This window comes from Chamaea fasciata, unplaced genomic scaffold (assembly GCF_029207755.1).
Source record: "Chamaea fasciata isolate MVZ Bird 193981 ecotype frontalis unplaced genomic scaffold, bChaFas1.0.hap1 SCAF_4, whole genome shotgun sequence".
NCBI classification, from domain to species: domain Eukaryota; kingdom Metazoa; phylum Chordata; class Aves; order Passeriformes; family Sylviidae; genus Chamaea; species Chamaea fasciata.
Genome location: NW_027094089.1, coordinates 28,132,135 through 28,204,223, shown reverse-complemented (window position 1 = coordinate 28,204,223; position 72,089 = coordinate 28,132,135). Strand labels below are relative to the sequence as shown.

Here is a 72,089-nt window from a genome sequence, read left to right as displayed (position 1 = left end):
AAAGGCACAAAGTTATTCTAACTCTTTAAGTGTGTACCCAAGAAACCAAGAGCTTAAACTCAAGGGATAAATCACTTGCAAAAACCTGAACCAGAAGTCTTACTGAGCCATAACAGCTCTTGCAGGTTTGGCTGGTTTTATTCATCAGAGGAAGCAATGACTTTGGCCCTGAAGTCAAACAAGAAGGCCAGAAAAACAATCCAAGAAGTCCAGGGTTCTCCTGCTCTGACCTCTGGCTGCTGGAAGCCAGCCTCCCCCTGTTACTGCTGTGATTCTTATGAACTGGGAATCTTATTTCCAGATTCTTCAGTTTACAGGAATTGAACATGTTTGCACTTAAACTCATCAGTGTAAGATGGTTGGGTGTTCACAGGCTGTTTTTTTCAGGAGGAAGCTTTCCTTCAAAAGCACATTATGAAAACGGTAGATATACTTTAGGTGATATCATTCTTGCCATCCCTGTGCAACTGCTTCAAGGCATAAAAATTCCTTCCTCTTCAGATTCTCACAACACACCTGCTTGGATAAACCTCAATTTCTCTGAGAAAAAAAAATGTTCACAGAAACATTTTTCTTTGACCTGGGACTCCACCTTTTCCCCAAGGCCAACTGGCAGGGCCGTGTCCTCCTCAGCTGTTCAAGCAACGCCCAGTAATCATAACTACAAAACAACTGGTTATTTGGGCTGATGGAGGTCTCTAGTGGAAAATCAGCAGAAGCACAAGTTCATCTAAAAAATTCAAGATAAGATCAGTTTAACAGGAAAAAAGAAAAAGCACTTCCTCCTCACCCATGAGGGCAGACAGCAGAAACCTTTCAGTAAACAATTTGCTCTGCAAATAAAAAAGAACTTGGAGAATCATCTTCCTGGGCAGGGTGAAGCCTTTGTGGAAATCAGAGCAGAGGTGTGATTGGGAAGAAGAAACACTCACTGTTGTCTTAGTCTTGGCTAGAAGTGGTCAAAGAAGTATTTCTTTGAAAAAAAGCCAAGGATTTCTGGATTTCTTCTAAATGTTGTAACTCCTGACCAGTAGCTCTACCAACTACTGCCAACTTCAGCTGATATAACACAATTTCCCCCACTGGAAAGGGTAATATTATATTTTTAAAAAAGGTGAATGACATTATGTAGATGAGAAATATTATGCAACTATATAAATCATCACGAGCTTACTAGTAATTTCCTTAATGGCCAAATTGCTTAGAAGAAACATATATACATAAGCACAATCATGATTGACAAGCTCACCAACAGAGTGTGGCCAAGCATAGCAGACTTGCTTGGGAATTGCTCTGTCAGCAGGTGCAGGTGGATGTTCTACCTTCAGGTCCAGGTAACACAGGAAGTCAGTCAGCTGCCACATTCTGAACAGCTCCCTAGGAGAAAAAGAAACCCCAAGCCACACATGTCTCTAGCCTTGACCTTCTTTTTGGAAAGTCATGTTTTTTACCAAAACTGGATGGTTGATAAGAAAGAATTACCCTGCAATTTACAACTCTAAACCATTCACATTCAGCTGGCAAATAACAGCTCACTGAAGAAAATTCTACTGGCACAGCATACTTCATCCCAACATGGGCAGAAATTTAAATCACACAAAGAGAGGGGTTCAGAGTATCCATTAGGTTTAGAGAGCTCTTCAACCAAAATCAGTGGAACCCATCACCCTAGAGGATGTACAAAAGTGTGTGGCACTTTCTTCAGGGATGACAACATGTTTCATCTCCTGTTCGATCCCGTATCATATTCCAAACATCTTGACACTGAAAATCAAATCACCTTTTAGTTAACCAAATATTCACTCTGGGCCAATATTACTGCTTTCGAACAGTATTACTGTTTTAACACTGAAATCCAAATCAATCTGTTTTATAATAAAAAGGAGTATACGTGCATATGGTTGCACCAATATAATGGAAGTGTTTCATTAAAATAGTCTGAGAAAGGTAAGAAATGTTTCCCTGTAACACCTACAGTCAATTACACACAGAAGAGTGGAGGCTGGGAAGTTAGATACTTCTATTCTTGACTTCTTCATTCTCTAGTGCATAGTATGATTCTTACGGAAGTCAAAGTAGCCCAGAACTGGGCATTTCACTCATGCAATGTCACAGGAATTAGTGGAATTGTATAGCGCAACAGTGATGGACAAGAGAGAGTTTGTCACTCCAATGAAGCAAATTTTTATTGAAGTGCTATCCTTGTGCCAAGCTCCTTTCAGTCACACAGGCTTTTTCCAGTAACAGAAATGGATTGTAGATGAAAGCACTGGTTTCCTTGCTTCCTATGATCCCAAATTCCACATGGGCTTAATAACTTAAGAAAATAATAACTCAAGAAAATAATTCACGATGATCAATTTCTCTTCCTAAATATCCTCCAGGAGGATATAGTTTCCTCTTTGCTATTCAAACACAGAGCTAAAATATTTCTAATTGTATTATATCATCTTTCAATCAGTAACTGGAATCTGAGAGTTGTATACTGTTGATACATGGCCACTGGTCTCTTAAATCATGTTTTTAGGTTACATTTCCCAGTCACAGAGGTAAGCAAAAAAATACACTAGGTAGGAGATATATTTATTTGTTCAACAAATACAGAAAGCACAACAATATAAAAAAACATTCCTCTCTCTATCCAGTGACCCCTGCACAGCCCAGCTCTTCAGTTTCCCCCAGCCCTTCCCAGCTGATTACCACCCCCAAAACGTGCTCAGCATCTGCCTACCACTGCCCTAGTCACCTGCACCCCAGGGAGAGGGAGGCTCAGTTGCCTCTGCCCTGGCAGGAGCTGCCTACAACCAGTCACGAGTTAGACTTAGGCCCTCTGGACTTGGAATTACTTCCTACTGCTTCCATGAAGGCTTATGCAATGGACTCAGGGGTCCTCACATTCCTTGAAAATTATTGTGAAGGAGGTGTGATCACAGTTCAGAAAAACTTTTTATAATACTTTCTAGACTTTGTAGCAGTGCTTTTACAATATTCCTGTTACCTCAAATGAAAGATCATTGCAAAAACATTGACTCTGTAAAAAAATCAGTATCTTTAGCTACCTATGCATTTACAATAAAACTCACAAAATAATATTTTACTCCAGGATTCACTTTAGGACAGAAACTTGGTTTTAATTTCCTTGAATCTTTAGAAGCTTCATTTGTACAGATTCTGTGGGCCCTCTAGGCAGAGATAAAGTGTTATTTTATCTGTCCTCATATCACCCAACAGACTTTGTTCAAAACATGAAGTGTTACTGTACCAACAAAATCACTGTTTAGCAAAATGCAATACTTAAAGCTACTGCAAGAGTTGCTAAAATCTGGTTTGCACTGTTCTGTTTTATTGCAAGTACAGATTAGCACAATGCCCCACTTTCAGTCTGCTGAACTGAAACACCTCTTATTTAGCAGCAGAAGGATGTCAATACCCTTCAAAAGGGAAAAAAATAAATAGCAAAACTATCATTTGCTATTTGCAAGTACCTGGATTAAGAAGCAATTACTTTTGCAGATATTGAGGGGATCACAGTTAGGACTTGCCTTTAAATACCCACTAAAAAAAAAATCAAAAATTATTTATCATTGCTGTTCTCAAAGGATATTTTTCCTCCTAAACTGAAATAGCTGGTGACCACTTACAGAGCAGAAGAGACCATATCTTTGGTAATCTCTGGTTCTCAAAGTTAAAGTATGAGAAAACATGAAAATTCAGCGTTCATCCAAAGTTTAAAAAATAAAAGTTCTGAAATGTGATTGCCCTCCGTCACAGGACACATTCGAAGCAACCCATTGACCCTAACTCAACCACAGGTCTGTGCTGATTTTCCTTTCTCAGTGCTGGAATTTTTTTGCAGAGAACTGGTTTTAAGAAAAGCCAATTAAGAAGATTTTTTGGGCCATCACTCATGCTGCCAGATCCTGGTATACTGGTGGGAGATGTGACTGCCTTCTGAGGCTTACAGTCAACCTGCCCTGTGCTCCTCCCTCCAGTCTTCTGCTGGGTTGAGGGGTTTGCATACGGATAGGTGGGTCTGGCAGTAAAGTCTGCAGCTTCTAGTGCCCCACACAGTTTTCCTGGACACTGTGGGAGGCAGCAGGCCACTGTGCTGTCTGGCAACATAGAGCAGAAGAGCAGGGGTGAGCCACTGTGACAGCAGTGCCCCTTCTCTGGCAGGGCACTTATCAGTGGTCCCAGACCACATGTGTAGTAAAGCATCCCCCACACCCCCAGCAGGTGTTTCCAATAGGGAAAGAGTTTCAATTTACCTCTAGATATTTTAGGAAGTTTACCCAGAATTTTCCATATCCTTCTAACAGTAATTGCCTCAGTGCCAGCACAGGAGCATGGATTGGACTCCAAGAGTGTAACTCAAAACCTCTTGGTGATCTTATTGGGCCAAGAGCCAAATAGCCCACCTACACTATTTAGTACAAAAGAAAAAGAACAAAGAAACTGCATGGTTTTTGAGGTGTTGCAGCAAGTAGGAGAGTTGTCTCTATACTGTGTTCGGCTCTGCCTTTGTTTTTGTATTATTTTCTTTCCTTATTAAAACATTTTTGATTTTTCAAAAATTACACACTCAATCATCCCATCTCACTAATTGATTTTAGCCACTTCTCTGCAAAGGCTGGACCCTCAGAAGTTATGGGAAAATCCATACACATATGCACACAACCTCAGACGTCTCACTGCCTGCTGCTTGGGTACTTCCAGTGCACAAAATCCACTTCACTTTGTCGTCAGGCAGATTTTGCCCCAGCTGCTAAATCCCTGACTCTGAAGATGTAAGCGCTGCTTTGCATACTTGTGGAGATGAAGGAAGCGTTGCAAGAAAATCTATCCTGTTGCAAGAGCTTCAGGAGCAATCAACCAGGCAGACCCAAGTGTGTGGCAGAGTATCTTCAGAAGAGCTGAATATCTGCTCCAGACTGATTTTAGCTATGCTGATAAATATCAGGAGAAAATGTGGGTGCAGGAGTTAAGAAACAAAGGTATGTGTTTTGAAGCATATGTTGCAATTTTGAGCTTCATGCAGCAGGAAGAGGGTGAAACATCTGATAATAGCAAATGCCCTGAGGACAAAGACACTATACATTAATATTATGGGAACTGCTCAAGACAGCATTCAGTGTGTGCTAAAAACTGGCCAACTGGCATACTATTTCCTTTCACTAATCCAACTTAATGAGGTGCTCTGTTGAAAAAAAATGGTTAAACAGAACATGAAAAAACAACTGTGGGATGTGTATTTCAGTGCCAGAGGCTGGATGGTGGTGAGCAAGAGTGGTGTCAGGGACACAGGCTCAGGGACCAGGGATCAGCATGGCCAGGGCCCGTGTGCTCCCAAAGGACAATGTGCACAGCACAAACTGGTTTGTGCACTCTGCAGAGGAACCCAGCTCCAGGCCAAACTGGCTTGGGAAACAGGTCAGCGCATTTCCACTCAAGTCAGATGACTTTCATTCCCAACAGCAGTGCCAGCATTTTGTGACCCCTGTCGCTGAGGTTACTGTGGGACTGCACAGCACCACAGCTCACAAACCCTGTATGCCTGAGCTAACTGGATCTTCAGCTTCCATGTAGTTAACAGGTGATGGTACACATGCATGTCTGATTAAACAGTCCATAAGTTCTTCAGAAACCTGGGATTTACTATACCATATGTCCCATGGAAATCATTATTACAAAAGACAATCTATTAAACTTCTTCTCCTGTCTTCTCAGTCTTTTTTTAAAATATTACCTGGAGATAAGTGCAAAAGGCTTCTTTGTTCAATGTCTCTGTATATTTTAATGAGTGAAGACTCACTTTGTGCAAGGTCAGGCTCTTTTGCCAGGTTCCCAGGGAGGTAAGCATGGTGGTGTCATCATCACTGTGAAACTGGAGGCAAAGATGTCAGGCAGAGCTTGTCAGGACATCTTCTGAGGTTTTACTGGGAAGCCTTCAGGGTGAAGAAAATTGGAAGTGACCTTTATACAGAATTACTACAAACACAAGTAGGCTTAGACGGATAAAAAAAAAGGTTCAGGGAAAGGTTTCTGTTAGGTTTTACTCATATTTCAAGCCCAGTAAAGCAACTTCATTTCCCTAAGAAAGTGCTGCCATATGGAGCAGGATGAAAATGTAATTTAGTGAGCAAGAATTATCGGATGTTATAGCAGAAAACATTAGTAGGATTTTGCCATATTATATAGGGTTTTGATTTGCTTCAAATATGATTGGTTCCTGTTATATTCTACTGTTACAAATTAATAGCTCACTATAAGAAAATAAAGGAAGGGTGGGCCTAAAGAGCAGGAAAGACTCAATGAGCACTAATGAGCTTCAGTGCTGTCTCATCAGGAAAGCTGTAGAAACTTCTTCCCTTGAACTTTTAAATAGTTTCTAGCAGTATCCCAGAGGAAATCTCCTTATCCACGCCTTGCAATGATTTAAAGAATGTTTATTTTTCTGAGGAGAAAAATCCATGGGCACAAAAGAAAATTTGTCTATGCTGCTAGTGAAAATTAGGGTTAAATTTGAATTTTATTGACTTTATTTGACCTTATTTTATTCATTTCATGATTTGTGAAAAAGAAAATAAAAAGATGTATAGACATATACTAATATCACATTCAGTTTTTGCTTTCTCTCCCTTCTGTATATACAAGCAATGAATAAAATAAAAACAATAAAATTAAGTGCAATAAATTAAAATCTGAAACCTGAGTGTGGTGCTTTATTTATATTTTTGAAAAGCAGTCTGTGGACCACCTTTTGATTTTTTTGTATCACAGGTATAGAAACAATGAAACAGAGGATTACATTCACTTGAGGTTGCTCTGTCCTTTTCATAATAAAGTAAGTGCCCACTGCGGAATTCCTTAGATTGATTGCTTTCAAGGGAAAATGTGAGGGAGATCCTTCAGTGCTATGCAGGGCCAGTGCAGATCACGCCACCTTGTCTACAAGGTGTTGCAAGAGCACTGCTCTGTACCTCTGCATACTTTCCTGCATGGCTGTTCTCACCATTCAGCGCCTCTGCAGAAAAGGAACCCTGCCATCTGCTCAGCACAGCTGCCTCTGGGACCCCCTCCCTCCCTGTGTCCCACTCCCCCTGGTGCAGCCAAGGGCTCTGCTCCTCTGCCTGCTACCCCTCGAGCTGCCCGTCCTCCCCAACACTGACACTGGTGGTGACCCAGCTCAAGGTGCCCTTTGCCACACCATCCTTAGCTGATTCTCCTCTTAAATGGCAGCATAAGCCCTGGTCCTGCTGTAAGAGGAAAAGGATAAGCTGTTTGTGGCACAGGGAAGGAGAGGGCATGCTGCGTCTGGACAGTAGCAAGAGCAGGGAAAGCAGCAAAGGGATGCATTCCATAGGGCCAAGGAGAGAGGAGGCACATGTGCCACTAGGGGAGGAGGAAGTTTCCCCTCACTATGCACAGCACAGGTCTGCCCACCACAAAGTGAGGGGGTGAACCTTGGTTCTGGCTGGTAAACTATTGTAGTGTGAGTGGATTAAGTACAAAAGCCCAAAGTTAATGAGCTTGTGTAATTCCCCACATGTGCCATGTTGTGTCTGGGTTCAAAGAGCCCCCTGATGACTCTTGTGCCTCAAGCTGCAGCCAGATGCCTATGCCTCTGATTTTTCAGGTTCAAGAGAATCAGATCAGATCAGATTTGATGACATAATTGGGTTCCTGCATGGGATCTAGACCCAAGAGCATGAAAAAACCACCTCACCTGCCAGTCTGAAAGAAACATCTCACAGCAACTGGAGATGAACAAATCCCAACATGCAGACTTTAACAGGAGGCTGAATGGCATGTTCACAGTTAGTACATTTTTAATGCACTGTTTCCTCCTTCTCTTTGTAAACTGTTTGTTTTTAAATACAAGGATGTTCAGTATTTGAATGATGAACCTGCCTCTTGGCAGTCAGAGTTGATCCAAAGCAGTATTTCTGTCATATTTAGTCTGAGTGTGGCATAAAGCAAGCTCTACAACACTGCAAAAAGACAGCTGAGAGCTGAACAGGAGGTCTCTGTACCACCTAAACTACAGTTCCACAGTACCCATGGTCATGGGGAGTGGGTTAAATTTGATGAGAGAAGAGTAGTGATGTTTGTTTGCGTAATACTTACAATCATCCTATATTAATTCAGTAGCCCTTTTTTCTTTTCCTTTCTACACTACTGTGTTCAATTGATGGTAATTATTTCCTTTCTGTTTAGATAAACAGGATCCTTTTGACCAGAATTAAGAGCACAATGTGTCTGGGGACATGAATCCAAACCTAGACACATTTAACCAAATGTGTTTAGCGCTACAGTGTACTCACACGCTACTGTGCTTCTTTGTGGTCATTTCCCTCCTTTCTTCCATCCATTATATACCAAAAGTTATAGTCACAAAATAATTTTCAACAACCAATAAAATAATGATTTTTTTAATGTGGAAAACGTCAGGTTTAACAAGGTCTTAAACAATTTGACTTATTAACTGTTCCTCCAGAGACTACAGATTTCTTTCTTATCTCAAATATTGAAATAAACTTTCACATTTTCTTGAGTTTATAGTAGTATTCCAATTTGGCAATTTCATGCAGACAAACTACAAGAAAATCCACTCATAAAATTCATTATGCCATATTACCAGGTCAATAAATGCCCCAAAAATCCTGTCACAGGATCCTGTCACTGCAAAACCTTCTTTATACCTTGCCTTAAATTTGGACAGGATAAGTAAAATGGTCAAACAACTGGAAGTTACCTTCCAGGTATTTGGAAATGAAAGGTGATGCACCTCAGAACTTTCTTACAGTCAAAGACAAACACCCACTCAGTGGATTAAAGGCAAGTGAGGTGGAGGTAGAAAGATATCTGCAACATGTATTGCTAAGCTGTTCTCTGATGACAGGGTTAAAATGCAAAATGCAGACAGGTGACTAATTCTAGAGCCCAAGTGACAGAGCAGAATTTTAGAAATGAGTAGACAAATGGGCTCTACACCCAAAAAAAAAAATTATGTCATGATATCACAGAGTAATCCATATCAAGGTTTATGTGAGTAAATAAAGTACACATCTGTATGGTGTCTCTGTTATTCAGGCTTACAATGAAAGTTATGAAAGTGCTACCATGAAATAAATTGTTGCTCTATTGTATTGTAGTGCTCTAAGCAGGGAAAGGTGAGGGTTCAAGAAGATCAATAACAAGCTGATGTGAATGCAGGACTCCCATTTTGTTCCTCTGCCTCCAAGGAGACCAAAATGAGGTCTCTTCTCTCTTCTCTCAGAAGAGGGTGGTTCCCTTTATACCCAGCAAGGTGAAAGGCAGTTAAACAGAAAGGGAAGAAGATCTAACTGATACACCGAGCATACTTGCATATTTATATGTTTTCATTATTAGATTAAGGGTGTATTTCTGATAAGAAAAAAGAATTCTTGTAACAAAAGGTTTTCATATATAAAGGCCAGTTTCTACCAAACCAGGAACAAATATGTCACCTCTACCAATGTTGCTAAAAGTTGTCATTAGACCAAACTTGATTTTGTGCCCTCACTGTCTGGCAGGTACCAACAAGTAACTAATTTTCTGAGCTTACTCCTTCAAGTTTCTTCCAGGGATGTGCAGATACAGAAATGTACCCCTATGGTTTTACCATTCTTGCAAGCATAACTGCTGAGGAAAAAACATAAACCCTTGGTATGACCAGAGCACTAGTCAAAGGCAACAGGCACAAAACAAATTATACTTATCTCTGTTCAAATTACCTGTTTCGTTGTGTCTGTGCTGTACTGCCTCCATGCTGACTCATGCCATTACCTCATGGGAAACTCCTCTAAAAAGTGATGACCAGTCTTTCTGTGGTGTAAATATGTGGTGTCATTAGCTGCATCTCACTTTGCCATGGCTGTTGTCCTAATGAGATAGCTAGAACTAGATTTTCTGAGGTACACTGAAATAGCCACCAGTATAGAGAAGGTATCAAAGAAACTTTGGGGGGAAAGAATAAAAAAAAAGAGGTGTGGCATTGTTATTTTATATTTTGTGATTATGAGTTTGAAGAGGAACTGTAAAATTATTTTAGATTGTCTTCCTTTGTAACTCTTCTGTTGACATGCTGGGTGTTTGGGGTTTTTTCAGTTTCTAAAAACTAGCATTTCTCAGGTTTTCATTGTTTAAGGACAGCTAAACAAACTATGTACGGAAATCCCTTGTGAACTCCTTGGGGTTAGAGTTTTTCTTTGCTTGGTTTTCATCTAAATTCTTGTTCTTTCTCTTTCCCCTGCAGAGCAATCCCTTCTCTCCTGGAACAAACTTTGTGAGACCCTTCTAGCTTTACTTCCAGCACAGGTCAGGAGGAGCCACCTTTGCCCCCCATCCCCCGATTAAGGTAAACTTCATTTTCAGCCTTCCCTGTGATACCGACACAGCCAGAGGAAACTGAGGCTGCAGCTTTGTAGCACTGTGAACACCGGGTTTCAGTATTCCCTTCCACAAAAGTATGCTGTCTGCAGCATGAGGTCAGTCAGCTGCTCATGACAGAGCATATTACAGTAAACAGGCTCTGCTTTCATCATGCAGGCTTCCCAGCATTTTTTCAGCTGGGAAACAACTGTGAGAACAATGGAGGATACTTCGCTGACAATAGGTGCAATGTCATTTACATTTCTGACAAGCTCTCAGCATTGCTTTGTTTCAGTTGAGTTCCTGCCTCCATTATGCGCCTGCAATGTGCCTGCCAAGAGATGAAATGCTGGCTCCTTGACAACAGTCAGAGAGGGATACGCCCAGTATTGGTTGAGCACAAGGTGACTTTCCCAGCTTATACAGGCGTGGGAAAAGACATGAATAATGCTGGTGTAAACCACAATATCCAGGAGGTATTGAGCTTTTCCTCACACGTATGAAACAAAAATAAATAATGGCCAGGTGGCTACTGCTGGTGCACATAATTACACATAAACTTTTAGACCAAGTATTTGAATGTTGCTGGAGAAGCTTCCTCAGGGTGCTTGGGATTTTTCTGTACAGGAGCAATCCCTTTGCACTTCTCAGGCCATGGTTTACAGAATGCACTCTGCTTTACTGCTGTCCTGTTCCAGTTGTGTGCTGGGAACTCATGCATTTGCAAGACAATACCATAACTGCTGTCTAGGGAGTTAGAACAGGTGCAGAGAACATACAGAGCAAGTGTGGTGCTGGGCAATAACTGTGGGAGTACTGTCTTGAAGATGCATTCACACAACACTTCTGCCAGGACAATGGGATTGCTCATCTCTCCTTTCCCAGCCCCACTATGCACACTCCTAACAAATTTCAATGGAGAATCTTGGGTAACCAAGCACAGGAAAAACTCTAAGCAGATGTCACAACTCCAATACCTCAGCACAACTTCTCTCTCACTTATCTTTGTGAATTTACTCTGTCTTTTCAAGGTCTGCGTGGCTATTTCTTAGGGCTGAACATATATATTCCTTGTCATCTACACAAGAGCATATTACATTGTAAAACTCAGTTTACAGCAGCCCATCCTCCCCACCTCAGGTTGTGTGTCAAGACTGATGTCTGTATAGTGAACCCATGTCAGGGCTAGTTACTGTATTGGCATAAACTGTCTCTTGATCTGGGCTACCAGGGACATCTCTGAGCTCAAAATGGGTAATACACCACTTCAGACAATCTGTAAACAGTGCTCAAGCAGCTAAACTGTGTCTTGTGTCAGATTTGGCAGCCCCCTTTTCCAGTGTGTTGAATTATTATTTTTCAAATTTTTTTTCTTGAAAAGAGAATTGCAGAATTTACCAGGCTGACATCTCAAAATCCTTCAAACCAGAAAAAAAAATTAATAGTATGTTCTTCATGAGAACAAATGCACCAAATATTTCATGTGCTCAGAGAGCTCTTCCTAAGACTCCAGAGGAAGGTCTACTACTCATTAAGAAAAAATTGCAATAATATTACTAACTCCAAAACAGGGACAAGATTTACAAGAAGACAAAAGCAGTTATTTTGTTGACTGATACTTTCTGCTGTCCAAAGGACAAAGATATTTTTTTTCCCCTTCGTAGACCACATTGATGTTATCCTGTCATATCCATAACCACTACCTTTAAGTGACACAGTGAGCCTTCTGTACCTCTTACTGCTTCCCATCAGAATTTAGAACATTGTTGGATGCCCCCTGCACTGACTCTGCCTCAAAACTCACACCGTTTCTCAAAGCACCGTGGCAGCCTGGGCCAGAATTTGAGTGTAGGAAGACACTCTTTTCAAAGATAGGTTCAGGGATATATTTCCTCTACATAGTTCTGCCAAGAGCAGTGCTCACCAGCAAAAATCATGGAGCTCAGTGCAAGTAGAGATTTAGAAGCTGTGGACAGAAGTCAGCAGTCCAAACTCCTCTCTGCAGATGAAAGAGAGCCCCGTGTTTGTGCAGCATTTTGGTGAGACAATTTTATGATCATGGGGAAGTGCAGAAATCTGGTTGAGACATTCCAGTCATAAGTTCAAAAAAAAACCCTAAACTGACAACTCTGCTGCCCTGGAAGTCCTTCAAAATTACTCATCTGTGAAACTTAAAGTGTGACATTAGATTTTGCTTCTGGGATCTAGAGTTTATTTTTGGTGCGTGTGTTTGAGAAATTCCGTACCTCCAAGAAGGAAAGGCCAGTTAGGTCTGCCTGAGCATTGTAAACACCTTAAGGTTGGAAGAGACCTTTAAGATTATCAAAGCCAACCATTAACATAGCACCATCATACTAATCTTGAAACCATTTCCTCAAGCACCACATCCACAACCTTTCTGAACTCTTCCAAGAATGCTGACTCCACCGTTTCACCAGGCAGTCTGTTCCAGTGCTTGACAACCCTTCCCGTGAAGAAGTCCTTCCTAATGTCCAACCTGAACCTCCCTTGGCACAACTTGAGGCCATTTCCTCTTGTCCTCTCACTTGTTACCTGGGAGAAGAGACCAACCCTCCCCTGGCTACACTGTCCTTTCAGGCAGTTGTAGATAGTGATAAGGTCACCCCTGAGCCTCCTTTTTTCCAGGATAAACACCCCCAGCTCCCTCAGCTGCTCCTCATAGGACTGGTCTCCAGACCCTTTCCCAGTTCCATTCCCCTTCTCTGGACTCACTCCAGCACCTCAGTGTCTTTCTTGCAGTGAGGGCCCAGAACTGGACACAGCGCTCGAGATGTGGCCTCACCAGTGCCCAGGACAGGGGGACAATCAGTTTCCTGTGGATGATCAGGGACCCCATGGAAAGAGAAGGGACAGTGCAGTTCTCTACCCGCAGACCCCATGGCAAAGGGTAGCTGGTGGAGGGTGAGCAAGACTCTGGTTCAGCCACAGCCTCTTCAAAGCTGAGGACTGTGAAACAGATAGATTTGGGGAATTTGTTTTGCACATCATCCTGAATTGTGTTGCCCTTTTTGTCTGCTTAATATTATCCATTAAGACAACTAATTTATGTTTGTGAGTGAAGAAAATTAAGCCACAAGGCATAAAAAAGTTTTATTTTTCTGAATTGCTTTACAATGGCCTAAGACAATGATTTATTACAAATCACAAAAAAATTTTACCTGTCACTTGTGATTGTCTAAGATGCCTGTGTAGCATGGGTAGAAGCACTTTAAATCCAAAAGACAGATAATTTGGTTTTTTTCAGTTTTCTTCATACTTTTGAGAACTTTGTAAACTCTGAAAAATATATTTGCAGATCTGATTTTTTTTTTTCACAATCTCACCATCTTATTCCAACTGAAAATGTTAAAGGACAAGAAGTCCCTACTATTCATATGAAGGAATTCAGTGCATTACCATATCTTCACAGCTTCTGTTACTCGGATGTTGACTAAAGGGGCAGTCTTTTGGAATGTTTCAGGGGACCTTCAAAAATTCCCAAAAGCCTTCTTGACTCGAATGCTGAGTGACTTTGCTCTGACCTAATGCTTTCTTTTCTTGTCTACCTAGCATTGCCTAAGGAACAGAATTACAAAACACAGTATCAAGTTGCAGCCAATACTTAGCTTTAAAAGCAGTCCTGACATTACCACAGCGAATGGGAGACATCTACAGCCATCTGGTTTCGTTTCTGCTTCTTTCTCAGTGATGACTTTGCTTAGTCTCTTACTATCAGAGAAAAGGTGGAGCAAAGCCTCCAAGTAGAAATTTATTGCTCTGACTCTAATTTAGGTGATCTCCTGTTCAGATAAAAAGCTTGCTCTTCCAGAAAAGGTTTATTTAATAAGAGGTGTCTGACATGGCTCAAAACAAGAAACGACAATGTGTAGGAGATCACCAAGAAAAGGTTGATCCTAAATGTTTTTCTTATTGCTGCATAATTGCATGTTATTTCTGTCTCCAATAATAAAATTTGTTAATCGTACCTCTGAGTCACTGTGCTTTGCAACTCCTACATGTTAAAAATGTAATACTCTCATTTATAGTTTTGGGGGGTTTTTTTGGGTTTTTTGGGGGGTCTTTTTTGTTGTTGTTTTTTTTGTTTGTTTGGGGTTTTTTTTTGTTTTTGTTTTTGTTTTTGGGTTTTTTTTTATGAACAGCAGGAGTATGCTGCACAGAAGCCCTTGAGTATTTTCAGGGGTTTTGCTTGCAAAGCCACATTCTTCTGATTACCTGCATTCTCCTCACTTGGTATTGCTCATCAGAGCTGGGCTGTTTATAGTTTCTGATTAGCAGAACTTGACTCAGGACAATTGCATTCTTAGAAAATGAAGATAAATTCTTTCATCATAGCAGAGGGATTCATCTGCACAAATGCCACTGATGTGATGCTGCTTTCTCATTAATAAGCAAATTAAAGTCCCAACCCATGTACATTCCAAGTCCTGGTAATCTGAACACGATAAACTCTGAAGAGAAGAACTCAGTGCATGCTACAGTGAAAATATATGATGCAGAAAATCCTTTCTCTCGTCTGACAAGAAGCTAGTTAAAACTAATAAGCTTTGTTCATGGCATGTACCTTTTACCTTCAATATAGGCTATACTGACTAATAAGAAATAATTGCTGAGCACAGAATTGCAATGAAGAATAAAAAAAAAGAAAGTAAAGCAGTTTTTATCTCAGTTCAGCAAGGAGGAACAAATCAGTACACAAGTCTTCTGAACAACATGAGCTCACAGTGCAACAGAGAGAAGGTGCAAAGTTGACAGGGGCCCCAGGCAAAGACTGAAGTCAAGCTCTTTGCACTTGCAGATCGTTGACTTGCAGCGAGGCCCACCAGCCTGGCAAGGTTCTTGCGTTGCTCAGGCTTACAGCCCATAAATGGGTTTTCTGCAGAGCAACTGGGCCTGGTGCTAGTGATGCTGGTGTGAGCAGTGAAAGGGTAACAGCCCTCAAGACAGAAGAGGAAACATCACCAGCACGTCTGGAAAGCTACAGAGGGCACGTGTTCAGAGGAACCCAGCTCTCCAGTCACCTCGCTCTCTGGGGCTGTCAAAGGGCATCTGAAATCACAAAAGAAACTGCAGGCCTGGGAACAGGGTAATGTGTATTTTAGGACAGGTTGTCTGAGAGACATGAAATCCTTGCTAGAAATTTCTTCTGTTATTGATTCAAACACCTTTGTGAATAATTTTTTCATTTCCAAAAAGTCCCTGTGCAAAACTAGAGCCATAAACTCAGACCGATTTTTTTATTTCCTGTCCTATTGCTATCTACAGCCCAAGTCTGAGGTGTTCTACCTACCCATCCATGGTCCTGGATGCACCATTAACTGTCTGACCATGGCAGATCTCTTAAATACCTGTGTAGTCCATCCCTGTTGCCACACTAGTTGCTCTGACAGACTAGAATTGGCAAAGCAGGGTTTGTCATAGCAACTCTACTTTAACCAAATCAGCTGTGAGAGGAAAGTAGATCATGAGATATTAAATCCATGGGCAGATGGAACATATGACAAAATAAACAAAGAAATATGGTGAGGGAGGTAAGAAATGTCACAGAATAAGTAAGAGATGCACTGTAACAGCTCTTGGGAAATGAGCAGGTGAGAAACTTAGTAGAGATAAGGAAACAGCTAGGGGAATTAATAGATATGCCTTGGGAGACGAAAAATTTTGTCAGATCCTCTAAGAGAAGAGCCTGGGAAGGTAGTAATGCCAACTCTGTTGCAGGAGGAAGAGAAACTGACAGGCCAAGATAAGCAGCAAGAAGATGAATACCAGGAATAACCAAAAGACAATGCCAGTCTTGAGTAACAAGCCAAGTAAGCCAACAGAAGTACCAAGAGCCTGAGAAATAACCTTCAGGAGACAATTAACATGAAAGCCATCTCATGAGAGCCAGGAGCTGTGGTTTGGAGATCAAGACATAAGATTCTTTCTTCAGGTCACACTAAAACTGAGGCATTTTCTGGTATTGAAGGTCTTTGCCTAAGGTTCCTCATAGCAAGCAGATGTCAATTTTATCGGCTTCTACAATATGTATGTTGCACATGCTAGAATTAAAAATAGTAGTGGCTTTCAGTGTAGTTGGTGGAACTTATTGAAAATTAGAAGTATTATGAAATTATAGCCCTTACTCAACCAAATGTGGTCTCTAAAAGTATAAAAATCGTACAAACGGTTATATAAGGAAATATAAAATACAAATATAAACCTGTGTAATTCATAATGACCTGGGGATATGTAAGCTTCTCTTTGCACCTTCTCACTCTTCCAGGGGTGCTGGTAGCAATCCTAGCATGAGTTTTCTAACATGCTACGATTTCTATGGTTTCTCTTCTCTTCTTTGGTATGCCAAGGATCCGAAAAGAGGACAAAATGCCCACAAGTCCCTCCCCCATTACTGTCCTTAGCTGCCACCCTGCATTCAGTGACCCATCACAGGCAGGAAAATGTAAACTTGGAAACAGAGGGAATATGAAAGGAGCAAACTCACCTCTGCTCAAGTAGGTATGCATGAGATAGATATCTCCCTCTACCACAGAGTCTTCATCTTGGGAATCACCATCTCACCTCTCTCAGAAGGACTGTATTTTTCAGATTTCCTTGTGACTTTCATATTTCCTGAGAATGGGCTATTTCCTAATCAACCCAGCAACAGAAATTCCCTGGTCATTTTTAGAATGGGAGCCATCAGGGTGTCCTGTCATTCTGGAGGCAATTAAATGGCATGAACCATTCCTTCTGACCAAGAAGGTGTACAAGTGAGTATGTACATGGGTAGCATTGCTCCTTTATACTTGGGGTGTAATTCTCTACAGGCTGTAAACCTTGAAAAGTCATTCAGCCCAGTGCAAAGTCCCCACTTTAGAAGGAGAAACACTCTTTCTCCTACTGATGGTTAGAGTACACAGCTATCAGAAATCAAATTAATTTTCCCCCTAAAGCAAAAAAAATCATGGCTAATTCTGAACATCTTGGGCACTTTACTTGGTTCCTTATGTGATACAGCATCAATAAAGGCTTTGATCTCAAGACGCCATCCTAGACAACACTGAGAGTGCATGCAAGGAAACACAAGGGAGATGCTTTCATTAAGACATAGCTATGAAACAACAGGCTTTTCTAGGTTGTGACTTTCCCAGAAGACAGCTCCTACACTGCCTCTCCGAAGGTCAGTGACTAAGCAAGTGATTTTCTAACATGCTACTGGGACAGAGCATTACCACAGCTTTTGGTTTCATGACATCTAGATCTATTAGAACTGGATGTACCAGGGAAATGCAAAATAATACTGTTTGATGGTGAGTTGAACTTCCTTCCCAACTCCAAAACTTTCTGTGATTTCAAAGACAAATATTTAAAATGTACCAACAAAATCTTTGCTATTGGCTTAATACCTACACTTAAAATATCTGCTATGAAAGCAACACTTTCTCGTCCCTATGTCTACGTGGGTTTAGATAGAGAAAGAGAAAAGTTTCACCACCTCTTCTCTGTTACTTGCCATTTTCTGTATTTTTCACTCACAGCAGTAAAATGAGGAACATTTAGTATGCAAATTAATGAAGCAGCAATGTGAGTAATTTTACACCCTTACATTTTGAACATATTAGTACCAACTGGATATTAGTATCAGCTGGTGAGTCAGCTCCTCTGAGCACAGGAAGAATCAAGAACACGATCAACATAAAAATTTCTGTCATTCCTATTAAAATGCAAATATTAGTTCAGAAAACCTTATGATTAATTGGCATTAAGATTGCATTAGATAAAAAAGGAGTCACACTTCTAGAATATCAGCAGAATAATGTTTATTTGATTGTTTTTTCATCACCAGGGATGTATTTTAATATCATTCACTTACTTGGCCTTAAGACACCACTCCATCTGCCCCACCACAGTGGCTGTGACAGTAGCCAGCAGTCAGGGCTTAGGAACATGATAAATAGGGCAAGGAGCATGTGACCTTTCTACTAATTCATCTTCTCACCTCCTGTCAATCAGAGATTTAGGGACTTGTCAAACTGGAGATTGTGCCAATGATGGACTATGATCTGTGAAGCTGCCTGAGTTCATTTTTAATTCACTTATGCTTTTGACAAATACATTACAATGGACACCTTAATTTGCTTATATACTTTTTGGAGAGGTAGTTTGCATTTCATTTAGTCACAACATTTTACCTGATCCTATCCATTTCTTGCACGGTAAGAAATGATGCTTTAATCACCTTTTCTGTGCCATTTCTACATTTTGACACTTCTACCAGACCCTTGACAGTTATGTGGGAGCTGTTACTACCTGAGATTAAGTTCCCCACTTTATTTCTCCTCAGACAGAAGCAATTCTATACATCTGTTCATCTTTGACACCATTCTCAATCTATCTTCTACTTTTGTTGCTGCTTCTCTGACAAAGGGTGAACCAGGTTTCCATGCAATATTCAAGGCACTGATAATCCATGGCTTTCCAGTAGCACAGGGCAACTTCTTTTTTCCTTCTCATTACTCCTAATTTATTTGTTAATATTTGAGGACATTCACAGTCCTCAACTGTTAACATTTTCATTTACTGACAAAGCCTGGAAGCCATCCTCTGCTTTCTCTTACACCACTTAACTAGAAGACAGCAATAATTTCTAACATTATCACTAGGGGGCTAACCCACAGTGAAACAGTGCTTGCAAAAAACTCTTTCTAGGGTGCTAACTTAGAGGCTGTTGCAAACATCTAATAATAGCTATTTTTCCCATGTACATTATTTCAGACTTTCTAGCCTTAAATTTAAACTGCCTTTTTAATCATCTTTTTTTTTTCAATTAAAAATCTTTCTGAATCCCTTTGCCATCACCTCATGACTGTTCTGTCCTAATAAATATGTGTAATCTGCAAACTTTGCCAACTCACAATTTATCCCTATATCAGATGATTTAACACCAAGCCGGCCAGCTAGAGAAGCTTGAGGTGGATCTTTTTTCTTCCTAGAAATCTTTACCTGAAAGGTGACTCTTTTGTTGTTACTACTTGTTTCTTACTTCTTAGCTGCGTTTCCACTCATAAGCACTCTTGTCCTGTGAGAACTTCAGTGCACGATTCATCAATAAAGAACCTTGTCAAAGCCTTTTTTTCCATATTCAGATTCATAATTTAAATCTTCATATGAACAACCTTTCAGCTCCATAATAGAGTTCTAGTAGGTTCATGAGGCATTACCTGAAAAAAAAAAAAACAACAAACAAACAAAAAAAGAAGGAAAAAAAAAAAAAAAAAAAAAAAAAACAAAAAAAAAACAAAAACAAAAAAAAAAAAAAAAAAAAAAAAAAAAAAAAAAAAAAAAAAAAAAACCTTCCTCCTCCAAAAGGAAGTCAAATAGTAAATATTTGGTTCTATTATTTAATGATGGTTAATGTTCAGTTCTACTATTTTGTTACAGTTAAAAATATACAGGGTACAGGTGCCAGGTGTTTTGGTATATGCTTCCAAGGATATTTCCCCACATATTTTTATGAAGACTAGCACCATGCTATCTTCTGTACCTACTGAACTATGTTTAATTGAGTCCTTTTGATAACAGCTTTTTTTTTTTTTTACTTTTGGTTTTAGAATGTCTTCTAAAACATTCTTTTTAACATTTACTTCTAAACTGACAGTGAAAACTCTAGATTCTTTCTTTCTGTTGTGAGACACTGCTGGGCCAGACCCATTCTCCACGGCCAATACCAGTTGAAACAATTAGTCTGTCTTTTCTGTATTGACTCTCTTTCTCCTGAGTGCTCCTTTCAACTCTGGCTATCTATGGTTAAACAAGCTGACTTTGTTCTCCTTCTAATTAAAAAAAAATTAGGAAACCATAATGCTGCCTTACTTTATCTTGAAATGGCTTGTTTGTACTGCTTGAAAGGAACTCAGTAATTCTTTCTCTTCTTCCGTAACCATTTGATAATAAAAAAAAAACCACTGTGCTTTCTGTGTTCCTGTTACCCTTCAATTGGTTGGTGGTTGTCTGCCACCCTTCCATTTTAAGGTTGCTGTAATCACCTTAGCTGTTAAATGATGCTGTAAAGCAGACTCTAAAACCATGTGTTTTAGATATGGAATTTCACCCCACAGTACTTACACAATGCATTTCCTGCAACTGGCCTTGTACCATATGTTGTCTTGTTTTTTATATATTTCTTCCAGCAGGTTTGCAAAATTCTTATTCTAATTAGTATTTCTTGGTGTTGCTATTTGCCCTGAATCTCTAGAGAACTTCAGCACACCTGTGGACAGGTTTAAATCTTCTTGTTCTACATATTTGCATTATGGAATGCAAGCTCTTTTTGCTGTGGCAAAAATCAATAAGTCTTAAAGGATGAGATAATTCTGTATCAAGGCTAAGTAATTTGAATCAGGTATTTTAAGCATGTTAACCACGCCACATACCAAAGAAGTAATCATTATAGGGTAATTCCTTCTCAGACAAATTATCATAAGATATCTCACAGAAGTATCACTGAGCTATGAGCAAAAGTGTCCTAAGTAAAGCATCAAACTCTCATTATCACTGACTTTGCTACCAAAGCTTGTCATACAAAAAAATGCAGATACTATGAATGGAGATCAAATGATATTCAAATTCTAGTAACCCAAAGCAATAATCTTAATATTGCTAGGTTTATATATCTTCTCAAGATTAGAAAGGAAATTGTAATGCACTTTTCATCTTTATATTTTTTTTAGTTCCTTGCCAAATATTTTCTTTCATCATTACAGTCAGGTTGTGCAAGAGCACAGAGATAATTTTCTTCTTCAAAAAACTATGGAGCAGTCATAAAATGCGCAGCTCCTGTTGTGATTTTTGTGTAACACTCTGAAAAACAATTCCTTGTTTTCTGAGCTTTGGTATATAGGTTCCTAAAATATGCATTTTGAAACAGAAAGACAAATTGTAAAAACTGTACTGAAGAATATGGAGAAGGTAGCAAATGCGAATGAGCACTTGGTGCTAACAGGTGTGTGTGTTGTGGGGCAGTCAGCAGCCCCTTGCTTGCACAGCATGACAGGCTCACCATTTAAAGCAATTGGTCTCAATCTACTCAGGTCTCCTCTCAGGAGATAGTTAATGGACATCTTACAGCTTCTTGGCGTCTTTATTTTCTTCACAACCTATATCTCCCCTGTCACTGCACAGACAGACTAAACTTCAGCTGTGAGATGCTTAAGCTAGAGGTCTTTCTGGCATGGGTTTTCACAGGCATGGCTTTGGGGTCTGCCTGCGACTGTCACAATAATTCATTACAGACAGGCTATGCCACAGGGACAGTTATTTAAACAAGCTTGGCTCAGTGGTTACCACCACTATGTGGAGTGGGTCTGCAGGTGGACAGCACTGCACACATTCTGCAACAAGTACACAGATGGTCATTTAGGTGATGCCCACACAATGTACTGGAGCCTAAGCCTAATACCCTTGATGTTCTTTTTGCGAAGGCAAATTGAAGGCAGTCAGACGTGCTCAACATGAAGTACAGTCAGCAAGAAACAAAACTATACAGAGGTAGACCTGCCTAGAAGGGCAGACAGTGTTATCTCTCCCTTCACATACCTACCTCCATGAATGCTTTAGAAGTGCTGTTTGACTAATCACTCTTTTCCAGGAAGGTGGTGTAAAAAAATATTATGTGTTGGGTAGCTGTAAGTGTTTCACACATAAATGAATGCAACATCAGATATGAGAAATGTGAGAGAGTTGCAGAGGGGGGTGGTTAATAAAACATGTAAACCTTTCAGCTTCCATGTTCTCCCTCAAAGATAGTACCATCAGGAATTGGGACGCTCTCATTACTGAAATCAGAATAAAGCCTGTCTGGAGATTATGTACTGTTATTCATGCTGAACAGGTTTATCCAGATCTGTAAAGAGGGGTTGCAGTCTTCACTTCTCAGTGCATAATCGGTGTAGAAGTCTTCTTACCTTTTGAACTTACAAAGTGACAGCACAGCTTACCCAGAAAAAACATGCAGCATATCAGTAAACTCAGTTCTTAATTAGTTCTCCTGCTATCTCCACTTCTAATACTGACAGATCTTGAATGGGCTTTTTGTTATGACTATTGACTTTAGCCTTTTGAAATATTGCTGAGTGGTGACCCAGAGAGGTGGAGGTGGAATTAGATTCAGTGGCACTTATACCATCATCTGTTTGGTATGTTACTTCCTTTCACTCTGATGTTGGGAGGATCACACCCAGCCTTCGCATTCCTCTTCAACAAGTTGTGTCAAGGAAAAGGGAGAAAGGAAGCTGCCCCACATACCACTGGATATCAGAAAGGAAGGTCTTAATGAGGATGTCAGGATGTAATTTCTACAGAAGTCAGCCCTTCCTTTTGTCAGTCCCAGGTCCAGCTGCAATAAACATTCCAACATCACCTTATGAAGTGAGGGCTCAAGAGACAGTACTGTATTATCTGGGGTTATTTAATGTTCTTGGCTAATATATAAAAAGAATGCTGAATTCTTTAACTCAACAGCAGTAATAAATTCCTAAAACTGAAATTAAATAATGGAGTTTGTTTTGGCTGGAATATCAAAGACAGGTGAGGTCATTAAAATAGAAAACAAAAGCATGTAAAGTGACTAGCTTGCTGTCATACAGTAGCAACCCATTCCTAACTAGCTTAAATTAAGGACTCTACAATATTCTTATTCATAAATTTTTATTCATAAATGTTTGAGATATATTAGAATTTTTTTCCATTTTTCAGCAATAGCCATAATAGCAATAGTAAACAACCAGAAGACAAAACGCTGTGAAATACACCATAGTGGACATTTACTTACAATACTCCTGATTAAGAAATGCAAAAAATAATGTTTGATCGTATTTTGTAGTGACTCATATATAAAACATTGCATGTATTTCTGTGACTCATTAAAAGCCTCTTGAAATTGACTCATTCAACTGAGAGAGGAATGTGCTGGAAACCCTTTGTAGCATGCCTACAAACCTTTGTGAGGGCATAATAATTCAAGAAAAATAAAGCACTTATAGTATTTCATTCATAAAGAAAAAAAATCTCCTAAACCACAATCAAACAAAAATCTGTTTCAAATTATCTTTTTTTTTCTTCTTTTTTTTTTTTTTGTAATAACTGGATTAAGGACCATGATATTTTATGGTCCATTAGGGTCATTTTGGTACTGAAAATAAATTATGTTAAGCAACAGTATGAGGTTAAACAAGGCCAGTGCTGGGTCCCAACAACCCCAGGCAGCATCACAGCCTGGGACAGAGGGGCTGGAAGGGAGCTGGAGGCGCTGGTGACAGCAGCTGAACATGAGCCAGGGTGTGCCCAGGGGGCCAAGAAGGCCAATGGCATCCTGGCCTGGATCAGCAATGGTGTGGCCAGCAGGAGCAGGGCAGGGATTGTCCCCCTGTGCTGGGCACTGGTGAGGCCACACCTCGAGTGCTGTGTCCAGTTCTGGACCCTCACTGCAAGAAAGACACTGAGGTGCTGGAGTGAGTCCAGAGAAGGGGAATGGGGCTGGGGAAGGGTCTGGAGCAGCAGTCCTGTGAGGAGCAGCTGAGGGAGCTGGGGGTGTTCATCCTGGAGAAAAGGAGACTCAGGGGTGACCTTATCACTATCTACAATTGCCTGAAAGCACCATTGTGGCCAGGCGAGGGTCAGTCTCTTCTTCCAGGTAACAAGTGAGAGGATAAGAGAAAATGGCCTCAAGTAGCACCAAGGGAGGTTCAGATTGGGCATTAAGAAGAAATCCTCCACAGAAAGGATGATCAGATATTGGAAAAGGCTGCCCAGGGAAGTGGCAGAGTCACCATGCTTGGAGGTTTCAAGAAACAACTCGACACAGCACTTGGTGTTGACAATCTGGTGTTCAAAGTTTGGACTTGATGATCTTGGTCTTTTCCAGCATTAAAGGTTCTATTATTCTTTCACTGGATGAATAAAATGCTTAAACTTTTATGCAGTGTTTGAACATTTTCAATCCTGTATGAGGCTGGTCTTTTTTCATTGATTGGTGTTCATTACACAAGAAGAAAATGAATGGTGATCAGACACTTTGAACATTAGAATGAGTTCTACAGCTATAACCACAAAAGCTGTGCAATTAAGAAATCAGAACGTACCCCTTTGCTTATCTGCAGCCATTTCTCAGTCACAGACTCCAATGACAGGACTGTGTCCAGGAATTTGGGAACCTGAATACACACTTTGACAGCAAGACAAAATGCCCCACCAAGAAAGTGGAAGTTCAGACACCATGTCACAACCATTCCTGTAGAACTCATGGATGTCCCCATGTCACCCATTTCAGAAACAAATTCATGAGAAAATATATGCTTTAAAGATAATTTAATCACTGAGTTATGTACCCATTATTCTCCATCAGATCATCTTCAGTCAACCTGAAGAACATTGAATTTTCCCACACCTATGCATTTGGGCACAGGATAAACCATCAGGACAATTCTTGTTGGTTTTGTTTTGATATGCTTCAATTTCCAGGATTGGGTACCTTTTGACCTAAAGAATGGCTTATATTGCTTTAGTTTAAAAAAAAAAATGCTTTAAAAATGGAGGCAAATACCACTATTCCCACATTAGAGCCAAGTGACTCTCAGCATGAGGTAGACTGCAAATCAATACCAGTCTGGCATCATACAGCCAGTGAAGTCTTGGCCATATTTAAATATCTGCATTGGTTTTGCACGGCCAGTTTCTGCTGGCGGGGGTGCTACAGGGGCTGATTCAATGAGAAACTGTGAGAAGCTTCCCCATGTCAGACAGAGCTGATGCCAGCCAGCTCCAACATGGACTCACCACTGGCCAAGGCCAAGTTTGTCAGATATGATGGTAGCATCTCTGCATTACCTATTGCAGAAGGAAAAGGAATTATCCTGAAGGAATTTCAGCCAGAGAAGAGCAGACAGAGAGGAACAACCCAAAAGACAGCAAGGAGGGACAGGAGATGCTCCAGGCACCAGAGCTGAGGTTCCCCTGCAGCCCATGGTGCAGACCACAGTGAGGCAGTTCTGCCCAGTGCTCAGAGGTCCCTGGGGAGCAGAGATCCACCTGCAGCCCCTGGAGGAGGCCCACTGGAGCAGGTGGATGCCCAAAAAAAGGCTGTGCTGGAACAGGGTCCTACCAGGGACCTGTAGACCCAGAGAGAGGAGCCCATGCTGGAGCAGTTTTCCAAGCAGGACTTGCGACTTCATGGAAACCCACGCTGGAGCAAGCTGCTCTTGAGGGACTGCACCCCATGGTAAGGGACTCACACTGGAGAAATTCGTGAAGAACTGTCTCCTGTGGGAATGACCCCATGATGGAGAAGTGAAAGGACTCCTCTCCCTAGGCAGCATAAGCATAAACAGCCTGGAGGGAAGGGTGGGGGAAGGTGTGGTTAAGATTTGTTTTTCTTCTATTATACCACGCTGATGTTTTTTCTGACTGTAATAAATTCAGTTATTCTCCCCAAGTCAAGTCTGTTTTGCCGATGATGGCAATTGAAGAGTGATCTCTCTCTGTCTTTATCTCAGTTCATGAGGCTTTCAGTACACTTGTTCTCCCCCATCCAGTTGTGCAGGAAGGTGAGAGAGCAGCTCTGGTGGGTACCTGGCATCCAGCCAGTGTCAGCCCACCACAACCACAGAGTTATTGAATACAACAAGGCCAGAAATCCATCCAGTTTCTTCAGTGGTTGGTAAAGAAGCTCACTCCCTCAACAAAACACAGAAAACTTAATAAGTTATCTGCTTTTTTGATTATCTGTTTTTCCCTGCATGCTTTGAACCATACACGGAATCATTATCACAAAGAGTTCTGATTTACTTATGATTTAAATTTTACCCTCCAAGATCAGAACTATTACAAGTTTCCAGTGACACCTTTGTCCTATAGAAATTTTGTCAACATTTCATCATTTCTTCAAAAACACCACAAAAGTAACAAGGGACAGAAAGGAAGATTGGACACAGAAAGAAAATTCTGTTGCTCTAGCTCCTGAAATATAATAATTATGCAAGGGAAATTTTAAACAAAGGTGGAGATAACAACAAAAAGGATAACAAGCTATTGTGTTGGAAGGAAAACTGGCACACTACTTAGTCATGCAAACATTCAAGTATTACGAATAGTAATGCTCTGTTAGCTACAAAATGCTTCTGACTACTGAATTAGGTTTTCTTAATATTTGGATTACATGATCTAAAGGAAGACCTATGACAAATACATTCAGCAAATATAAATACATAATTTGATAACTCTGGGGTTTGCTTATGCCTGATGAATGTATATAGACTGCACTACAGTCTTTCATATAATGCAGATATCAAATTGTTCTCCAGGTTTTCAGTGTGGGGAGTAGAGTTCATGTTTACTAACGTTAGAAACTGAGGTTCAAATCCTTCAGATTGCACTCATTAAAATTTGTTTATGACCTCAAACAGCATCTGATCGTAATATTACCCTGGGACAAAGCAGTCTTTATCACAGAGGTTATAGCTGAATGTTGCCTTTTCCATTATTGTATCTCTTATCTTTTTCACCTACCATACCTGGGAGATAATCTACTCCAAAACATACGATCTGTATCCAGGGCACATATCATTTACCAAGTCTTTCTAACAAGGTGAGGACTAAATTTGATAATCCACCAAGATTTAAGAAGTTTCTTGCTTATAGTCCACAACCCTCAGCTCAAAATTGAAGCATTTTAACACTATAGTAACTGTTCTTTTTAGGAAGGAACAAAACAATATTTAAGTATCCTCTTTCCATTCCCACCTGACCTTCCTCTTTCCCAAATCCAAGAATGGAAATACAGCTTCCCTAATTCAGAAACTTTGTCTAAATTATCTTTTCCAGCCATTCTAACAAATTCAGCACAAAGTTTCCCAGCTGTAAGAGTCCTCTACTACAACATCAAAAGTGGAAACAAATTACTTTTGCACCAGTAAGAGGACACAGACTCAGGCACTGATCTCAGAAAAATTTTGCTTCCATCTGTAGTAGAGCATCCCCAGCGTGTGTTGAAATATTGATGCTACTAAACACAGTTGACTACCATCCCTTATGTAACACAGAACAGAAATACAACACAAAAAAGAGTTCAAAATGCACTCAAAATAGTATCAGCTTCTGCTCTCTCCCAAGAGATTTCTTTGCTAAATAGAAAAATTGTTTCATACACTGAATTAGCAGAGTTGTTGAATCCCACATGCACAAAAGGTTGCAGGATGCTTCAATGTATGCACCCAAATCCCTAAGTACTGAGCCCAGAGTGTACCTACCCAAGCTTCATAAGTGCTAAAACCATCCATGCTGTTTTCTCTCCTGGAGTCTGTCCAGTTAGTAATTTCTTTGTCAAAACAGAACCTAGGTGACACCCCTGCAGTCATGCAGACCAGAGATACTGAACTTGTTCAGCAGAGTAGTACCCTATTCAGGAAGTATGGCAGTGGCTGCTGGCAAAAAGCAGGGGATGTGAAGTACTTCACTGGCAGTCATGAGGGCATAGACTCCAAGTGCAAATCTAAAATGGTCAATAGGATGAAGAAATGAAGATAAACTACCAATCAAATCAAATATTTCTCTGTAAATACTGGCAAGGGTCAGCTACAGCAGTAAGTCAGGAGCCAGTACATTCAGTGCTCAGTGCTCTCTCCCTGCCCTTATTCCCTTTCCTCCCAACATACACACACAGCATACTCATATTCCCTGAGGGAAAGGGATCTGTCTGAAACTTTCACTAGTATGAGTCATGGTGTTACCAACTTTTGCTCCAGAAAACTAGGTGGTACACTAAAGATCCCAGGTGCCAAAAAACCTGCATACTGCACTGGAAGGCTGAAGATTGATGAGCCTTATCCTTCTGAATTCCAGCAAAGAGGACAGGCTATAAAAGAGTGTGCAACAAGTAATTCCTCTTGGAAAGTCGGCTCATGAATGATCCCAGGTGGTTTTCAGTAGCATAACTCTCCAAGGGACACTGCTCTGCATCTCATCCCAAACCTCACCCTACAATGCAAGAAAACTAAGTTCAGCGTTTGAGCACAGTCTACAGAAAGGCCTATAGGCGACTGCATTGAAACTTTACTGACAGTAATGAGGGAAAATATTGTGAAGACTCATCTATAGACTAGTACTAAGACACTTCAGATAGCAAAGTCTTGAGAGTCTTTGTTTAGCTCCTCTCTGCTTTTTATGTCCTTATGTCTTAAAGGATTGTCATTAAAAAACACAGGTCACAGTTGGAAAATACCTCAAAATAAAAAGCTGAATAATGTCTGCAAAGTAAAAAAGTATCAGTGGACAATGACATAAAGAATAAACATTCAGCTTCAGCAACTACCATCACTTAAAAGCTAGTTTCAACACTTAAAGAAATGTCAAAATGTAAAAAAATAGAGAACCATATCTGCCTATCCGTTTTCTATCCCTCACAAACCTTGCTTTTTCTACAGCTTGAGGACTCATGAGGCAAACAGAATAGGGCAAAGGGATCTTCATATAAGCAGAGGGAATACACAGAAGAACTTAAGCAAAAATTGGAAGAGCTTCAGAAATGCAGAATGTCATTTACTAGCATACATATTTCTTCCCAGAAGCACTTGACATGAACACCAAAAACTAACAGCAAAACCTGGCCTGTGGGAAGAGTAAGGGCTTCATGTCTTGGGGACATCTTAGGGGATGATCCTGTGGATGGGCCCAGTGTTTGAATTTTGCCTGTAAGCAGAAACTCAGAGCTCTGTAGGGCTTCCAGCATGTTTGCTGTTGTCAGTTTAACAAATAACCTTGCAGCTATTTCCCTAAGAATACATGGCAGTTATTCAGCCAGCTATGTTTTAAAAGAATTTGGATTTTGTGAGTTTTCTCTGCATTTTCCTACGAGAGGCTGTGAAATGGCCAAAACCAAGTCCTTCTGTTTAAACAGGTAATGATTCCACATTAAAGACTTAATCAGATGATTTCGGTCTTTCTTTGAGGGCCTTTTTTTGCTTTTGATCTCAGATGACATAATAATGTCAATCAGTTACACAGCTTTGAGCCCAAGAGGCAGGATTAGATTTTTGCTTTGCCTTTTTCTCCTTAGGAGGAGAGAGATTTGGAATTAAGAAATCAGTCTTTACATAAAGCACTTACTGTGAAAACGTGGAGCCAGACCTCATTTGAATGGTTCTTGAGTAGAAAAGTTCATCTCTTCTGGGTTCACTTTCGCTACATGAAAGTTGACAACATTTTACTGGACACTGCCAAATGCAAAATGAGTTATGCTCAAGAGAAAAGATTGTAACTGTGGAAAAACCAATTTAATTTAGAAGTCTATCCCACAGACCAGGGTCTGACTTAAGTAAGACATATGGTTATCATACTGAAATTTTAGGTGGCTTAGGGACCTCTTCAGATGTCTGGAAATATATTTTCAGGTAAAACTGCAGTTTGCTCCTTGCTTCAGAGAGGATTCTCTGTGAACCTACCACAGCACAGTTTTCAGAGGTTTTGGCCATAAGATGTCTTCTGGGTACACTGACTTCTGCACAGTCCAGCTTACAGATGTTCACCTTCTCACAGAAGCAAAAAAGAAAGAGCATTTTTGGGCCTGTTCTTTCAGGATGAAAAAGGTCATGACTCTTCATTAGAGCTTTATAGCTCTTTTGCAAGAACATCCTCAACCATTAGACAAAGAAACGCAGTAGAAAAATTTTACTGTAAATTACCAACACACATATCCCTTTGGAAAATAAATAGGATTGCAGATTCTAAATATCATAGAGAGTAAGCATAGGGTGTCTTATATTCCATGTAAAATCTCTTCCCTAGAGATATTTTAGTTAATTTATCTATTCATCTGCACTCAGGGAGGAGACCTTGTGAAGTTTTTGGCATAAACATTATCCTCTCTTTATCCCATGAGATGAGACTACACTATTCATAAAACAATTTCAAAGGAAAAAAAATCTTCATAGAAGAAAAGCTGATTTATTGATAGGCTTACGTAGTTTGTTATTAAACTGGTGTTTGAGGTTTAAACATCACTTATAGCTCTAACTTCAAAAGAAACATTTACTGCATGAAAATATTCATTCGTTTCCTCCCATCCCAACAGCATTTTCCTGAAACAGTGAGAAACACTGCAACTTCTGCCAGACAGCAAAACACATACTAAACTGGAAATTCAAAACTACTGAACTGAAGGACTGTAAATAAAATTGAAAGGCCAAACCAGCAAATGAACAAATGAAGCTGACTTTCTCAAATGTTACCTCCGTGGACAGGTTTTTTTCAGGCCTCAGAAATCCATCATATGCCTGCCTCTCTTGGGAGGACTCATTGAAAAACTGAAGCAACAACTCCTGGCTGAGCAGTGCAGCCAGGGTCATTTTAGGCCATGCCTAGTCAGTACCAAGCACCACAGTCTCTGCATAAGTTACTCACCACACTCCTCACACACAGAAGCTACCACTCAACTAGGTCACCTTTAGTGGAAAAAGAATAATGAGCCAACCAGAAAAAAAGAATTCATAAGCATTAATTAATGGCAACAGTTTTGTAACTGACAGAGCATATTGACAAAAAAATTATAAACACAGACCATGGCAGTTGACAAGCAATCAAATAAGCAGTGTAGAAAGCAAGGCAGCACTTAAATTTTTTGACTCTTAAATATTTCTTGGCTAAGAAATGTTAAACATGACAAAACAAGAGAAACTGAAAAATTTTCTAAGAATCTTTGTGACCTCAGAACGTATCTACCTCCGAAGATAACTGAAGATCACAAAATAAAAGACACCAATACAAGTAGGCTAACTCACAGTTCAAATAATTTCCCCCCTTCAGGGTGACACACCTGCAAAACAAATAGTACCACATGCAGAAGTAACAGAGGAAAGTAAGATAAAGTACATAGGCAAGTCTATTTTACTTTATGACCTTTGTCTCTCATCTCCATTGCAGAAATGCTTAAGAGGGGCCGCAAGACTTTCATTCCAGGATGGGCAGTGACTTACCTGCAATGTTAATGCAGCTTGGTCAAAGCTGAGCAGCACAGCAAACATTGCTCCTTATCAATCCGTGCAACACACAGGTGATTGAAAAACACAGTATTGATCTCATAGGAGGGAGAGATGGTGATACCCACACTCAAACAAAACTCTTTTCAAAGACAATGTACCTAACAGGTGCATTTGGTTTTTAAATTTTCCTTCCTCTATTCCAGTAAACTTATTTCAATGCAGAATCATATGAGGACCAAAACCAGGCCATTCCAGGCTGGAATGGGATTTCCTGCTTGACAGGCTTGAAGCAATGTTGGACTTTGATTTTAGCACTGCAGTATACCTGTACCACCTCCCTCACGCCTTCCTTCCTCCATCACCCACTGTGATTACATAGAACTGTAAATTTTCCATGGAAAACCAAGACCACCAACACAGCCTTGATGTAGTAAGCACTAACAGCTTTGAAGCCATATGACTAGAAATTTTCTGGGAGAAAAAGACACAGAAAGAAGGAAATATAACTCATCAGCAGACAGAAAAAAGAATTTAAAATCATCGCTTCATACTCCAAGTGTAGAAAAATTAATTCTGTTGCTCCTCCTCTTTCACACCCCACAAAAACAAAAACAAAAACAAAAACAAAAAAAAAAAAAAAAAAAAAAAAAAAAAAAAAAAAAACACTGTCTCATATTCACCTAGCCTCCGAACCCTGTTTTCCCAAGACACGATTTCCCTTAGGTATGGTCACATATGCAGTTTTATTCCCTCTTTACATTAAGACTCCATTACATTTTCTTGCTAAGCCTGTCAGTAGCTATAACTGCTGCCCTCATGCACCTCAGCTTCATTTCCATGAGAGAATCAGATAATGACATTTGTTTCATTCCTGTGAAGATGTAAGGGAAACGGTTTGATGCACACAAGACAAGAATGCCTTCACTGTAAACATAATCAGGATGAGCATGCATGTGGATCAAGCAAGACAACAGAGAGGCTAAGAGAGTCCAGATATTCCAGCACAGAGAAGTATCTGCTCCAACAGCTGTCCTTGACTGGGGCAGCATAGTCAAAGAACACAGACCCTGGAAAGGCAGCCAGCAGGGTTTGTCAAGATCTGCCCTCCTCATGGGTGTTTATTTTTCGTACCTGAAGTTCAGCCTTACTTAGAAAATAAGTTTGGTTTAAAAGGTTTGTTTTTAGTAATAAGCTTTAAAACAGAACAGCAAAAAGTGAGGCCTTCTACAAGATACAGTAAGAATAGCAAAACCTTGAACAACCTGGTGCTGAAGTTGATGACTTCCAAGAGCCTTAAGTCACTTCATTTATCTCATGTATATGACATGAGGTTGCCTTAAAATGTGCCAAGTTTCAAAGCTCATCCTTAACAGGTCATAGTCTTGGGCTGGAGTTTGAATTCCTTGTGCAATTAGTTTTACATTACCTGGGTGACTGCAATGGCTGCTCTGTTATATGCCCTGTACTGAAAAGTGAAGGGTGGAAGTGCAAATTCACAGGCAGGCACTTGCTTGCCATATTCGAACATTTTTAGGCTTTTCTTAGCAACTTCAGCAGTAAGAACTTCAGCCCACAGTTTTTAAAAATGCACTTATTTTTATAGCTTACATAAAATGTTATGATTCTAAATTTAACTGTTGGGAGAAGGAAGAGATGCTAGCTCAAATCTTTCAACGAGGCCAGTTTCTTTCAGAGCCTCTGGCAACAATCATTGCCACTGAGAGCTTGGACTGGAACTGAACGAAGTCCGAGTAGCAAGCCCAAGAAGCAGTTTCTAGGAGGGGTGGGTTGTGTTGAGCAAAACTAACTACTTACAACTGGGACTCTGCAGAGTTCTTGTTGAAAACACTAATATATTGCCAGGTTTACAAACCACAAGGAGCACACACAAGCTGCTACAAGGCAGAAAATTTCAGGTTTAAGAGAAGGTATAAAGCAGACATCTCATCAGTGTCATGTAAATTGACCTTAACAGTTGGTAAAAACAGTTGGTTTTCTCTCCCATTAAAATCCTTTCATTTGCCATTTTCATTTTACAGTCTCTTCTGATTACATAAAATAAGCAATTCTCCCTCTGGAGCTGGCAGGGCCCCTGTTACCATTGATACAAAGGATTTTAGTTCCCACATCTCTTTCCTTCACATATCATCTTTTTCATCAACAGACCCATGGCTAACAGAGAAAAGACTTCAGACAAGAGAAGCTCTGGTGAGCTATTTCCATGCCATTCCCATAAATATATTTCTGCCAAGAGATTTCCCACAGGACAGCTGTGCTGAAAGTGTAATTCCAAAACTGTGCCTTTGCATTATCCCATAAACATGATTCTGGGGGGATTAGTTAAAAGGCATTTCAGCATTCTGCCACCCACACCATGCAACTGCAGAGGAGATTCGGTTCAGATAAAGTACACGCATTTTATGGAAACAGCAGGGAGAATTTCCATGAATTTAACCAAAAAGTTCCAGCTCATGGAGAAAGTAAGGAAACTGGCACTGGGAACATTCTGCAAACAATTAACACATTAGACCCTTTGGCTCTATTTTCTCTTGTTATTCTTAGCCACTAGTATTACCAGGAGTGCTGATACATTTAGGATCATAGGAAGAGTGAACAGGTTTCTCTGGAGGGTAGAAACTGGAAGCAAATTATGCACATGCTGAACAGGCCAGCTGGGAAACCTGCCTAGCTGAAAGTCAGGCAATCTGTACTACTCTGTCTTCATTAAAATCTCTTCTGCAAAAATACCCTTTTCAGTGATGCCCACCAATATTGTCACGTACATAAGTCACAGTGATGCTGTCATGACCTTGGTAAATATTTGTAATCATTCCCTTAGAAAGAGAGCTGTGCCCTGAATTTTTCAGTGCATCATGTGTTTGATATTGTTTTCTTAAACTTATAGACGTTTATATTCTCAGTGATTAACATATGTCTGGGAACAGAAAAATTATCGGAAGTATTTTGATTCTCCACTTTTATACAGAAGTGAACTTATTTATCATCTGTTATGGTAAAAAAAACAAATTTTCTTCTTTTTTTATTTCTGAATGTAACATTAGTACAAGAGTTAAATGGTGGTAATTAAATATTATTATCTGTAAAATACTGCTTAACTAAAACGATGTAAATATTTCCCACTAGAAGGAAAAACATCTTGAAACCCCTCTTCAGTCAGGGTGTTGTACTTTCTGTATTGTTTTAAATGCTGGAATATAGTAACTTCTATCAGCACATGATCTCTCAGCATGACAATAGATCAGAAGCAGTTCTCTTATGTGCTGATCTGAGAAAGAGAGAAATCAATATTCTCTTTCACTGGATTTAAAAATATACTAACCATGCAGGCAGAAAACAAAGCTAAGTGCATTAATACTGACAGAACTTCTTCTCCTACTCCAGGACATGATAATGTTTTACAGAAAAGGATATGTCTACCATGCACCCCCATCCACAGGTATAAATGTAGGTAAATTAAAACCCATACTCCCAAAATTCAACCACAAAGATAATGAAGGGTTTTAAAAGTTACCTGTAAACAAGCAAGTAAAAAAGCCAAGAGTCATCATGCTATATTGGAGTTTCTTGTGTTTGGTTGGCCAGTTGTACATACATCAAATTCTAATGATACACAGTCTAACAGAAAAACAAGCTACAGAAAACAACACTTATCACATGCTGAATTACTACAAAAACACTTTTAGGACCAGCAGAAGTGTGTCTCCTCGATGTTATGTGAACTAATACACAGATCATAAGACATGTTTCTTTTTAAAACACCTTATGCTTTCCCTGTCTGCATTTGGATTGCCTGATAAAGAGAAAGTTGCATTCATTTGGCTTCTCTGCCTTGCTCAGGAAGTAGCTGGTGTTAAAACCTGGCTGAATGCAGGTAAATTGCAGATGATTGCTCTGTTCAAGTCCAGACTTCACAGTCTTCATGTGAATCTACATCTGAAGAAATAGTCTGCCCAAAAAGGTAACAAGTGACAGTTTAAATAATACCTATCACTACTGCACAGATGCACTCAGCAGAGCAGCAAAGAAGCCAGTTTACAGTCTTTGTGACATGAATTTTGTTCCATGTAATTAAATTTATTTGAAGTAGGCCTATGCAGCTTAAAGCTGCTTGTGGAGATCTGCTGAAGAATATCAAGAACAGTAGGGTGACCTGAAGAAAGCAATGAATGAAATTCTAGTGAGTTGCAAAATATTACATGTGGGTGAATACATAAAATTACATAGATATGCACAGTGATAAACTAGGCTAGTCAAGACCATATAGGAAATCTGGTACACAAAAAACATCAGACCCCAACGTTCATACCAATCCACCTCACTGCACATGCAGAACGGTAAAAGCTACAGACAAAGAAGTCCAAGGTGATGATGGGGTTTGGAAGAGTTTCTCCAAACAGGTGGACTAAATTAATTCTTTCATTTTTTTCATTTGACTTTTCCAGTTTTCATTCTGATTTAATCAAGTTAGTCTCAGGTTTCTTCAAGAGGACTACTTGGCAAGGCTCATGAAAACAGGAAAATTCAATCAAATACCATAAAAAAAGAATTTTTTTAAAAAAAATGGTAGGACACTCCGATATGATAAATGTCACAAAGATTTTTAGAGAGGGATTCTTCGTGATTTCTCACAATAAATAAATAAGGAGGCACCAAAAAAAATTATCCCATTTAAAGGAAAGGAAATGCTTTTTCCACATAGCTTCTTAATTGGAGTGTGGAATTCATTACCACAGGAAGTTGTGGAGGCCACAGCATAAAAGAAATTGAAAAAAAAGGGGAGAATTTGTGGAGGATAAACCCACTGGTGGCTGTTAGACACAATGGTCCGGATGCAAATTTTAGCACAGGAAATTCTTAAACTATCAGTTACTGGAGGTGAGGATAATGGTTTCCTACACCCCCTGCTCCTCATCCTTCTCTTTAAGCACTTTTAGCAGGCCACCACTGCTGGCAATAGGATAGTGGATTGGCTAGACCTTCAATTGATTCAAATAGAAGTTGTTATGGTCTTAAGTCAAATTGCATTTAGCACAGTGTGAGAAAACATGGTGAGTCACCACCGTCAAGTAACATATGAAATCAAATTTGTATAGTTACCCAAAGCAAGAGATGCAATTTTCTGAGGATGGCATAAGAAAATTCATAGCAACTACAATTACATACTTGTGAGAGAGATGGTACATCAAGGAACCCCTGAGTTTTGCATGACAGAAATCTCCTTTTGCAATGAGCAGCACCCAGATGGAGACTTATGTCTGGGTTGAACCTCAACAACTTGGAAACATACCTGCCCAAGCTTACTCAAGAACTCTCGAAGGAGGAGCACTGGGAGTGCTATCTATAAGTAATCCCTAGTTTTAATTATATGAGTCTGAACTACGTCTAGTCTTTGCCAAATAACAAAAATACTATTCTGTTTACCAAAAACATTGCCAAGCAAATGTATCGAAGAATTCAAACTGGGGTAGGCACCAGCAAATGCTGTGCTGTCCTTGTGCTGCCAATAACAGCATGAAAAGCTGAGCATTCTGGTGACACCTTCAACAAAACAGCAACATCTCTGCCACATGCTATCTTACCCTTTAAGAAGTCCCTAAAATGAGGAAGGGGGGATGGGGTAGGTTGTTCATATTCATAGCTGCAGCAGAAACCAGCATGTCTTGTGAATCAGGAGGGCTGACCCCAGAAATGTAATATTGCTCAACAAAACTAACCACAGGCATTCCTGGCTACCATGAACAATGGGACACGCTCTAGTCTGCTGAAAGTTTGTAAAAGGCAAATTGTTGCTAGCAAGAGCTAGACTTCATACCAAAATAAACCTCTAATTTTGTTCATAAATCTACTCATACATTTACTCAGGATGAGTCTAATAATCCAGAACGCAGAATGCATCTGGAGTAGTACAGCAACATTCTGTGACGTGCAATGCTGTCCAGAGGGACAAGTCCAGAACAGAAAATCTCAGGAAGTCCCACTGAGCACCTGTCTCCTAACACGTAAGAAAAACTTTCGTGTTGATTGCGACTCAATAGCAGAGGCTGCATGAGTTTGCCAGGAATACAAGCCCTTGGAGACAAGGTGCAGTACTTGCCCATACCTGATTAGCTACACATTCAGGGGTGTTAGCACCCAGTTACCATATCTGTATGTGGAAAAAGTCTTCATCAATCATTCTTACAGCTTCTTATGTGAAACAGCATAGTAAACTACACCAGACTTCAACACATTGCATTGAAAATCCTGGTGCCATTTTCTCATGATCCTACACACACCTAATTTTCCTATTTTAAAGTAACAGTCCTCATTACTATTTTAATCTATAAAATTGTAATTTAAAACTCTTCCCTTTTTATGAAGCTTGATAACATCTACTTAAGTATCATTTCCTTTAAACTAAAAATCTCGTGGCTGTGTATTTGGTCACTACATTTTTCTGCTATTGAAAGTGCACTTAAAAAAAAAAAGCACACGCCCAAATGATCAAAAGAAAGTTAATTGCTGAGACTGACTTACGATAAAAACCAACACAGTCAGCACTTTGAAAGCATGGCTCCAAAGAACCGGCACCAACAGAGAAGCTCTCTGTAGTCCTCTGATATTTACATTAGAAGGCGTTTGTGCCAAGCCCAGCAGATTTTCTGACTGAAGGCAGCAAGTCTCGTGCAGAGGGCGAGGAAGGAGGGGCAGGGGAGAGCCTGCGGGCGGTGGGAGCTACGGGGTAAGAGTTCCTCTCCCCCCCAGTTCAAAGGGTAGGAGGAACAATGCTGAAAAAGGCAGGCGGCTACGCCCAGGTCAGCGCAGACGGACAGGCCCCGACCGGCGATGGCCCCCGCCACGTCCTGGCTCTTCAGTAACATTTACACGTTCGCAGTTGTGAACTACGGAGCTTTGTTTCCTTGTCTGACTTGGGGACTTCAAGGGGAAATACATTAGAAGATTAAATTTGCTTAGTGATAGACTATAAAGGGGACAGTTTTTATGCATCACTAGTAGGCATTCCTTGGCTGACATCTGTATAACCGCGACAGCTTTTCTTTCCCAAGGAGACCTGCGGTTACTGCAGCAGGTTCCAGGTGCCTGAGCCAGGCGTGTGGTCACCCCACAGGAGGCACTGGGGACCCCAGGTGGTGCCCAGCCCAAACACCTCTTCGTCAGGAATCTCTCCTCACTCCCGGGCAGAACTCTCTGCCTGACTGCCCTCCTCCTCTGCTAATGCCCGAATGGACTGGTTTCATACACAGAGGGCAAAACCGGCTTGGTATCAACAGACTGCGTTTCTTATACGGTGGTTTAAGAAGATGCTGTACCAGTTAATTAATCATACCCGCCTCAGACACATTTGCGATTTGGGGGATCCAAGCATTCTTCATGTGTAGCGACTGCACCCTGCACCCCCACGCAGCAAGCAGGTGAAGCTGGGGAAATAGCAGCGCGGCACACCTGGCAGCGTTTGCCATGGCACCCGCAGGTCACGGTGACGAGCAGATTTCCCTCAGGACATCACCCCACGCCCAGGCACCGCGGCTCCTGCCCTTCCTTCCCACGGCAGCCTTGAACTGAGCGTCCATCCATCCATCCCCCGGCAGTGAGCCTGCCGACAGCCGGAGCCATCAGCCGCGGCCCGTGCGGGGCCTGTGCGGGGCCCGTGCGGGGCCTGTGCGGGGCCTGTGCGGGGACCGGCGCTTCCCGGGGCGGCCGCAGCCTCTCACTCCACCCGCGGTCGTGCAGCAGGGCTGGCGCACAGCCCCGGCTCTGCCCGGCCTGGCTGCTTGGGCACGGGTGGCGGCCGGGCCCTGCCCGCCCTTCCTGCGGAAAGGGCTGTTCGTGTCGAGGGAACCCTGGCTGCGGGGTCCTGTGGCAACTGCGGGACCCTTGGGAACGTCGCCCCTCGGCCCGCTTGCAGAGCGAGAACCGCGGCGGGCAGACAGCTCGGGGCAGCGGCCGCGGCCCGGGGCACTGCCGGGCGCAGCTCTCTGCAGCCGGGCCATGCAGGGATGCTCCCGGCACGGCTGGGACAGCGGCATGGACGCGTCCGGGAAACTGCACCAGCCTCCTGCAGGGAGCAGACAAGGCAGGGCTTGTGCTCTGTCAAGCAAGGAGGCGGCTAAAGGCACCACAGGGCGTCTGACAGCACCACAGTCCACAGGCAGCTTCGACGAGGCGCCTTAGCCAAGGCTTTAGGTACACCTAACCTCGAAATTCATGAAACAGCTCACTACCAAGGGGGGCAAAAATTGTGCTGATTCCCTTTCTCACAAATACTCAGACTGGCCGGCAAGCTTTGTTCTTCTCTTCTTAAATGAAAGTGCATACATCCTCACCCTGTATATTTATTTTTTCAGAAAAAAAACCCCTAATAAATCAAGAACAAAGGAGTCCTGCATACTTCATCACAAAGCAAGACATATCCATGTCTTGAAGAGTGGGTCTCTGGTCTGCAGGCTTCTGCTTTGGAAGGACCGACAGCTGCTGATGCAATTGCCAGTCTAGGGGTTCCTGTAGTTTAAATTTTTCATTTTCCATGAAAGGACTCATTTTTTTCCAGGTTTTCATAGAAATATAAGGGTTTTCAGAGCACAGGGCAGCTTGGGATGCTAATTTCTGGGCATAACCACTTGGGATAACCATCCACACAGAGGGAGCAAAACAGGCACAGAGCAGCCCATAGTCAGACAGACAAACTGACCCATACAATATGGCACCAGTGACTGGGCCATGTAACACAACCACAGTTGACATAAGCCCAAGCATGAGTTTAACCAAGTTCATTTCCCATTTTAGAAATCCCCAAAGTGCTTTGGGGGTTCAGGACCCAAAACCCTGAGTATGCAGAAGAGAGGTCTGGGTAAATATTTGGAGCATACACACAGTTCTTACACCTCATTAAATAGTCTCTTTCTGTGTAACAGCTGCCCCAGATGACGCTGGTGGGTGGAGAAGAGGGAAGGGTTGATTAGGATTAGAGAAGGGCATTTGCATACACAGGCATTCCACAGGCCCTCCTTAGAGTGTCCTGGCTGAAACAAGAGCACCCAGCTACCAGTACGTATTGCATAGTACATCAATTTAGAAAGCTCTTAAATGCTACTGTCCTTGTTGCATTGGAAAGTACTTCACCACTTGGTCAAAAATGCAGAGAGCACTTTAACTCCTTCACAAGCACATATCATGATGGATATATCTCAGTTAAAAAACTGTGTTTTATTTAAAATTTTTGACCACTGCTGGCTGTCCTAACCCCAAGCACCCACAGCTGCAATCCACCCTTCCTCATCAGCACCTGCCAGTGCTGCCTCCCATCAGCTCCATCATGCAAACTCACACGATCCCCTTCAGGCCTGCCTCTGACATCCTGCTCTGTGCTTTTCTGCTGACTCACCCAAACCCACTCATCAGACAGTAGCTGAGCCACCCCTTTTTATGACCCTTGTCTCAAATCTAGACCAGAAGAGAGGAATCGCAGAATATTTTTTGCAAATGTATCTCATGGTCTGACCAATTCAGCATCAAAACAAAGCAGCTGAAGTCAATGGGTTATTCCTAAGCATGCTGTTAAGCAAAAGACACAGAGGTGATGGTCCATCAGCTGTCTGCTTCTTACTGGGTAAAAGCTCTCTGTACACTGCCTTTGTTCATGCTGCTCATGACTGATCATCTCTACTTACACCTTGCAATTCTGAAATGCTCCAACATATTTTTTTAGAAATTAGAAATATCAGAACTACACATTTTTCATAATTTATATTATAATAATATATAATGTGCTTATATAAAATAAGCATTCATGCTAATAATATATATTAAAATATATTTTTAATTAATTTCTCATTTAGTCAGACAGTAAATGTAATTAATATCACGCAATCAAGCACAAAGCAAAAACACTATGAGCTGATAAAATAGTCGATTAGGAACATGTTAACTGAGGAAGAAGACTGTACAAACTTAAAGAAAAGAAACAATTATGACATTTCAGTAGACTAAGAAATTGTCGTGTTACTGTTGCAATAACGTGTATCTGAAACCAAGCCTTCTATCTGTTACAAGTTTATGCATTCAAAGCTGTGTGAACAGGCTATTGCAAAGGGAGGCATTTTCCCTATTTTCTCCAGGTAGCTGTTTATTGCGTTTGGTGTTTTAGCCCAGCTCTCAGAGGGGAAGAAAAACTGAATTATTTCATCTACATAAGTGAAATCTTACAACTGTGGGTAAAATATGTTCTGATGTCATGATGTGAAAATCAAAGTTTTAGTCATGTAAGGCTGTTAGGAGGAAATTTTTTCTCAGACTGCCTGATGTTTCCTGCCCAGTGCCAAAAAATATACCGTCTCTTAGGTTCAGGTAGGTGACACAGAAAGTTTCCCTAGGGACCAGAAAAGAAGTTTCAGAATAAAATGGAAGATATTGAGAGACTAGATAGATAGATAGATAGATAGACAGATAGATCCCATTGTCCGCATGCATACTTTTTTGCTTTTGTCCCCACTGGCCACTCTTTTCTACAGGCAAGGGGTGGACAGGGAGAGGGGAGGAGGGCACAGGCTAACCTGGGAAAAATAAAAAGGAAAGACAAACTGATCCAGACCACCACAATCTGTTTACAACAATATGCGCAGTAACAGATCTGGCTGAAACACATGTAAGTAACACTGCTGGAGAAATCATGCCGTGCTCAGGGTTAGATGTTGAGTTTTCTTAGCCACGGATTTAAAAAAAAAATGTTTCCAAATACATTTATCCTGCACTCTGTCATGAAATAGTTTAGTGAAAGCTGTTGCTCAGCCTTGTTTCTTTTGCCATGGAGTAAAGAAAACAGTAGTGGTACTGGAAACATTGAGAACGGCCACTGATTTCTGTGTTATCTGCTGGAACTTGTTCCTGGTGCTTACCCAGCTCTACCTGATTGACTGCAAGCTTAAGACCTAGAGCTAAGAATAGCTCTAATCTCTGCTCAAACATTTCCTTCTGCAGGCAAACCAACACTGACCTGTCACAGTTGGTATGATTCTACTTCAAACTTCCATAAATGTCCTCTGGTTTTGTGGTACTTATAATGTTTTTATTTGGTTGCATGAGAAAGCGGAAAATCAGGGCAATTACATGTGGAAATGGCGTGCTGAACACACTATGAAAAATAGCTTTGGCATAACTGTAAAGCTTGGAAAAACCTGGATCATCCTCTGCTTCACCAAAAGCTGGGAATGTGTATTTTGGCTAAGTCAATTTATATTATTTTGTATTGACTGTGTTCTGGTGCTGTTTAGAGGTGGAAGAACAAGAAAGAGGCATGGGAGGATTGGAAAAGACTTACACTGACCAACATACAATGCAAACTAAAAACTAAAAAAAAAAAAAAAAAAAAAGAAAAACCCAAAAATAAAAAAAAAAAAATGCCCAAACAACCGTGCCTTAAGGAAGGAAAAGGAATCAAAGCCAAAATGTGACTGCTCAGTGAAAGAGACTGAAGCAATCAGTAATTCTTTTTTGCTTGCAGATGGCCTCTGTCACCCTCCTGTGAAAGCACGAACAGCAGATAAAGACAGTGTGGAGTGCTGACTGTGGCCGAAGCTTAAAAATATGTCAGTGAGATAAGTGACAAGTTCATGTTTTGATAGCACAGCAGTGTTACCCTGAAGCTCTGGACTGTCTGGCTGCACTGGCACAGCGAGGAACATGGGAGGCCTCCCCAAGGCTCCTTGTGCCCCGTGGAGGGGAAGGTTTCGTTTGCTCAGTTTCCTCTCACCACATTCCAAGCGGATACATGGGATTTTCCCTCTGCACGGCCAAGAATAACAGTGCTGATTACAGGATTAAGGCGAGCCCAGGGCTGAGGCACTTCCCAGCTATAGCCCACGTGCCTCCCAGGTCAGAAACACAGACTCCAGGCAGGCATGTGCTTTGCTGAACTGATGCCTGAGCTGATGGCCCAAGAATGGTAGTACAAGAAATATTTCTTACATCCAAAGGTTCCAGATGCGGCTAAAAACAGCCCCAAAAAAGCTGGTGTAACGGAAGTACAAACGATCCTTTTTGTTATCATCTCCAGGCTTTCTACCTCAAACACTCCTGAAAAATTTGCCCTTCTGGTTACCTGAAGTGGAATATAATATTTATACAACAAGGTATTTTGTTAAGCAAAAAGGGACCCACAACATTCTGTAAATGATACTGACATTTTTTCATGTTCCATCTTGGTTTTATTGAGCCTGCTTTATTATTTTTGTCAAAAATACCATTTCACTTTTTTTTTTCCTTCTGCATTTTAACTTCACCAGCAGTAATCAACAGCAAGTGTCAGTAGTTCTGCATTTTCTTTTGGGGTTCCACCTCCCCTAGTTTTCTTTAGGTTATACTCCAATAGTGTTAACAATAATTTTATCCCTTCTTTAATGAAACTACATCGTACAGATACAAAACTAGGCACCACAGAGAAATGTGATTGTCAAACTTTTAATGGAAGCCTTTGAGAATTACAAATGAATACTCAACAACAGCTTGTAGGAAGGCTATCAAAGTTTGATATAGCTTTTAATTTTGAACTATCTTTTATTTTTTATTTTCCCAAATGATGTTTGTTTGCATTTTTAAGTATTCAGGTGTTTTTAAAAGTGCTTAAAAGAACAAATGTCAAGATTAGCAGTAGTAAAGTATACCTTGAAATTTTCAAAGTTTTTGACGTGCAGAACTCTTGCAAACAAACTAAAAATGTGGACAGGCTGAACGAACCACAGGGTAGGCTGAGGAAGTTCAAGGGATGCTCAGGAGAAATTCACAGCCTGGCTGGCAACGAGGCGTGTGTGACCTTTCTCAGAGGAGGCTCCTGGAACTGAGCACCGTCCGCAGTGACCTGGGCAGTGGGACACAGAGCACCCCCAGCAAGTCTGGGGAGGGCAGCAGTGGACACGGGCAGTGCAGGCTGGCTGGGCTGCAATTACAGACTGAGGGGAGGGGTGGTCCCCCTGCCCAGTGCTCCTGAAGCTCCCACCAGGGTAGTGTTCCTCCTGTAATCACACAGGCATTAATACAGCTCATCAAAACATGAGCAATTTTGAAGTAAAATACTGAGGGTTCAAGCTGAGTCGTCCAACCAAGCTCAAAAGTAAGTTTGGGTACTGACCAACTAAGAAAAAAAAAAAAAAAAGAAAAATTGACTGAAGAGTCAAATGAGGAAAAATGAGGCTGGATTATTCTTTACAGTAACTCCCTTGCCTCTATCTACTTTGCAGTTCTTCTGTCTGTGTGTAAACCCCTTTGCAGCCACAAAAATTATATGATAACGAGCTAGTGTTAGTCTCTTGATAACCTGAATGTCAGAGGTGAGAACACACCTTGGAAATATCAGGCTGAGGATACCAGCGTTGTGGATGGAGAAGGAAATGCGGTCAGCAAAGCTTCATGTTTTGATCCACTGAGTGCACGTAGAACATAGGCTTCTGCTCTTATCTCAAGGAAGTTTTTCTTCCTATGTCTCCCACTTGCTCAAGAGGTGAAAGTAAGCTGGTCTGCCTGAAAACAAGAAGAAAAGGAGGACAGTCCAAGCTTTCCAATGGCAACAAACCCACTTCTCTAATCTAACCATGTTCTGCGGTGCCCCCCTCACACTTTGTTCCCCCAAAGGCCTTTCCTGGGGCTCCTGTCCTTCCCTCCTCCTGCACACTAGACCAGTGCGCCTCCTGTCTTTTCACATCAGCAGCGGATTTCCTGCTGAGCTGGCCATTCCTGCCCGTCACGTGCAGGAGGCCACCTGACAGACCACGAGGGTGAAATGACGGGGGACTCTTCAAAATCTTGCCTGGAAATACTGATTCCGTCAATGCACTTGATGTATGCACTCATTTCTATTTAATTATACTTTGGGCAAATAAGATCACAGGCATGTAATTCTAGTTTTATCAGACCCTTACAGCTCTGAAGAATGATCTTTCACTATCAATGATATAATTTCTTCTACAAAAGTACACAGAATAATATTTCACAGTCTGTTTTGCACGTACGCTGGTGTACTGTTTTCTTTCAAAGAGTTAAAAAAGCAGAATTACCTCATGCAACACAGGATAAGAGTTTTCAGTTGAATAATCTTTTTTGGCAAAAAATGCAGATTTGGGTACAACTGTAACTATTTGCAGACAGGGACATGATTAGTTGATTGGCTTCTACTGAAAAAGCCTGAAGGGAGGGGAAATGTCAAGAAATTATTTGATTTTTTGTTTTTAAAATAACTTTGATTAGAAATGTTTCTGAATATAACACTGAATTTAAAAAAATGCAAACAAAAAAACCCTAAGGTAATGATATTTTTTCCTCTTTTTCAGTTCAACAAAATAAGAATAAATGTTTAATTTTAATCACAGACAAGATTGAAAATGGGACTTAATTCACAAGCTGAATGACTCCTAGAAAATCAGTTGTAAGGCGATACACTAGAGGGATCTCCCACAGCCTCAAGAACAACAGTTACTTGAGATTTATGCTTGCTCATATATTGAACCACAAACTCTTATAAGCGTACTGCCAGCATCAAACAAAGCCTCTACACTTCTGGTTAATGGCAGTAACCTCCCAGTCCAATACAGTCAGCTCCCATTTGGCTGCTGGGTGTCTTGAAAATAAAAGACAACAGCTTGAGATCTGTGCTTCTGCAACAGGGTTGAAATTTAAATAGCAGCTCCCTTTAGCGTTACTATTGTTTTCTGTTAGGTTATGTGAATGTTTACTCAGGACATTAAATGTTATTTTTTTTTCTCATGCAGACCAATTAATAGTGGAGAACATTTAAAGAATTAATACTGAGTTATTTACTTGCTCCTGAAGGAATGCTGACTCAGCTGTGAGGTTTTGGCTATCCCTTATTAGGAGCAAATAATTTAGTTAAAAAACAATGGATAAGTAACTTAGAACTTCTGGGAGAACATTTTTCCGGTGGAAAACATCTATTTATGAATGTCCAGATGCTTTGACTGGGAATTGAAAAGAAAACTCAGGGAACAGCTGCCAGCAAAGTCACTGGACCCCCCAGATACCTGCGTGTGAGACTGCTGAGAATCCTGCCCTCTGGGACTGATGTATCTGCACTATACACCCTCAATCTGGGAAACAGATTTTCCTAAGAAACAAGATCACACTTTGACAGCTTTGCTTAATAGAATGATTCTCAGACCACAACCTACTTGTGATCCTGTGACTCACTCTGACACTCTTCCATGTGCCAGGAAGGCAGGTCTGGAGCATGGCATGTACAGCTCACCTCACCAGGACACAACTTTCAGCCAAAGCCACTTCACAGAGCAGCTGCCACGTTTATCCTCATATGCTGCCTGCCTTTAGCACCTTAATTATCTTATCAGTTTAAGCATCGTACAGCTATCTAAAAGCACTCTGTGGGAAAGAGACAGTCTTGGGAAAAGGGTATTATCCCTCCTTTCAGGTCTGACCTCAAAACTTTTTCCCAAGCCTCAGCATTTGTTGTGACACCAATTTCAAACCTTCTCAATAACTCACTGTGATAGAGGAGGCAGCAGCCAGAGCTCACACCCTTCCCAGGGCCAGAAGGCTTGAAAGCGCTGGAAATCACCCTGCCATGTCCTCCCCACCTCTGGTGGTTGCCAAAACAGCTCAGCTATCTGCATCAAAAGGCTAGCAAAGGACTTTCAAAACTTCCTGGGCCAGCATGTGTTGCTATGATAATTTAGGGGCCAGTTCTGCTGTGTGTGTGCAGGGTGTGAGCACTGCCACCGAGGGACAGCCTGGAAGGGCACACAGGTGAACTGTGTGAGGTCAGGACAGCATCCCTGCCTGTGGGTGAATCCTGCACCTATGCCAGCCAGAGCCAGGGAGAACGAGAAGTAATCTCTGCATCCCTCCTCCAGGGCTTGCAGTCTCCCTGCCTGTTGTGTCACTGTCTTTCATGATTATGGGATGCTACCACATGCTGAGAAATGTCAGAACTGGAGGATGAAGTAGGCAGCCTCCAGCTTTACAAGAGAGAAAATAGACTCAGTGAGCTCCTTTGGGGAAGGTCACTCACAGAGAAAGATGCTGTAGACAATAAAAACAAAACAGGACCAAGCAGCATATCTAGATTAAGGGCAGCAGTACACAATAACTAGGATGATATTTGTATGTTAATTATGGAATTAACACAGAGTTGATTCCATACTGATGTGATATCATAGTAATGTCACTGTCTCACATCACTACATAAAGTGTGGAAGTGTTTTTTCATAATATTTATGCTATTCATTTGGCCTTTGAAAAACAAGTATGTTATGATTTTCCTACAAAATACTCCACAGCAAATACTGCCAGCAAGTACCATTTCTTGGAAAGCAGAGAACTAAGAATGGGTTACAGGAGAGACACAGGCCAACATCATGCCTTCAACTGCCCTACAAAGGCAAAGTAACCTGGCAAGCTCCTGCATTTCAGCAAGTGGATAGCACAAAAGGAATTTTTATTCCTCTGTTACTTCTGGTGGAGCACAACATAAATTCTAATGATTAATAGATGCTACAATTCAGGTTCTACCCTATTAATATTCCCGTTCATGTTTTGTTTTACACACAAAGTGCTAAGAAATAGTCTGTAAGGCGTGTTTCCATTCTCTGAACAAAGATAAACAAATCCTGCCACAATCATTCACTCCAGGCTTGTGGTACTTGAAATGCTAATGGCTTCTGAGAAGTCTTTTCTGCTGACCTTCAGACTTCTAGAAGGAGCTTCTAGAAAAAGTCCTTTGACCCCACTATTCCGTGATCACAGACAGACCGAATATTTATACACCTCTGTCTCCAATTACTCTTTAAATGTCCCACAAAATTCCAAAGAAAAATAAACCGCCCTTGAAACTACCCATCAGACCCTCAGATAAAAAAAAAATTCTTTTCACATTCTACATTTTTTTTAATATTTGCCCAAAACCTAAACCAACTCTTAGCCATAAAGTGTCTTTCAATGTTACACCACACATTTTTCTTTATACTTTTAACCTCCTCATCCCCTGAAGGAATAAAATTTCCATTTCACATTTGTCTTAGCTTTGATAGATAGCATGCAAGCAAGTAGTTCATGATGACACAGTTGCTATCAGATTAATTGATTTTTCATGAAGGATTTTTATCTGCTTAGATCTTTTTCCAGCAAAAGCCATAGTAAACTGGAGGGAAATCTCATTCCTCATATGTGATGCCAACATTATGCAACTATTAGGGAAGAAAGACATTGCTATTTTACTTAATCTTATGGGCCTCGGTAACTTTTGATTTTGAAGCATGACAAAAGGCTTGGTTATAAACCCAGTGTAATTAATTCTTCACAGGGAATATGAGAGAGCATATGGTCTCCTGCTTGTAAAACCGTTTTTGCTATATACACATTATACACTATATATACCATAGCGTGTTCTCTGGTGTAGGTACTACAATTGCTTCAACGCTGCCCTATGCTCATTAGTCCAGTGTGTTAGTCCAGCGTATTCCCAAAATGTCAAGACGAATGCAAATACTCTTCCTCTCCTGCTGACTGCAATTATGTCTTACACAAAAGCATAGCAGAGGAATTTCAATTCAGTATTTATAAAGGCCCTGTCATATTTGGTATAGCCAACAAACTGTGACTTATTACTCCTTTCTTACCCTTTTTTAAGACATCTTTCTAACATTTTTTTCTGACAAGTTTGAAAAACCATGGATTTTAAGTATACCTGAGCACCATATTCACAGCAGGTTCTGAGGACTTATACTGCCAGATGACATTATGAGAGAGAGAATCCTTTTTATCATATGCAAACTCAGAGCTTCAGCCAAAAGTAATTACGGCTAGTAACCAAAATACCTCTTTTATTTGTTGCCTCTGTTTCCACTGCTTATTTGTAGGAGTAATTGAATTTCAAGTCAATCACTCAATGCATGTGAAAGAATCAATCATTGAATATGTTCATATGTCATAACTAAAATATCCTGGTGGTCTGAAATGGTCCACACATGGGGATTAACTGCTCCACATGCATCAGGAATAGCATGGCAGAAGAATATTTCTGTTCATCCAAAAATTTTAAACACAGTCTTCCTTGACCAAACATAATTTTTCAAGTGAGGTTTTATAAAGAGTGCATTAGAATGAGAACACAAAATCTCTGCCTTGGAGAGGTATTTTTTGGTTTCATCTTAAGATCAAAACCAGTGGTTGTGAGAATCACAGTTGTCAGGAGAATGGTAATAACTATTGGAGTTGCCCAGTTCACAGACCGACTTACAGGCAGCTCTATGGAAAATAACATATATCCCAAAAAATGAGGAAAAAGTAGCCATTCTCCTTGAGAGATCTGGTGAAGAAAATTTTCATGCCATAAAACTGGTGTAAATTGCCTTAGCAAGGAAGTGAAGGTGGCAGCTTGCACTATTTGGCAAGACAGGTCAGGGAATGTGTTATCAGGTATCAGCTACAGAGACATGCCCAGATCTGAGAGATCAGAGTACCCTCATCATCAACAACCTTGAAGAAATTGAGCTAGGAATTCCTGGCTTAATGTTTGTCAATGTGAAAAGAAAATCAGGTGAGATGAGGTTTTGGGGTTTTTTTTCAGAATTGAACATTTTCTGTGGAATTACCCTGGGATTTTTTGGTTGGGGTTTTTTGGGGGGCTGCTGGGGCATATTCAGGGAGAGATTATTTCCAGGGAAAGTTTTCCTGCTTTGCTAACAAAGCAGGTATCCATGTAATGTGCAATCTCACCACAGACGTGTCAGCTTTAGAAAAGATTGTGTGGGGATATCATATTGCACAGCTATTTTAAGACTTCCATTATTACAAAAACAGCCTAGTTACAAAAATGCATGTGCAGACACAGCCTCATATTTTCAACAGATCCCACATCTAAAGGTAAAGGTCAATGAAGAAGCACAAATATAAAAACAACCTTCATAATTTCAAATAATTCTGTGTTAAAGATCTGGTCTCATATGCACCAGCATGAGTAAAATGAAATTAGATGAGGAGACACAGAACCAGAGCAAAAAAATCCTTGTGCCTTACAATAGATTATGTTATTATGTTTTAATACTGTACCCTTCTGGTAGGTAATAGACAGAGTCAATTTTATGTGGGAGCAATCAGAGCAATCACAGACTAGCAGAGCAGCTCAGCTGACAGGCAGAACAGGTTTCAGTATGCTGTTCCAGACCTTTCTACCACAAAATTAGCTGTCTGTGAAATCAGAGAAAAATACAAAGAAACCAAGTTTTATTGAGCAGTATCAGCTGTCAGTCCTGACATAAAATGGGGTCTCTGCATTCTCTTTAGGAACTTCTGCCAAAAGCCTGCAGATCTTACAGTCCTTCTGAGACTGTGCAAGAATCCATTTACCAGGGTTTAGGTATCTGCAGGCTAGGGCTTCAGATTTCACCCAGAAAGATAGTCTTTAATGTGGGTGCCCCTCCAGGTCACATAGAGGAATGCAGAGATGAACAACACATCAGCTAGGCTATAATCATGAGCAATCCCTGATTACAGAATACTTTGAAGATTTGGTACAGTTTATTTTGCCATTCAGTGTTGCCCAAAGCTCCCAGTCATTTGGGCATAAAACCCTTGATCCACAAAATGCGTATTGAAATCTTTCTCCCCTGGACATGCTGGCTCAGGATATGGGGAGTGATACAACCTGAGCAGTGCCCCTCGCTGCTGGTTTCTCATCATGAAGATGGCCAGGCACCCATTCTTGTGCTTGGGTCTGGACTGGGGATGTTTGCAACACAAACTGGCAGATGCAGGCCAGCTCTGCCCATTCTCCCAGCCTAAAAATTGTAATGTAACCATGTTACCATAACACCAAGGCCAAGGTAACACATCCTGTCATTGCACCCCATCTCTCTCAGCAGGCTTAATTAGCTTGACCTCCAGTACCATCCTGAAGTGGTCTGTGCTGGGTACGTGTAGTATCCAGAAGACATAAGCATCCATCACTTCCCAAACTCCACTCTTGCTGGTCCTCTTATGCCCTTACTTCACACCCACTCTCTGCAATTCCTGACCAGACAGGTAATATCAGCTTAGCACTCACCCCACCAGCCCTGTGGCCTTTTCACAATTCATTCCGGCTCTCCTAGGCAGATTACCAGGCTACCTGGCAAAGCATCTGGGGAAGCTAGTTCCTGGGATAATGTGGACACACCACAAAGGGAGAGCACTGCTGGTAACTGCCTTCCTCCCATGAGCACTGAGGCAGCTGATGACGTCCTTGCTTTCCACTCACTCTGGGGCCCATGACCTTTCTGTAGGCAGCTGGTGCAGCGGAGAGGGGAACCAGGACATGTCCGGATGCAGAGCAACCTCTGAGGCATGGCAGCAACAAGTGAGTGAGGAAAAAGATTTCCACTGGCAAAAGGGAAGGGGAAATTCCCCAAGGCATCTTTGCTTAGCCTTCAGCGCAAGACAGCAAGCAACAAGCTCAAGTGTTTTCCATTCCAGGATATGTTTTACTTGCCTTCATTGCCATTTAGTTAACAATAAATCAGAGGTTAACTTTTTATATGGCTTGAAGGAATAGGAAATTCAGTTTTGTTCCTACATGAGCTTTATGTAGTCAAATATTTGTAGTATTTGAAAGAAAGCCGAGGCAGCAGACATATTCAGAGCCTGCTATGCACAGCACATTGCAGACTCACTCAAGGAAAAGCTAGGATGCAATAGTGCTATCCATGTTTTTCCTTCCAGTTTCAAGATTTATAAAACAGAAGATTATTAAATCTCACCCAAATACCTAGAACACTCATTTATAAAACACCAACCATAAAATTTCATTTAATTATCCTGCACTGAACTCAACAACATGCATCTGATTAAAACATAACTCTTCTAGCTGAAGCTTACCTTCTGTGAAAATGAACAGTATTGTGTTAAAGGAATGAACCTGTCCAGTCTCCTCTTCTTCATTTCCTCTATTGCCACTTGCTTCCAAGAAAAAAAAATGTGCAATGTACAGGCAAATAAAAATTACTTAAAGGTATTTACGAAATTTATATCAACTATTATTTAGCCCTCTTTTGCTAAATAGACTGATTTGGTTTAGGCTGGTCACTGACAGACTGTCCGTTCCAGCCCTCCAATGGCTTTTGTAGCTGCTGTCATCATTGTCTTCAAATTTGTTCTGCATTTTAGGTGGACTCTGGACGTGCATACTGTACTGGTTCCCTTTCTCCCTTCCCTCCTTGTCTTCACTGCACTCCTGATGACAACATCAGCCCCTCTTACCCTAGAACTGTGGTGACGAGGCATGGAAAGGGACAGACTGGCCCCTACAACCTTACAGACTTAACACTTTGGACTTCTTACACAAGGCACAGCCTTCATTGCCTGGTTTGTACTGGCAAGCTCTTTGTATTTAGGCCTGCTGTGCTGAGACATCCTGACTGCCCTTCAGCTTTCATGTCCTCATCATTGATTAAAACCCTGCCAGGCTTCACAACATAAAATCACAGTTATGTACAACATAAGAATATATGCAGATTATAGATAAAAACACAGAATAGTTGAAGGTCTTGTAATAATCTAGACAAGGAACTTGCTAGAATTGCATTTGGTGAGATTTCCCTTCTTGGGCCAACTTTTAATTCATGTAGTACTTGTTTTACTGATACCATTCTGTGTTAGTTTTAAGTTAAAACATTATGCAGCACTAACAGTGTCATTGTAATTGTATTGATTTTAATGAAACATGGTCAAATTAAGTTTTCTTTCTACCAAATAATGGAGAATAATTTCTTTCTTCTGAAATTATGCTGAGTTTCATTAAATACATTCTCTATCCTTTACTCTCTTTATCACTGAATCCCTGTATTTCCTCTTTTCTTTCCTTGCAAGGGATGACAAGACAAGAAACTTATCATTTACATTACAGTTGGACATTACATTTTTCTTTTTCAAATTTCAGTCCTTCCTCAGACTTCCAGTTTATACTTACAAAACTGTTACTCAGAGATGCATAACTTCTTCATAACTATAAATACTATTTTTCACCAGTCAAGCAAAGCCAAGCCAAGCCAATTTTTCTTGTCCCAGTTTATCCAGAACAGCCTAGAGGGAAAAAAAAAAAAAAAAAAAAAAAAAAAAAAAGAAAAAGAAAAAGAAAAAAAAAGGGGGGGGGGGAATGAAATCATTTGCTAACATGCATTCTTTATATATCCTGATGCCAATAAATTTTAAGGCAGTTTTCTACCTCTTCACAACCTGAATACATCATCCTGATTCTTTCCAAACAGAACAAAGACACCAAAACCACAAGACATGAGAGAAAAAGGAAAAAACTATGTGTGATCTCCATATTTTCTTCACAAATACTGACTCTTCAGCACCTTGTAAATTAAGCAAACTATAAAGGGAAAAAACCCATTGTGACAAAAAAAAATATGATTCTCTTTTAATTGAAACACAGACTTTACTGTGGTTGAGGTGTGAAAATGAAAAGTAAATTAAAAAAAGTTAATATAAGCAAGTTCTCAAAAATTCAGCCTCAATGATTTACCATACATACTCTGTTTATTACCCTCTCCTTGCATGTCCATGGTTCTCATGAGGTGACATGCACCTAATAGACTACAACTGTTTATGCAGTTGAATGTAGCAGTGTGAAAAAACCATGATGCAAGTACTGTTAAGCCAACCCATCTCCTTCCTCACCTATATTCCCAAAGTAGTGAGTCTAGTGGTAGTCAGTTCTTAAACAGTCAACAGGTCTGTCAGAAAAGATTTTCCTTCATCCTTCAAATGTACGAAAGCCAAAGAAATACAGAAAAAATCATTCCTTGATATGATTGTGCAAACCTTTCATTCCCAAGCAAGCTTTTAGGCCCATCCAACCAAAAAAAAATATAAGGATTTTGTTTGCATAAATACTTGTGGAAATCAAATTTCGAACTTAGCACATAGTTCATTGGGAAAATATCTTTTCCACAGGTAAATGGTCGTAGTTTCTTTACTATGGCTTCAAACTGAAAGCTGCTACACTGCTGGGCTTGTGGTTGGCATCAGCACTGTCCTAAGCCAAGTGACTCCAAGGGAAGAGAAGTTCTTTATTTCTTCAAGGGAAGAGGGCAATATTTAGAGTCATTTTTTGCTCATTGTTTTACTAACCACAAAAGCAGGCAAAACTCTAAGAAAGTTTATGTCCAATGGATCAGGTTAAGCAAAGATTTTACTGCAGCTACCCAGCTGCATCACCTCCTACTAGAACCACACAGTTATTACATACAAAATGTTTAAAGTGTTGCATGGTAAAAACAGGAAAGAATTATAGAAGTGGACATGAATCCATATTGAGTTTTTACTGTGTGTATGGAGTAAGATTTACTAACTTTTAGGCCATAATCACTTGCAGTATTTCTGGAAAATCTGCAATTAGTACCAGTGCTTTTCTGTGAGATGCAATTCCTGTGCAGAGAGCTACCTAGTACAATACACAACACCAAACAAATTTTTTGTTGAGCCAATAAGCCAGATAAGGATCTGAACACACCTTCACAGGTGCAATTACTCCATGAGACAAGAGCAGATTCACTTTAAAACTCACTCTACCTGTACTATCTCAGGAGACCAGACTCCACACAGGCCACTCCTCTGCCAGTCCCCAACAAAAGAGCCACAGCCACCCAAGGGCTGGTCTAAAAGGACAGTCTGTGCTCTGCCCTCGCAGGTCTGCAGTGCAGGAGACTCACCTCTGCAGCCCATTCTTCATCCAGGAAACCCCAGCAGCACAGAGGGTGGCGGCCTGTGGCATCCCAGGCACAAACAGGATCTAAGGAGCCTCCCTGACACCAGTATCCCCACAGGAGGCCTTTCACCCTGCTCAGTGCTTCCATATCAACAGCTCCTACTGCAGCCAGAGACATGGAAGCCCCATACTGGCATCTCTGGCCTCTATACAGACCATCATCTGTAATCATATCTCAAAACCAAACCACAGCTGCACAGTGCGAGTTGCTGAATTGGTGCAAACTCACTTTCGCTGACACAAACCTGTTCCAAAGCATCTAGAGGGGGTAACTTTTCCCCCCAGATACCTTGGCAGGTACAATTCCTTTTTCCAGGGGAGCAAACAGGCAGCACAGCCTGTGTTATCCACACTTGCTAATGCAACAACAGTGCTGTGGGTCTATTCGAGACCTGTCTGGCTGCCAGGCACTCTGAAGCACACACACATTAGTGCCCACAAATATTGAACTCCTGGCACTCCCCAGACTGCTGTGAAACCCTATGAACCTTGTTCACTACTGCAGATCCACAGCTTCTAGAACCAATGCCCCACCTGATTCCTCTCATTCCTCTGATACCAACATTTCAATGAGAGCCAATGAAGCAAGAACTTTTACCATTAATTACCTTTGCCATTAGTAACCTTTGCACACCGTGCAATCTAATAGTTATGTGTAATATCTCTACATCATCATTTGATAATGTGAAAGAACAGAAATTTACTGCAATTCTTCCAGTGGCTAGAATAATTCTACTTTTGTTTTGACTGCAAAAATTTGTGAGAGGGAAAAAAAAGAGGGGTGCTTAAAAAATTGCTTGCAGGTGAGTGCTCTCATCTCCACCCTACAATGGAAAAAGATAGGAAAATAAAAAGAAAGCTTGTCCCACTCCTCTTTATGTGGTGAGGATCTACCAGGCTGTAGCCCTGTATTTTATACTGATTTCACCTCTACTCCTTCTCTAGCTCTCACTATCAATACAGTTTCTCTTCCTTCTCTCCACACTGGCCTCCAGATTAAGAGATTCTTTATATGTTTTCCTTCTAACTTTTTGGTCGTTTTTGTAAGCACAAAGGAAAAAGAATTTAAAAGGTAATGAAGCCATTATCAGAATAAAAAAAAAAATCTAATTAAAACCCTTTTATACAAGGGGTTTCCAATACAATATTTTTTCTTTTGAATTTTTAGAGACTCAGAGTACCCTATCAAACAAAATAGAAAATATCTTTTTAAAAAGCTGACTAAAATTGGCTTATTCCTTCAATAACAAAGAAAAAAAAATGCTATGTGAGCTACAGAAAGAGGCTTATTAATCTCAACCCAGTTTAAACAAACATGACTTTGGAGAAAAGCTTTTTGAAGTAGAATTACCATAGGCAGTCAACCATAAAAACCACTATCTAGCTTATATAAATAATATTAATAATAAAATTATCAACAACTTTATTGACAAGGCTTAAATGCTGATAAAAGGGCCTTTTATTGATCATAGAATCATAGAATGGCTTCAGTTGGAGGGAACCTTAAAGATCATCTAGTCCCAAACCCCCTGCCACAGGCAGGGACACTTTTCACTAGATCATGCTGCTCAAAGCCACACACAACCTGCCCTTGACACTTCCAGGGATGGAGCATCAGCAGCCTCTCTAGGCAACCTGTTCCAGTGCCTTTCCACCCTCACAGTAAAGAATATCTTCTCAATACCTAATCTAAATCTACCCTATTTCTGTTTAAAGCCATTGCCCCATGTCCTATCACTATAGACCCCAAGAGAGAGAGAGTCCCTCCCCATCTTTTCTACAGTTACTCTTTAGGTATGGTCTTCTGGAGCCTTCTCTTTTCCAGGCTGAACTATCCCACCTCCTCATAGGGGAGGTGCTTCAGCCCTGTGAGTACCTTCATGACCTTCTCCAGAAGCTAAAACAGTCTGAAGTTATTCCTGCTAGCATCAGAGATGTCTGGAATGTCTCATGTCCAGTGAGCTTCCTGCAGACATCCCAGCTGCCATGAGAGCCACTGCTCTGCCCAGGCAGAGCTCATGGAGGTCTCAACCAGCTGCAGAGGTTTCAGTGCCCTTATAACTAGGTACACTTCCTCAGCAGGCACCTGCACTGCTGTGCCTGACAAACTGCTCTTCCAGCTGTGGTGATAATGTGTTGATAATTTCAATTAGAAACTCAGAAAACTCTTCCCTTCTGTCACTTTTCTTCCTCTTTCTTACAAACTACCCACAAGAGTAGTTTGTTCAGGGCATCACACTGAGAGAACAGCAAAGAAGAGAATTTAGTCATACATGTTTCTATTTGAAGAAGAAAAAAATAGTGGGTATGATAAAGGAAGGAGAAAACACATAGTTGCTGGAATGGATGGGACTTGTTTTCAAAACTTTTGAAGACTTGTCATTTTCAGAAGACAAAAGGAGAATTAGCCAAAAATCCTACAGAAAGGCATTTTTAACTATCTAAACGTGGCATATATGTATATTTCCAATTTTGTTCTTTAATAAAAGGGAAGTTATTTCATCATTGACGTTTATCAGGTACTCTTGGAATGAGCAGTGAAAAACAAGGCAGAGGAGGTTGCTGCAAACACCAGAAATTCCATGGATGTGAAGAGTCCTTAGGATGTAATGGCAGCCAATTCTTGCTATTTTGCTTCTTACTATCAAAGTTTTATATATTGTTTGATAAAAGGTTAGACAATTAAGGAAAGAAAAAAGGATTTTCTATTCCAACAAACACACTCTTGACAAGACTGCTAAATAAAGAACTTGTTGAAGTGACAGGCAGCTGCTGCTGTGTTTTTAAAGGAGTTGTTACAGCAGGAGAGATATTACAGCAGGAAAGGCTCTGCAGAATCTCTTAGAGTGAGGTACAAATATAGACATTTGAAGAGAACTTATTCCAGTGTCACCATAATTAAGAGTATAAAAAAGTTGAGCAAATAATCATGAGAGTATTTCTTTTAACATATGGTTTTGATTAAATGTCCTATCACTCTGCATCTTTTAAACTTGAGGTACAGTCAATGATGAAAGGAAAAGAGCACACCTCTTCATGCCAAAGGGCAAGGTGGTCTCAGCTGGAAGCTGAAGTCTTATCACTCACAAACCTTTGCCATTCCTTCTAACTTAAGTTTATTCTGCCCTTTTATTGAACAGTAAATGGCAGTGGGTTCCAGCATGAACTCACAGATGAGGGAGTTCCAATAAGACTAATTTTTAAAAATTAAAAAAAAAAAAAGGAGAAGGATAAATAAAAGAAACTCCACCTTCTGCTGACAAATCAGTCCTGCGAGTCAATGAGTGTGTCCACTGAATTTAGTTTTTGATAGAAAAATGTTTTCAGTTGATGTTGTGGCCAAGGATAGAATATCATCTTGCTTTTCCAAAAGTGGTACATTCAAGTCAATTCCATTGCCTTCTTCTTCACTGATGAGTTCTTAGGGGCCTGGATAGCTGTAGCAGATTACAGAAAAAGTCAAGCTGCAAAGTTTTCTGGAACTTTTCTTGTATGGTCTTCTTTTGTTTTACTTTGTTTTTAATTTTCCTTCATTTCATTCTGTATACAAAACAGCATTTTGTTGAAAACTGCTGCCTGTAGAATATTTCAATAAAGTATTGCATTTAAGGATAGAGAGGGGGCTGCATATGCACACCTGGAGCCCTCTTAGCACATCAGGTCTCTTCCCCAACCCATGTGCAGGCAGGAGGGGAAGCCTTGCTGTCAGTACCCAGCACTGCAGAGCTCCCCACAAGTTTTCTTAGTGACACAACAGATCTGTCCTGGTAACAGATGTCCTCAGCTTTGGCTTTGTCAGAGGGGAAACAACCACTTCAAAACAGAACATGACCTCAACAGTCAAACCCAAAACACTTGCTAAACTTTTCCCTAAAATTTCCAAAACAAAACATGAGGAAAAAAATCATTTTCTTGAAAACATAAACATTTCCACTAAAAAAACGGAGGCATCAAGTGCAACCTTCAGCAAAAGAAACAAATATTTCCTGTTTAAAGAAAAATAGGGTGTTTTTTAAAAGATGATTCAGAAGATTTCTAATAAAAGTATGTATAAATTCAATATATAGTAATCTAATCTTTGTGACTGTGTTGTTTCCTATGAAGAGAGAAGGCAGGGTTTTAGGCCTCATTTATTAAAGCTGGGACCTACTTAAACTCAGTTCGTCATTGCACACAAGGATAAGTTTTAACTGGCCTTGCTTGACTTTATGTCATGTACTTCAGATATCCGTAAGGCATCCAGACTGGATGCACTGGTCGTACACCTCTTCCCTCCCCAGCGTGGTGCTGGAGCGAAGCGTTCAGTGAGAAAGAGTTTCTTTCAAAGGGCAGAGCTGATTTGGAACCAGCCTGTGTTTGTCAGCTGCATGAGGTCCTAGCTCTTTATCCCTCCCTGCCCTTTAGCAAGCCCTGGCTGTGGTTGTCTCTCCCTGGACAGTGTCCAGCTGAACAGCTGGGTATGGAGGGAGAGGTCAGACCATGGGTGCAGCCAGCCCCATGCTCTGCCTCCAGCAGCACAAGAAGAGACGCCAGTCACGCAAGCCTGCTGCTCCCCTGGCTCCCACATGCTCCAGCTTCCACCTCCCACACCCTCAGATGCTGTGCTCAGGGCTGTTAGAGGATACATGCCCCCTTTTTGTGCCCCTTAGACCTTTAAGTTAACTGTTTCCAGGCCTATTACCCATTTAATTGTCTGATGTATATTTGAATATGCTGATACCATCTGCTTCTACAGTCTCCTGCAAGATCAAATTCTGAAATTCACTACTCACACAGAGGAGTGTTTTCTCTCTCATCTTTGATCTCTGACAACTTCAGTGACTGACCTAAGTCTCAGTATTTGGGAATTTAGTTGTGCATTAGGCCTGTCCACCTGCCTTCTGATTTTGTAGGCTTCAGGCATAGCACTCCAGCTTCTTCTGCTCCAAAATGAAGAGTCTCTTTAATGTCCTGTATTTTAATATCCCCTTACAAGACAGTGATCATGATTGCTCCCTTCTTCTAAGTTCCTCTTGCAGTGTAGAGAATGGAATTGCACACAGAATTTAAGTTGTGCACATGCGTAATAAAAGAGTGTCCTTTTCCTTTTCATCACTCCTCTAATGCTGACCAACATTTTGTGGGGCTTGTTAGCATACTGCTGTTGTATACTGAAAGTTAATTGAAGAAAGCCCTCAAAAGTGACTCGAAGACCTCTTTCCAAGTTCAGCATCATGTAGACATGGTTAAGATTGTATTTTCCTAGATTCATGGCCTTATATTTATCTACTTTAGACTCATCTACTAACTGGGTTTTTTTCAGTGTTCATTTGGAGTCCCATTTCATCAGCCCATTTGATTACTTCCTCCATGACAGAAATTGAATATTAAGCCACTGAATCTCTGTGTTTTGCTGGGCAGATCTTCTAGAGGAAAGGAAGACTTCTCTCATCAGATAAAATAATACCTATTCACACTTATATAATTCACTATTCAGCACAATCCTCTTCAATCATCAAGGTCTGTCCATGGAAACTGTTCTGTTGAAAGTGTCACAATCATATACAGGGAGTTGATGAGTACAGAAATAAAGGAACTGGAGGAGATACATTCATAGTCTTTGCATAAAAATACAACAGCCACCAAGGAGCAGCAGATTATACTTTTTTCTATTTTGTGCAAAGGCATTTGCTTAATGTCACTTCTTACTTTTGCATGAAGCACTCTTGGAAAAACATTTTACAAGAGGCTACATAAAGAAAACAAAACTTTGTGATTGCAAACAGAAAATGCCTTTGTTCTCTACCACTTTTGAAAGGGAAACTTCCTCAGTTATAATATAAAGATAAGAAGATATTGGAAATATTATTATCCAATAATAAAATTAACAGTTGGACGGATTTTTATTGGTCTTAATTCTATTTGTACCAAGATAGGTTCCTCAGGACAAGCAGAAAATAGACTGAAGTCTTCCTGACAGCAGTTCTAGTTCTTACCCTCCCAACAGTGCCCTTCTCAGCCACTTAATATTATGTTGGGCCCCACAGAGTTCCCTAACAACACAGCACATCCTTGTCCATACTTGAACATGTTGTCTGAAAATCAGATTGTTTTGTCTCCACAGCCCACCAGAGAACTCAGAGAAGAGCTGCCAATGTATGTATTCAAAGAAAAAAATTCTATAATAGCATTTTCCCCTCATATACTCTTTCCCTCTCTTCCCTTTACACATGCATATTTCAGCTGTCATTGTACTGCTAACAAAAAAAGTGGAATATAGACCTTACAGAGGAGTTTGAGGTAGTTTAACTGTAATACTACTATTTTCCAAGCTGTGCAGTGAACCAGAATATTTTTTCTTAAGGTCTGGGATGGTCCAGCTGGGATTTTAAACTTAGGTTTGACTACGAAGTTTAAACAGGGACAGTATACTATGTTAAATTTCCCAAGCACTATGTATGTGAGTATGTAACTGCATGGTGGATTTTCCAAGGACAAACCATAGCACACAAGCTGGAGCAGCATGACCACAGCAGTTGTGTATCCATTCCATGACAGTTTATCAGTTCATAACTAAATCCTCATTATTAATTAATCTCCAAACTCTTTGTGCCCTTGCTTGTACTGTCCTGACACCTAGCACTGTCTCCCAGAGCAGAAAGGTTGAAGAAAATACCCTTTCCATCACAGGGATTTTTATAGCATCTAAACCGTGGCAGAAGAAGAGGTTCATTCCCCACCAGTGCCTGAAAAAAAATCACACATAGTTATGTCTGTGTAGCATCCTCATCTGCTTCCCAGGGCACTCCTTCACATTTTGGATGCCTTAGTTCACTGCTAAGGCAATAAAGCTTAAAAACAACAACAACAACAACAAGAAAATGAAAAACAGGAAAAAAGAAAGTATTGGGGCTTCTCCTGTAAGAAATACTTCTGCAAAAGGGGGCTACACTAAGGGACCAAGTGCAGTGAGTGTTATGCTTCCCAGTGCCACAGTCTGAGCACCTTCATCCAACAACACAGTACTTCTGAGCAGCAGAGCAAGGAAAGCACTGACTGCTGAACTGCTGACATTTGTTAGTGCATCCAGCAAAATGCACATCTGCAGTAAACAAAGTTCCTTCTCATGTTTGTAAACTCAGAGCAAAGAAAAGGTCAGCCAGGATTCAGCCTTGCTGTGCAGATCAGATCTACTGCTCAAAGCACTTATCAAGGGACCTGGTAGAAACAGTTGGAGTAATTTTCTAATTTTCTTGAGTCTCTGCTTCATATGGGAGAGAGACAAATTAGCAACAAAGTCTAGGCATGTGCTCTTGAACAGCAGAATTAGTAGATAACATGATTAGTGGAGATCAGTAAACACAATGTGTCCCAAAAATAATCTCTCAAGGGCTCTACCAGCTAAATTTAAACTATTTAACAAGGATAGCCTGTCTACAGCAGCAGCAGATTAAACTGCAGTTTGTTGTAGGCTTAAGGGCTCAACTATGCAACCTGTGTTTGCATTGAAATTTAATTCCCTTTTGACGTAGAAGGCTTGGACAAAGTCCTGTGTACCACGTAAGCTCTGCGCAGGAAGCGGGCAAGTAATCGGCGTGTTGCATAGCCAAGGAAATTCTGGCTGGCCTCACAGCTGGTGGCCATGCCTTGAGCAACCAGCCTCAAGAGCTCTCCTAAGCAAAACAAAGACACTGAGGCACAGTCCTTGTCCCAGTGCCAGGGGAGACTGTGCAACCTCCTGGCCTCATCGGCGAGATGGGGAAGGTTCTTTAAACAAAGACTTCCTTATGAATTGCCATTTTCTCCCATGTGAAATCAAGTCGAAGTGCATAACATATAACCACATGTCGTGCTACCGTCGTGCCATTCACACTAGGTCAGATTTTGGCCCTAGACACTGATGGCTTAGATGCTTCAGGCACCACACACAAGGCTTCTGTGTGTGTTGAGAGAATGATTCTAGCCCCTCTGCTGACATATAAATATTAATTACTTTGGAGATACTAAAACTAATTTTAATAATGTCTCAGGGAGCTAACCGATGCTTTATCCAGACTACTTTTCAGTGACAAGCAGGGCACTTGAGACTCAGCACACAAGTTAGCCTAAAAACATGCCATAACAACTCCAGTGTAAAGTTCCAAATCATCTATTGGAGAAGTAGTGGAGGAGGCATCCCATCCTACCATCAGCAGCCCTGCCTGCCTCAGAACAAAACTTTTTGCCCAGGAGAGAAATGTGGCACCAACCTCCAAGGCTGAAAGCCTTTCTAATCCCATAATCCAAACCCAGATCTTCAGGCTGGTTCTGGATATCTCTGCCTCTTTAATTCCACACTTCTAGACCACTTGTTCTGGGCCCCTGGATAACCCAGCACCATGTTGCAGGGTTTTATCCCATTGTTTCACCTAGAGCTACCTTGATGGCTCCCACTGTCTACAGCAGGCAGCATGGACATGCTGCCCCAAGGACTGGCTGGCAGCACTCTTCATTGCCTTGACAGTATCAGATGGCCATGTGGTATTTTACTTCCTTATCATTACAAAATCACAGAATCACAGAATCATTAGGTTGGAAGAGACCTCCAAGATCATAGAGTCCAACCCATGCCCTAACACCTCAACTAAACCTTGGCACTGAGTGCCACATTCAGTCTTTTTTTAAACAAATCCAGGAATGGTGACTCACCACCTCCCCAGGCAGACCATTCCAGTACTTTATCACCCTTTCTGAAAAAACTTTTTCCTAATATCCAACCTATATTTCCCTTGGCGCAGCTTAGAACTGTGTCCTCTTGTTCTGTCAGTTGCTGTCTGGAGAAAGAGACCAACCCCCACCTGCCCACACCCACCTTTCAGGGACCTGTAGAGAGTGATAAGGTCACCTCTGAGTCTCCTTTTCTCCAGGCTAAACACCCCCAGCTCCCTCAGCCACTCCTCACAGGACTTGTGCTCCAACCCCCTCACCAGCGTCGTTGCCTCCTCCGGACATGCTCAAGCATCTCAACGTCCTTCCTAAACTGTGGGACCAGAACTGGACACAGCACTCAAGGTGTAGCCTCACCAGTGCCCAGGACAGGGGAAGAATGACCTCCCTGCTCCTGCTGGCCACACCATTCCTGATCCACACCAGGATGCCATTAGCCCTCTTGGCCACCAGGGCACACCCTGGTTCACGTTCAGCTGCTGTCACCAGCACCCCCAGGTCCCTTTCTGCCTGGGCACTGTCTAGCCACACCATCCCCAGCCTATAACTTTGCAGGGGGTTATTGTGGCTGAAACGCAGGACTCGGCACTTGGACTTATTAAACTTCATCCTATTGGACTCTGCCCATCCATCCAACCTTTCCAGGTCTCTCTGCAGAGGCCTCCTACCTCCCAATAGATCGACGCACGCTCCCAGCTTAGTGTTGTCTGCAAAGTTATTAAAGAAAGATTCAGTACCCTCTTCCATGTCATCCATAAAAATAATGAACAGGACTGGCCCCAGCACAGACCCCTGAGGGATACCAGCCCCATTCTTAGGGCCTCTTTATTTTTTTAAGTGTTTGCTTTAATCTACATCATAAATACTTCTTCCTTTTCTCACTTTTTTGCAATAGATCCCATGCTACCAGGTACTTGCATACCTCTGTGTATCCAGTCTCCAACTTGGCAGACACAATACTTTTTTAGTCCTCTAAATGCCCTCTGAGGGTTTACAAGAAAGGATTATTTGCCTATTTTAAACTAAGGAAAAACTATGGCAGAGAGCCAAGACCACAAAGTAACTCTGAAGCAAATTTTGTCCCAATGCTTAGGTCACCATATCAAAGAGGTTACTGTTGACTTCACCCAAGTGGGGAAGAATGAAGGTAAAAACTTTCTATCTTCTCTGAACTGAATCTGCCTCCAGATCCCTTTTTTGTACCCCTTGTACACGCAAGAGTGACTGGGCAGCTCACAGCATTAACTCCCCCAGCTCAAGCACTCCTCTAAGCACAGAAGCTGATTTACCCTAGGAGTGAAAGTATTCAGCACAGTACCAGAGAGGATTAACATGCCAGACTTACCAGCAGCAAAAGATGCAAGGGAAAAGAAACAGGCCTGAGCCCAGGCACCTATGAAAAATGACTGGTTTTTTTCTGGAAAAGAATTGAATTCATATATCACCACACCTACTGTGGAAGAAGTTAGTTAGATGGAAGAAGTGACTTTAAAAGGAAGATTTTAAATGGTAATGTTTCCTGACAAGGTGCCAGTAATTACTGCATTCCAGTAAAAGCTGTTATTTTTGAACCAGTGCCATGCAAGGGCCTTACTTTTCATGTCTTCTGCAACTCCTGTCAGCTGTGAGGGGAAGCACAGGGTGCCTCTGAGAAGGCAAGCTTGAGATGTGGCAATGTAAAGGAAGCACACAGAGGCAGGTGCCTGCAGGTTTCCCTTGAGGGGCAGCTCCATCCTGCACCCCTTGTTCTGCTGGAAAAGAGTGCCTGAGAAGGAAAAGGAGAGTATCATCTATCTGCTATCTACTTGCTTTTGCTCAGGCCTCCACAGATGTCACAAGTATCTTGAGAGCCCCAGGAAGACCAAAAATGTTTATGTTTGGCCATATAACAAAGCCAAAACAACAGGATGAACATAGGAACAGCACATTTCAAAGTCAGCAGAATCTTGAAGTATTTTAAAATCTAGCACTCAGACTGCAAAAAAAAGATATTACTGAAGACAAACACAGGTTCAACAAATAGATGTTTTTGCAAAGGAACAATTTAGATGTCTCTGGGTTTTCAGGACATGGCAGGATTAGAACTTTATAAATGTAGGGGACAAAATAAGTGGCTTTATGGCTTTTATTTTCCTTTCAGCTTCTAGGACACACCCTCAAGTGAAAAACAGGTAGAAGTCAGTGAAGATTATCCCTTCACAAATTCATAGAGACCTCCAGGGGGAAAAAAAAAAAAAAAAGAAAAAAAAAAAAAAAAAAAAAAAAAAGAAAAAAAAAAAAGGAAACTCAACCCTCATACTGCAGCTGATTTTTCAGAGATTGAAACTTCTGTCTATGTAAATCTTTTGGGTCTGGGCACTACAGCTTGCCAAAAAGGGATAAACATCTACTTTGGCAGTTAAGGTATTTTCAGACAAAATCAGCTGAATGGCACAAAATCTATGTGATAACATTCAAAGATAAAAATACGCCTGTTAAATATTCCCAAGAAAGAAAATGTTAGCTTTTGTGATAAACATTTGCCTCTATTTCAATGAATACAACTTTCTAGTACAAATATAAAAGGAATTTAAAATTTTGTAGAAATAAATAATAAATAATAAATTTTGTACACATTTTCAAAATATAAAGAAGAAACCATTTCAAAAAATTTTAAGAATAGTCATAATATTAAAAAAACCCATAGTGCCATTTCAATCAAGAGGTTACAGGATTCAAGGAGCATCAGGAGAAGTAACATAGAAAAGCTATACAGCCATCTAGTCATACAGACACCCAAAGAACTTTACAAAACATGTGGGTTTCTTTAACCTACAGAAGTCACAGGACAGGTATGCATCCTAGCTGGTCAACTGTATTCCAGTATTTCCACGCAGATCAGCATGGATATGCTGGATATGTGAAAATCCTTACATATGTCACATGGGACTGGTCACACATATCACAGCTGCTTGATGGGTGTAAATTTTATGTTGGAAGCTCTACCACAATCTGGCATCTAAAGTATTCACAAATAAAATACAACAGTATTCTACCTTTCCTTATACAAAGAAGCTATCAAATTTTTTCTCAGTTCTAAAGCCAGCTTTGTTGTGAAACAAAAAGGCAATACCTAGTCCCTAGTTAGCACTTCAATGTCTACAACAGTCTCTCACAGCATTTGAGCATCCTGAAATGCTGCAGGAAATCAACAATATCTACCCAGTTTGAGGGTCTTTAGAAATGTCAAATGTTTGAAGGGAAAAATATTTTCTTCAACTTTGCAGTGGCTTTAAATCCTTTAAATGTTATAATTAATACTGTTCTTTAAGTATTGGTTATGCCCCTCCACCAATACATTTTATCAGCTGGTTTATAGCTGACCAAGGCACACCAGCAGCCAAGGCCAGTGTGCTTTGCACAAAGGCAGCAAGGACATTCCTGATTAAAACTCAGCCTATTTATGTGGCAGAAATAATTAATCCACACTCCTGGACTTGGTTTGGCAAGCAGACCATTGTTGCTTGAAAAACTAAAAAGGCACTTTTAATGAAGAACCAAGACGAACCAGCAATAAAAATACTATGATGGGATTTTTTTTCACCTCTGCTATATAATTACATTACCCTGGTTCAAACTCTATCATCTGTTGAGCACAGTGAACTAAACTTCTAAAGTCTGCCAGAACCTTCTTTTTTGAGGGAGCAGGAGAAATATTTGTCCTTTGAATATGCACACAGATAATGACATATCCCACTCTTCCCTGATGCCTCTAAACATGGAATAAAACTCTCCTTTTTGTTGCTTTTCTTTGATTTCCTTTATATATTGTAGGCAAAGACAAGAAAAGCCTCATCCCTAGAATATCTGAGTGCATGCCAAAATCTGAGTGTAGATCTAGGACTTCAGAAAACTGTGGATATTTGTCATAGCTGCCAAAAGGTGCTCATTCCTGCTCATGTGGAAGGTCAGATCACCCACCCAAGACACAACAGGCACTGGCTACTGCCGTAACAGCCAGCCACAGCATACATCCCTTCCTTGAACTGGGCACGTGCCACTTCCAGTCACTGACGTGCAAACACATTTGTCCAAAAAGAGGTAAACACACATTTCTAAGGACAACAAGAAGTTTGCCCAAAAAAAAAAAAAAAAAAAAAAAAAAAAAAAAGGGATTACTTACCCAAAATGCTGTGGAAGGACCTGTGCACAAAAAAATCACTCAAAAATACAAACAAATCTGAAAAGCTGTGAATACAAACAAATCTGAAAAGCTGTGGCTGAAGCCAAAATTTTGTTCTAGCTAAATGCAAACATTTCTATAGTATTTCTCATGATCATTAACCTTTGCTTTTACTTCTAGGAAGGTGGTGCGTTTCACAAGGAAATTATTGTGCAATTAATTATCAGTTACTAATCAAACTCTAAATGGGGACAGGAATCAGCAAACCTACCATGAGATATCAGTTAGACACGCCACAATTTGCTAGCTTGTCTCGTAAGGAAATTAGAATGCTTTATCACTATCAGGATTTTATGGCAGGTCGGTAGTGTGATTTCATAGGTATAACAGGACACAGAGAGGAAAGCCTCATTTTTTTTTCCTCTGCTGAAGATTAATATCTTTAAAAACATAACAAGACAGACTGGTACAAGATTATGAGAAATTTGTCAAACAACATGGATCCACATCAAAAGAGTAATATACCATTTATTTATCATGTAAATTATGCTGTCTGGGATAGAGAAAAAATGTTAAGTTCAAAGGAAAAATAAGAAATGAAAAAAGAAAGCCTACTCTGAGTCATTAATTATGAATTCTCCTGAAGTCTAGTGAAGTGACCCAAGCAATGAACTTAGTGATTAAAATCATGTTTTTTTCAAACTAGATGGGAAAATATGAATAAAATTTACTGTTTCCTCTGTTGAATGCTGTTTCACAAAAAGATTAAAACCTTGAATTTCTAGCTTCAGCTGCAGGGCAGAACTCATTGCCACTGGGACAGAGCCTACCCAAGACCATGGTGAGAATCTTTGTGATGCAGAAGTCCAGTCAAAGGCCTCCCTAACAAGGATGAATTTCAGCTGGAGCAGGAGATCAAAGAGCATCCACGAGCAGGTTATTGCTGTGTCTTGCTTCCCACCCGGCTTCAAAGGAAAGGGCAGTGCTGTAGCAGGAGTAGGCTGCTCACAGGCTGCATGGGAGCAGCTGCTGCACTCTGGTACCTCCAAGAGCTTTGATCTAGGATATTGGGACAAGAAAAAAGGCCAGTCACAGTTGTCTGAGTAGATACAACACAGATGTGTTCCCCCTCTCTGAGGCTAGGTATGGATTCTCTCTCAGCCATCCTCTGTTGGATGTTGGTGTACACTGGAGGGGTTTCAGGACTCCTGTCCCTTCAGCAGCACCCAGTCGACAACTGGGGATTGTTCTGAAAACCAATCTGCTGCTCAGACACATTTTACCACCTCCCTCTCTCACAGTCTATCTTCCTTCATGAAAAAAAACCTTTTTACTTCCTTTCCCTAGGTGTCCATCCCACCTTTACTTTGGCTGAAATGGAGGGGTGGAGTTTAGTGCGTGGAAAATAGCATTTGTGAGGTTAGCATACCCACACCTAACTAAAAATTCACAATTTATTTCCTTTGCAACAACAAACAGGCTTTGCAAACAGTAAAATGCTATGCTGAAATGCTGAATGAGAGACATTAAAGGCCAGCAAGGTCCAGATGGGTGCGGCCTGCCCAGGGAATTGGCTTCCCTATTGAAGGGAGGTGGAATATACTCCTGTGGGCTACAACCCATGGGGAGCTTCTCGGACCAGTCCCAGCTTGTGGCTTTGCACTGCCTGTGCTGGCAATGCCATCAAAACTGCCTTCCCTACTCTGCCTTTACTTGTGGTGCTGACACAAAGTGAGGGAGAGAAATATTTTTCCAGTAGCAGTTTTCCAATAACTGGATATATTTGTTTCATTCTAACATGGACTAGTAATGAACAGCACCTGTTTTTAACTATGAACTGAGACTGTGGTGGTGGAGAATTATTAATAAGCTAGACTACTAACCAGCTGAGGTTAAATTAATTTTTATGGAATTTGAAACTGGAAGGCAGAGGTATCTGCTCCCATAGGTAGCTTCTTCCTGAGCATTGATGGAAATGGGAGAAGTGTATTTCCTATCCCCAAAATATTACATGGAAAACTTTAAGCAGTTGAAGGAAGAATCATATATTGCTCTTTTAGGATTCAATGGTTTTTTCCTACTCTCTTTTTCCTTTTTTGTCTTCTTTTTTGTTTTCTTCATTATATAAAGCAGCAGTTATCAAAATCCAGATGTTTTCCACCCCTAGTGAAAAAATATTTTGGAAAGGAAACAAGTAATGCTGGATTCAAGCTTACTGTGCTGTCTCTCTGGTATTCTGCTGGCTGCTGGTATTCTGCTTCTATAAAGACATACACACCTTAAATCCATATGGTTTCAAGAGGACTGGGTAGGGAACTGTAAGCTTTAGAATAATCATAAGAGAAAAAGGAAAAAAGCTTTTATTAAATATTAAAGTTTTTACAAAACACTTGTTGCTTCCAGAAGTCTTATATAGTAACTGACATAGGGGAAAAAACACCGACTTTGTTTAGAAAGTATTTCTGATAATTTGGGATCAACAGACATGTGGAGTCAACCAACATGTGTGGATTTTGTGCAGGTTCAACCTTCATGTTTACAAATACCAGGTAATTTTCTCTGCCTCCTTGGCATGATGAGCATTATTAATTCCATCTCACAGATAAAGATCAGAGGATGTTAACTGACTCCTGAGATCTGTCTTGCGTTTGGCCTAAATGGTGTGACAGACACTGTAGGGAATAAATGTTTTTAAATGCAAATGTCCTCAACAAATTTTTTGTCACAGTCTTCACTGGAAACCTTTCTTCCCACATCTCTTGATGGGATAGATGGCAGAATGGGGACTGGGAGGCAAAGTCCCTTTACTGTAAGTAAAGATCAGATTCATGGCCACCTGAAGAACTTGAATGCACATAAGTCAATGGGGATCCAGTGAGATATATCCCAAAGCCCTGAGAGAAATGGCAGCTGTAGGTGCCAATACACATGATGTTTGAAAAGTTATGGCAGTCAAGTGAAGTCCTAGGAGACTGGAAAAGAGAAAACATTGTACTCATCTTTTAAAAGGATCTAGAAAGGAGGAGCCTAGGAACTACTGACCTCTCAGCCTCAGCTCTGTGCCTGGAAAATCATGGAACAGGTCCTCCTAGAAGCTGTGCTGAGGCACATGAGGTACAGGGAGCAGATTTGAGACACCAGCACAACTTCACCAAGGCCAAGTCCTGCCTGACCAACCCAGTGGCCACCTGTGGTGGAGTGACCACATCAGTGGACAACAGAAGGGCTGTGGATGTCCTGGATTTCTGTAAAGCCCAACAGCATCCTTCTCTCTAAATTGGAGAGAGATGGATTCAGAGGGTGAACTATTGGATAAGAAAGTGTTTGTATATCCCATCCAGATGGTGGTGGTTAATGGCTCAGAGTCCCATTGGACATCAGTGATAAGTGATACCCTCAGAGGTCTATAGTGGGACCAGAGTTATTTAATATCTTCATCAGTGACATAGATGGAGAGGTTGAGTGCACCTTCAGCAGATTTGCAGGTGACTCCAAGATGAGAGGTGCTGTTGACACATCTGAAGGATGGGATGACATCAAGAGTGATCTGGAGAAGTGGGCAGATGTGGAGCTCACAAGGTGAAGTACTTGTGCTGCACCAGGGTCAGGACAACCCCAGATATCAGCACAGGCTGGGCATGAACAGACCCAGAGCAGCCCTGCCCAGAAGGACTTGGGAGTGCTGGTGGGTGAGAGGCTGGACATGCCCCAGCCATGGGCACTGACGGCCCAGAGAGCAAAACATGTCCTGGTCTGCATCCAGAGTAGTGTGGGCAGCAGGGCCAGGGAGGGGATTCTGCCCCTCTGCTTTGCTCTGCTGGGACCCACCTGGAGCACTGCATCCGGCTCTGGGGCCCCAGAACAGGAATGACATGGAGCGAGTCCAGAGGAAAGGCACTGGGAAAGACACTGATCTTTCCTTTCCAGAGGAAAGATCAGGGGGATGGAACACCTCCTGTAGGAGGAAAGGCTGAGAGAGTTGTGATAGTTCGGCCTGGAAAAGAGCAGCTTTGGAGTGACTTAATTGTGGCTTTTC

General features: G+C 41.0%; 1 long non-coding RNA gene across 2 annotated transcripts; it reads right to left on the bottom strand.

The window, feature by feature from the left end:
• Nucleotides 1–43,634: 43,634 nt before the first annotated feature.
• LOC136288854 (uncharacterized) lies at nt 43,635–57,215 on the bottom strand. 2 transcript variants are annotated; one of them, XR_010720604.1, is made up of 4 exons: nt 53,401–53,502; nt 52,311–52,391; nt 44,774–44,951; nt 43,635–44,446 (listed from the first exon to the last, which is right to left on the bottom strand). It is a non-coding gene; the product is annotated as an uncharacterized lncRNA (long non-coding RNA). The 2 variants fall into 2 exon arrangements; XR_010720603.1 differs by lacking the exons at nt 52,311–52,391; nt 53,401–53,502 and adding an exon at nt 57,083–57,215.
• Between the last annotated feature and the right edge of the window lie 14,874 nt (nt 57,216–72,089).